The 70,710-nt window shown below is 36.6% G+C and overlaps 1 long non-coding RNA gene across 1 annotated transcript; it reads left to right on the top strand.

Annotated features, from left to right (window-relative positions):
- Window positions 1-43,766: 43,766 nt before the first annotated feature.
- LOC128020327 (uncharacterized) lies at window positions 43,767-47,093 on the top strand. Its single transcript, XR_008185350.1, has 3 exons — window positions 43,767-43,927; window positions 44,266-44,579; window positions 45,120-47,093. It is a non-coding gene; the product is annotated as an uncharacterized LOC128020327 (long non-coding RNA).
- The last annotated feature ends 23,617 nt before the right edge of the window (window positions 47,094-70,710 follow it).

Genomic DNA, 70,710 nt, shown 5'->3' with positions numbered 1-70,710 from the left:
GGCTTGCCCCGTGCTTTCCCAGGGAGAAGAGCCTCAGGAAGAACTCATGAGCAGTGGATTTAGGCCCATTTCCTTTTTAGATGTTCTTCATGTTTTAGAGTATCTTTTCCTTACTGATAGAATGAATCTGTGCCCTGTAACAAGACTGTTACTGTAATCTCCTTATTATTGTTTTGTCTCCTGAAATGTATACCGACTGTCATACCAATCTCGCAGTTTCACTTTATATTCCACAATGTGACTCCATATCTCACTGTTTGACTTTGTATCTCATACTTTGACTGTATTTTTCACACTATGACTTTATATCTCACAATATGGCTATATTGTGCATTTGCACTGCAATTTTTTATGTGACTGTTTCTTGAAATTGCATTTATATAAGTTGCAACTATATTCACAATTTGTTCTTTATGTCTCAAAATGTGTCTCACAGTTTGACTTATTTTATAATATGACTATATTTGACTGTATATCTCTGCCTTTGAATTTATTTGTCGCAATATGACTATACTGTGCAGTAATAATTTCATTTCTCATAATTGTAATTGTTTCTTGAATTTGCGACTTTACATTTCACAATTGAGATTTATTTATATATATATCACCAAATGCCTTTTGTACAGTACTTAACTGTGACATTCATTAATGAAGCCTATTTATGACAATATACATGGAGTCTTATCTGCAGATGCTAAATGAGTTAACAATATTAATTATATTCATAAATACTTCATAGTTGTTAAGAATATACTGGTTATTAGTATCCAGAGCGTGCTGAACTATCTATAAATATTCCCATTTTGTTTTTCTAATTTTTAAAATGTTTCTTAGGATTAGTTTGCCTATCTCAAATACCTGTACCGCCCTGTCCATCAACATCTACTGCACACAGAGCCTATACTAATATAAAATAACCCATTATCGGCACTGAAAGAGAAAGAAAATGAAATTAGGATTTCACTGTCCTAAATCCAAAGGCCCAAAGCTCTCTTACCTTTGTCATGGCTGATAATCTCCCTCACTGTGATGTGGCTGAGCCCCTGGCCATCATCATATCAATTTGCAGATGCGGATCAGCCCTGCCCTCGTGGTGCCACCCTGGGTTCAGCCCACATTTACAGACCTCAATACTACAAGCGTGAACAATTCAGGGTACTTTAGACTTAAAGACTCGAGTAAGAAAAACTGGCCAGTGAGTTTTACTTCCTGTTAGGAGCCACAGATGGAGAACACTATTGTAAATATTCATTGTCTGTGTTATACTATATTTACAGAAATATTGCATTTACACTTTGACCTACACATTCTGACTATTCTGATTATAATCATTATGTGCATTTTTTTTTTGCCTCATTATTATAACTGAAAAAAAAATACTTTAATTTAACATGTTCATCAATATTTAAGAAAACTGGGTTATAATAATAATAAATAATACATTTATTTTTATTGGACTTTTTAGTTCTCAAAGTGATTTTCACTGAAGAGGAAATTAAGATTAAAAGAGCAAAACATAGCAAAACATAGTAGCAAATCAACAATAAAAACACATCAAAAACAATGTACAGAAAAACAATACCCTACCCCCCAGCATCTTACAAATCACAGATAAGCAAGTCTAAAAAGAGATGATTTAAACACATCAATAGATTCTTCATATCTAATATTATAGGGGAGAGAGTTCCAGAATTTTGGAGCAAAAAAATGCCCGGTCAACCATTGAGTAAACGAGTAGAGGAAACAATCAGAAGGCCAGAATCAGAGGAACGGAGATTCCACTTAGAAGATCCAATAGATAATTTAGTGCCAAACCATGCAAGGCCTTATACGTAAGCATGAGGATTTTGAAATCAATTTGAAACCTGACAGGGAGCCAGTGTAGGGATTCCAAAACTGGAGTGATGTGCTCTCTATTTCTTGTCCCTGTCAGGTTAAACATGAGATAATCACACAGACCTCAAGATGGGCCAAGCTGCTACACAACTACCCAGAGCGCACTACATGCGGTGCCACTGCTGTGTTAAAAGGAGAGCATAACCCCTTTGGGGCCAGACTAATGGCAGTATTTATGTGTGTATGTCCATTTGTGTTCAGGAGGACTCCAATGTTTCCCCTCCCACTCAGGTCACTGGTAATGCACTCGTTGTACATCCTGGCCTCCATGTAGGGGGAAGGAAAAATAAATAGTAGCAAATGAACGCGTCTGGGATCTGAGGGAGGAATGCATTGGAGCATGGGAACGGCAGTCGCCCACGAGGATACTTTGGCCAGCCATTAAATGCCAGCTCACCGTCATTACAACACACTCACACACATCCCATGCTATATCACCCCAGCCATCGGTGCTCGTGGGGGCTTGAGAAAAAGTGTGTGGGCGCTGTCCTGATTCAAGAGTGGGCAGGGATTACAACACCTTCTTCTCATTTGAGCTCTTTTCCTGCCCCTCCTCTTTTCTCTCATCTTTCTCACAAAGTCTTTCTAACTCTCTGGGGGATGGCTTCCAAAATCCTGAAGACAGGAAGGCCTAACTTGCAAGCTTCAGACAGCCGGCTCTACACTAAGGACAATTTATTTTAACCGTGGGAAGGGGGAGGACGACTCGGGTGTTGTTTGAAGGTTTAAAGATGACAAGGCCTAAGGTCCATCGGGGAGGTGGGGGAAGCATGTTGTTCCCACGAAGAGCGAGGGCCGGAGGGGTTCAACTCCCCGACTTGAGGGAGCTGACGCACAGAGGAGCGATGACTGCAAGAGAACTGTGTGCAGGACGCTCATGTCAAGAGAGGAGGGAGGCAGATAAGGAGTGCTGCCTCATTAGTTTGGCTAATGTTAACAGAGTCGACAGTGGAGAGTAGAGAACAGGTCACAACGAGAACGCCCGTTTGATTTTGAACAGGGCATGGATGAAGTGCAAAGGCCAAACACAACAAGTTCCTGAACTTTCCTTCTTGAATATGCTAGTTACTGGAGAGGCATGAAACGATGTGTAGTGTTTGGAAATCTCTGAGAGGTATTGTCAGTGGCGTAGGTTTCGCTTGCACTTTGGGAGGGAGACACTTTTGCTCCCTAAAAATACATTTTCAGCAATTGGTAACCGATATTGTGGGGTGCAAAATCAATATATATCAGCATAGCATAACACTCATTTTTAGTTTTCAGTGATAGAGTAGTCTGTTTTGTGTTCATATATACACTACCATAAAATAAATAAATATATATACAGTACAGACCAAACGTTTAGACACACCTTCTCATTCAAAGAGTTTTCTTTATTTTCATGAAAATTGTAGATTCACACTGAAGGCATCAAAACTATGAATTAACACATGTGGAATTATATATGGAATTATATACATAACAATAAAGTGTGAAGCAACTGAAAATGTTTCATATTCTAGGTTCTCCAAAGTAGCCACCTTTTGCTTTGATTACTGCTTTGCACACTCTTGGCCTTCTCTTGATGAGCTTCAAGAGGCAGTCACCTGAAATGGTCTTCCAACAGTCTTGAAGGAGTTCCAGAGAGATGCTTAGCACTTGTTGGCCTTTTTGCCTTCTGTCTGCGGTCCAGCTCACCCCCAAACCATCTCGACTGGGTTCAGGTCCGGTGACTGTGGAGGCCAGGTCATCTGGCACAGCACCCCATCACTCTCCTTCTTGGTCAAATAGCCCCTTGATGCCTTCAGTGTGACTCTACAATTTTCATACACATGAAAATAAAGAAAACTCTTTGAATGAGAGGGTGTGTCCAAACTTTTGGTCTGTACTATATATATATATATATATATATATATATATATATATATATATATGTGTGTGTGTGTGTGTGTGTGTGTGTGTGTGTGTGTGCTTGCGTGTGTGTGTGTGTGTGAACTTTTTTTTTTGCAAGACATCTCTCATGCTTACACAGGCTCCAATTATTTGATTAAAAATACAGTTGTATTCAAGTTGTATACACATTTTTGTAACATAATGAAGGTCTTCAATATCACATAAACACAGTTTAATTCAGTCTTGCTGAAAAATGAAATGAACAACATAAATCAATCAATCAGTCAATCAATCAATCTTACTGCCCCAAAACTTTGGAACATTAATTATGGGGTGTATAAGTGACAAAGAATGTTTTATTTTACTTCGCACTTTGTTTATAATGTGGACAGAAAAGTATGATCCTCACATATGATAACAAACAAGTGGAGTAAATGTGGAATACATTCAGTATCTTATAATCAAGTGAGTTATTGTGTGTACATAACCACGTGTATGTGTGAGACAGAGAGAGAGAATTTGTGTGGGTGAATTGACATCTTGAAAACACCTCTTATTAGAGATTAGTATGAAATCTGCAGAAATAAGGTATTTTTAAAAAATGCTAATCTTAATCTGTCTGTGTCACTTTTTCAGCTGCCATTAAAAATATTTTAAACGATGAAAGATTTATCGTTTTACTGCGAGGAATCAGATTTACCAAAAGCAACATCACTATTTCAATACAGCACAGCTAATCAAATTTCAACTACAAGTCAATTACCAAATTCTTAATCGAGTACAAGGTACATAATTATTTCATAAGCAGCATAAATATAATTTCACTTTCCATTTCAAATGTTCATCTTTTTACTGTCTACAGGTTGTTTTAATTATGCAAATGAGAATGCAAGTTTGCACGACCTAGGCTTTGATGTTCTCTAATTGTTGAGGTCATCAAAGGCAGAATTGCCATTTGGTGTGAATAAATGTAACTCTTTCTTCATTAAACGAGTCATATGTTAATGGAGATGGGAGTAATTAAATATGGATGAATCCTGGAATGTTTAACAGGAACATTTGTTTCACCATTGCCACAGGAAAGTGAAGATGGTTGAAATAACAGTTCAAATGAGCGGAAATCAGACAGAGACTAATCTTTCCGTTTCAGGTTGTTTTCTTAATTTGGAAAGCTCCTGCAGGAATTTGCTTGTTCGTTTGCAAATTCGGATTGGCATGATTATAAAAGCTGTTCGACAGCAACACTAAATCCTCCCAAATCTCTTTCTGTCTTTGACTTTTGACCTCTGGATGAGCAGTCTGTAATGTGAGCCCTTCATCAATACAACAATTATCCTGTCAGGACAGGAAATGAAATGGATTGACAAACTTTTTTTCTTAAAATGCTTATTTATTGCCCTGATATTGGTAAGTAGTGTTGTATCTTTAACTTATTTTGAGTAGTTAGTAATAAAAAATAAAAAAATAAGTAATTATCATTTGAACCCAGTTGTTTTAACTCAATTATTACAACATTACTGAAAACAAATATCTGCCAGTCACCAATCCCAAACCTGTCAGCCCATAAAGCTTATAGTAAATGCTTGTATTGAGCGACCTATAAAAAAGGACCTTTGCTAAGTATCATTAAGTCCAGCTACAGAAGGCTTTATCAGGCATCATGATGTGTGCATTAGGTGGTTGGATAAGTGCGTCATAATACACAGATAAGCTGGGGACAGATGTGTTTGCCTGTTTACCATTGTTTTCCTTTGCAATATGATAGACAAAAATAGTCCCTGTCCTAATAGGCTTTTTTCACTTACGCAGCTTTGCCATTTGGATTTTTGACATTCATTTAACCTCACAATATGAAAGTTACATAAACACTTATCTGTGATAGTGAAAAGTGGTCAACGTTTGCTTTAAACTAGTTTTACAATATACAGTAGGTCACCTTTTGATGAAACCACATTCCTACATTCAAAATTTTTTTTATTTTGTTTTGTTTTTTCTACTTACAGGGTTAGTCTATAATAACATGGCTAAAGTTACCACCATGTACAGATAAAAAAGCAAATATAATGAGCCTTGACATATAGAAAAACCATAATCGCAGATATGTGTTCCCTATTTTGTCCCACTTCTCTATAGCTGTTGGGTCTGGATATGATCTCATATTTCAAGTACTTGTAACATCAGATAAGGATTCATAGTCCCACTTAAGACTTACTCTGTTTTCTTGAGTCCTGTTCTATCTCACATAGAAAAGAAAAATCACAGGTGCCATAAAACTTCCACCAAAATAATGTGGGACAAATTGGAAACTGTGATAACGGATATTATATTTCTGTGAAAATGTCTGCGAACCTGGCCTTCTCAAGACAAACGCCCTGCTTTCATAAATGTTTACGAGGGGAATGTTACTGTCGGCTTGTATTTCTTTTTAAGTGCAAGTGGTGTTGAATGGCCTTACAACTCTCTCCTCACCCCATCAGGAACTAGATCTATCTAGCCAGTTGTAATATATGGATGTGAAAAACATAAAAAGGTCACACTTTGCATTACAGTATTCATGCGTCATATTAATGTGCAATGTACAACATATACATCAATGTGTAAATGCAAAGTGATACCACAAAAGAAAATTTGTGGGAAAGCATGGGCCGGAAAAATAACATAATATATAACCATTTACAGACTATTTTAGCAGAATGAATAATTGTTGTTGTATTCTACCTTGAGTTAAGTGTTTCTAAAAAAAAAATGACTACAATTCCAGACAGAATTTTTAAGAAACTTTCTACTGTCAAAGTTTACTTTATACCTACCCCTAAACCTAACCCTACCCCATGTAGTTACCTTGTATTACCAGAACTTTCTTAGATTAATACACTGTAAGTACACTATAAGTACATGTAAGTATACGTACTGTAAAATAAAGCAACCAATGATATTCATGAGAAATTATGATAATAACAGGTTTCTTCAGCTTCAGGCTTTTACAGTGTGTCTTAGAGGTTATTTTTTATGAAAACTGATTTTTAACTGATCTGATATGAACAAAAATATGAATAAAAGAAACCATTGTATTTTTTTTAAGTGATTGTTGTTGATGTTTCATTATGTAGCTGTCCCATATTTCTGACCTTATGTACCGTAAGTGAACAAAATGCTTAAGAAGAAAACAAATAGTGAACATGGGCCTTTTCCTAACCACTTATTTGTATTTGTTTTGTAGATCTTTTGCCCAAGCAAAACAAAGAGTAATTTCCGCTGCCATCACTTTCACAGTCAATAGAACACCTCATAAGTAGGCTAATCTCTACGTTTCAAACAAACTGTTGACCTATCATGACAGAAGAATCAAACCTATGCATCAGATTAATTAACTTAGTCACTGTATGACTTTATTTGATCTTATGTCAAAGACGTGGATGTTAAATAGACAGGGACACAAACAACTTGAGCTCTGCAGCATTTCCTAAGAATTCTTCAGCATCTGTGTCATAGACAACCTCATCTTCTGTTCTTCTGTCCCACGAGACAGTTTAAGGTGGGTGGGTAGGAACAGGAAATTCTCCAGATACCCTTTATGTGTGTGTGTGTGTGCGTTTTAAGCTGAAACATTTGTTTGTGTAACTTCAATTTAACCTGAATTCAGTCAGAATTTTTCATCTTCATTTTTGAAAAAGGCATTTCAACTGATCCTTTGGTAGAATATTTGATATCCCATGTTTATATCAAACATGAAATAGATATCGGACCTGCTAACATCAGACAAGAGCTTGACTCATGCTCATGTGAAATAATGCTCCTTTACAGAGACCATTATCTGATCCAAAACCACTCCCAGTCATGGTTCTTTAATCTAAATGACATTATTCTTGCTCTGCTCCTAACTCCACAGCGTTTAGGTGTCTTAAGCAGTACTCAGAAGTGTCCAGAGGGGAAAACAGACACAGTCCAGTGACATGAAACAGCCTAATTGCCAGGGCCTTTCCTGTCTCAAGGCAGAACTTCAGTCTATTGCTAACATTGCACCACACACACAGGCGTTTTAACCTGAGGACCTGAGAACCTGATAAAACTGTGTTTGCTTATCAATGTGTAATGTAATGTTGTGTAATGACTGAGAGACAACAATCAGCTTTTAAAGGTAAATGACCTTTCTAGGACACATGAGTTTGTGTGTGTGTGTGTGTGTGTGTGTGCTCTCATCATGTCCTTTTAGCAGCTGCATGGATGGCTTCTCATGATTTTTGTGTCTCCTGGGACTGAGCATGCAATTGCTAACACATCCTCTCTCGTTTCCCTCTCTTTGTCTCTGTCTCCCTCTCTCTCTCTGTGTCTCTCTATCTCTCTATCTTTCTCTCTCTCTCTCTCTCTCTCTCTCTCACACACACACACACACACACATATACACATGTTTGTGTGTGTGTGTGTGTGTGTGTGTATGAATGTATGCATAAACTTTAATGTAAAAAACTTTGAATTCCCTTTAAGATACATTATAATTGAAATGTATCAATTATATTTTATTCAAAATACAATCAAATATGCTGTTGAAACTTCATTAATCAACATAAACGCATTGACACTGTAACAGTTACGTAATAGAACACAGAAAACTCAAGATGGATAAACAAAATAACATTACTGAGGACAATCATTAAAAGGTTATCTTTATTATTGTTGTGAGAACTTGAATATCTCACTTTGTCATGTTGCCTTATTTGTCCTTTAAACTGCATGACTGCTTCAGCCGCCCAACATTTTTTCAACAAGATAATTTGAGTAATGTCTCTGTGTATGTCATTTATTAGTTTTTTCTTTATTCTCTCGTACATACAGTGGAAGTTCAGTGGTAACCAAAACTGCAAGGGTTACAACGGCCATCAAAATATCTTCATTTGTGTTCTGCAGGAAAGATAATGAAATAAATCATACAAGTTTGGAGCAACATTAATGATTTTCATTTTTGTCATTTGACATAAATGTTCATTTTTGGGTGAACTCATTCTACTAATGAAGGCAACATGACACATTGAGATATAATGCAATTTTTTTTTTTTTTTTTTTATAAAATCCACATGCTCACAGAGGTATTTAAGCCAGTAAAATCACTGCCATCCAGACGTAAGCTCAAAATCAATCCCTGGTGATCTGGTCTACAGGGAAGCTGTCACCAGACTGTAAATCTGGCTGTCACATCAGGGTCTGACCTCTGTCAAGAGTAAATCCACAGGGCTGAAGTCAAACTCCTCAGCAGTCACCGCTGTCAGCTGTGAGAAACTGACATAGGGCAAAATCATTGATGCAAATACTGCCCTCGAAATTGATGTACAGTATTTGAGGACTGAATATTGACAGTGCAGCATGAGGGAAGGGAAGAGCGCAGGCTCTGGTTGGTCTCCTCAGCTCCATTGTAAGACTTAGTTGTGATTTTGTGTACATTAAGATCAGATAAACACATGACGCAGATTAAAAAAAATGAAATAAAAAAAAGTTATGTCAAGAATGAATGTCACATACCATGGACTAATTCAGATTCAGCAGAAATGAAAAACAGACTATAAGCCACAAGAGTTGAGATCATTCGGACAACACCCATCAGTCAAACAAACAGTTACAGGACACCAAAATGCCTAACCTGATTTTACCAAGTGAGACATGTTCCTGGGACAACATCGTTGTTGACCCTGGAACAACATTGTGATTAACCATTCAGATTTGAAGAACCAGTTTATAGATTTTGTGAAGTTTATGCTTAAAATCAGTGTTTGGTGCTTGTACATCAGTGTCATTCATCTATCATTTCCTCTGATTTTAGGGATTACTCATGGTTAAGGTTAGGTTTAGGTGTAGGGATATGGTTAAGAATATATTTTTGGAGTAATATGTTGTTCCAGGGTCAACAAAATATGTTGACCTAGGAACACATCGGACTTGGCAAAATCAGGACGTGCCACCAAAATCCTCACATATCTCCAAGATGCTTTTGTTGGGGCGCAAGGACTTTATCTAACAAAGTACAACACAGGACGACCCAACATCCAATCACCCCCGGAAAACAATTGTGAACAAAAGTATGAAAAACAAAATATTTAATATGTCTACGTCACCGGGCCTTTGGATGGCTTCATTTTGAGGTCAAAAGGTCATTTGTGAAGAATGCAAATGGGGAGACAAACCAGATACATACCTTCTTAGTTCTGAAATATGTACAGATGAAATGATGAAACAACACAAGCTTTTCAGTCTGAATCCCTTTCTGTCTTTTGTGTGATATTTTTTATGCATGCCCCTATTTTTGTTACCTTTGCTACCATGAACATAAGACATCTGATAAGAACGTCAAGTGTATTAACGTAAATGTGTCCAAATGAAACTCTGAGACAAAATGGATTCTAAGCCTTGATGTGTCACTGCCAGTTACTGTGGACTTGATGAGGTCTGCCAGCCTTTATCATGGGATAGTATAAAAGAGCAATTATCCCTATTAAACAACCGGCTTCGTTCTCAAACTCTGTCTTAAACAATAAAAGTTCCTGTAACAGCCCCCCTTATCTAAATAGGGTCATGTCCAAATGATCAGGCCAGAAATAGCTGAAAAACAGCATTTCCACCACACTCATGCAACAGTAACTGAGTCACCGGCAGTGTTGATGGTAAACCTGATTGAGATTAGGTAAGGTGGAGCAGATCTGGCGCTGTACCTTATCTCTTCCGCTAATTTTGTCACGCAGCCAGCGTTCCAGAGAAAGCTAGTCAGCTCTAGCTCACCGTAATCAGGTAATTAAAGCTATTTGATCTAATGGCTCTCAGTTCCACTGCACAATTGTTTATTCCCTTGATCCTCCAGCTTATCTACCTAGTTGTTTTTATAAATTTTGAAGGCACAATTAAGGAGATCCTGTTATTGTTTCCTGTCTCCGTTAAGTATTTATTTGCACCATTCCCTCAATTACAGGTCTGCATTCACATTGAACTTTTAAAAATAGGTTTGATCAGGGAAGTGGATATATCACAACAACCCCTGAGCAGACAGTCGCTAACTAACCATCTTTGTCTTTTGTAAGTCATCAAGTTGTGTTTGCACCCGCGCCAAGAAACCTTCTAGGATTTGACAAATACCCTCCATCCCTTTCCCTCCCAGAACTGGATGATCTTGGTAAATACAGAAATAAATAGAGAAACAACCTCAAACAAATAAATCCACTTTTAAAGACGCTCTGGCTTTAAACAAAGCAAAGGATCAGATGCGTCTTGAAGATGCCAAGTGAAAGGAGCCACGGGCTGTTGTTTGAAAAGATGGCTTCACTTTTGTTCCAGATTTCTTTTTGCTTCAGTTCTGTCTCCTCCTGTGTCAGATTTGCAGAAGAGATATGTCTTGAGATTTAGGCTACAGCTCAGAGCTCGAGTTATAACATGGTGTAGCTTCATTTGAATAACCAGTGCCTGAAGAACGGGTTTTGCTGTTCATTTATCATAAATGAAATAAATATTTTATGAAGATAGATCAGTTCAGTTTTGATTATAATATGAATTTTACTTAATTTTCTTATAAACGAGTTTTACCTTCCCTACTGACTGATAAAACTTGATCATGTTACTTCATAAGAAAATATAGTTCTATTTTTTCAAACTTGTCGCAAAAAAGAAAATACAATAAATACGTTTCTACTTTACGTCACATTTAGTGTTCAATTTGTTCGTAATTATTTGTGAAATTTACTATCGATATCTGAGTGAACATGTTTGATGTATGATGTTCGTGATAAGTATTACTGTATAATTTAGAATGATCAAATAAATGCCTTCATAAGCATGATACTTTTTTCAAAACAAATTTAAAAATCTTCCCAAACAACAAACTTGAATGGATGTGTGCTGTATACGTAACTGTTATTATTCACATTACTAATAATTTATATGATTGTTCTTTAAGAGATAAACCAATGTAAATTAGCATTTACTTGAATTGTAAACTGCTCTTTTCAGTCTACTGTGTCATGTTGATATGATTAATAACATGTGGAGTTGTTATCAAAACATCATGCTCCTAATAAGCATCATATCACAAGACTACCAGTGAAACAACAGCAAGCCAGAGGATTGGCTCTTTAGTTTGTCTCTGAGACCCCCAAGGCGCAGCAATTTCACTTCTTGGCAAGGGCCAGGGATTTCAACCCAAACAATGCCCCAAAGGCTCACTCATTTATGGGGATGAGATCAACTCAAAAACAACCAAGGGAGTGTGTGTGTGGGGGGGGGGAGCCTATAGCACTTTATGACTCATTACATAAGCACTTAGCAACATGAATATTCCTCAAATACCTGGCATTGCAGAATGTAATCTGCTTACGACGGCAGGACTGGATGTGCCCGGCTTGTGTGGCAGGTGTTTCTGCATTAGCTTCTTTTACAAAAGATTACGGAGGCAGTGATGGCAATCTTGGCCGTGGAAGAGAGGAGGGGGAAAATGTTTTAGAAATGGCTTAATCCAAGTGTTAGATTACCCATAAGGTACCGGCTAGGTAGACATCAAAGGCCGCCCCAGCCCACTCAGTGATATTGAAATGAAAACGTGTTCCCGCTAAGCTTGAATGGAAAGCATCGCCGGAGGTTGTCAGCTCGGTTCTGGGAGAAGAGAGGGCGATAGAAGAGCAATCCTATTCACTCTTCTCAAGACACTGTTTGGCTGCACACTTTGCTTCTGTGCTTATCTCTTTGTCGGGCTGAAAGATGCAATGGAATTTTGCTCCCATTTCGGAATATTTTGATTCTGTTTTGTTTCTTGAATCCATATAAAATGGCACAAAACCGTTTCATTTACCTGTTTTCAATGGGTCAGACTGCAGTTTTTTGAGAATCACTGCATCATCTTTTTTATTAACCCAACTGTGATTCGTCACGGAAGGATAAAACATCTCATCTACTCCGTGGCGTTGCATTTCAAATGCATTCAAGCGCTGAACACTTGGAACACTTTCTTTTGGCAGTTGTGGTCAGTTCACATGACCAGAAGGTCCTGGCTAATTTCTGTCAAAATCCCCAACAATGGTGCTCTCTGACAACGCTCAGGTTGTTATCTACAAGTGCCCTTAGAGTTGTGTCGCTCAGAGAATGCCTCCTTGGAAAAAGCGCATGAATCACTTGCTCTGTTAACTTACACAGAGACAACGTCCACACTGCCCCCTTTACCATTTCGAAGGTCGCACAAAACCCCCCTGAAGCCCTGAACCGTGTCATCCGTCACTGCTAGCCTGGAGTGCCGGGTCTCATGCTGCTGGGAGAAATGCCACTGTTTAATGATTACAGAGACTCATAGACGCTTACTGTCAGGCTAATCAGCTGTAATCGCTACACAGTAGTTAATTGACAAAGGTCACGCCTAGGTTAGGCACTGTCGCTGCTAATGGTTATAAACAGACTTCTTAGAGTGTGTCTTCTGTTTGATGTCACCAATACATTACTAAAAAATTCTCATCATAATCACTGAGGTAGTGTATACATCTTTATCAGAGAGAAAATGTTGTCACTTATATAATAATAAATTAAGCAAATAAAAGGAATACTATTATCATTCCTACAGGAATTACTATTTATTTATGTATGTTCATATATGAACACATATATAATCGTCTGAGACCTGAAACCTTTCTCCGCGTCCTGTCAGCTGACTCACTCAGACAGGAGAATGAGTATGCCTGACCGCTGTATTTGTTTAGTTTGCAGTTTCACTTTAAACTGTCCTGTGGTAGAACATTTTTGAAAAATGTAAAGCTTGTGTATTTCCATCTTGAAAGATGATAGCAACCTTAAACAAAGTTCTTTGTCACTGCCTTTTTGAAGTATATGGCTGGGTTGTTTGGAAATAACATACCATGAAAAGTAATTTGTTTGATCTATTTTTTTACTTGGCTGTGCAAAAATATTAAATATGTGATATGATTGCATTTTTATAAATATCTAGCTCTATTTATATATATATATATATATATATATATATATATATATATATATATATATATATATATATATATATATATATATATATATATATATATATATTAGAATATCATCAAAAAGTTGATTTATTTCACTAATTCCATTCAAAAGTGAAACTTGTATATTTATTACACAGAGACTGATATATTTCAAATGTTTATTTCTTTTAATTTTGATGTTTAAAACTGACAACAAGGGAAAATTCCACATTCAGTATCTCAGAAAATTAGAATATTGTGAAAAGGTTTGATATTGAAGACACCTGGTGCCAGTTAAACAGTTTATTAACTCAAAACACCTGCAAATGTCTTTAAATGGTCTCTCAGTCAGGTTCTGCAGGCTACACAATCATGAAGAAGACTACTGAATTGACAGTTGTCCAAAAGATGCCCATTGACCCATCATGCCTCATTATGTACACATAAAAAAAAAAAAAAAAAAAAAAAAAATATATATATATATATATATATATATATATATATATATATATATATATATATATATATGCATAATATAACACATCTTCCCAAGAGTGTGCGGTGTTTTATCGTTTGTGATAACGTCCATCGTTTGAGAGCTGGCAGAGGTTGACAGTAGTGTTGTCTCTCTCTCTCTGTGGTGCGAAAGGCTACAGATATCGACTGGTCAGATATTAAAGCTTCAGCAGGTGTCCTGTAGTACTGTAGAGATGGACCCTGAGTGGATGCATTGAATTGATCGCACAGATAAAAAGGCCCCTCGTTGTGCATCAATAATGCATTATCTTTATCTGGGTCACTATACATCCCAGGAAGAGCAGTCACACCACATCTCCACATGAGCCATGCAGTCATGTTCCTAAACTGATAAATCTTCCACTTTGTAAAAAAATATTTAGCTTGAATTTGTTGAGATCAATAATGGCACTGGGATCAGAACTTAACCCTAAACTAATACATTAATGTAAGCTTTTACAAATATTTTTTAAAGTCATCGTTATGTTTAGCAAATCTGCATTTATAAAATAAATAAATAAATAACTAAATCAAAAACAGGAAAACAGCAATATTGTGAAATATTCTAACAATTAAAACATTTTAATTATCACAATGATGGCAACGCTGAATTTTCAGCAGCCTTTACCCGAATCTGTTGTGTCACAAGCACCTACAGAATATATATATATATATATATATATATATATATATATATATATATATATATATATATATATATATATATATACAGATACATATATATATATATATATATATATATATATATATATATATATATATATATATATATATATATATACATATATATACATATACATATATATATATATATATATATATATATATATATATATATATATATATATATATATATATATATATATATATATATATATATATATATGAACTGTGATGCAATTTGTTTTCAGGACTCATGATGTCTGATGAATATGAAGTTAAAAAGAATGCACATATATTTTAAGTTAAAATCTTTTGTAATATAATAAATATTTCCTGTCACAATTGAAAAATTCAATGCATCCTCTCTGAATAAGAGTACACACTACACTGAAATAAATAACAACTGACCCCAAACTTTCAGTAGTCATAGGGTGCCAAAATTACCTGGTGAGGCTAATCATATGCATTTAATGACATTATATTTATCTAACAAAGAAAACACATTTATCTACATCCTATTTAATGAATCTTAACTATTTTAAAATATTTTTTTTTATTATTGTTTTGTTTTAAATTCACCTAAAACATTTATTCCAAAATTTATTTTTTTTAAAGATTAAATTAGATTTAGAATTCCAGACTTTCATTGACTCTGGAACCACTTCTGCGTATTTTAGCACATTAAAAATTTGAGATGAATTGTGAACTTTTTTGTCTATTGACAGCCCTGCGAGAACAATTTCTTAATAATTATCAAGATCAGCAAGCTGAAATTAGTGTTTGCACTCCTTCAGCAGAATTAGTGTACTGTAGAAAGAAGACTGTGTGTATGTTGAGGCCTACATGTTGCTGTATTTATAAGCGTACGTTGGTCTAGGTGAAAGTGTGGCATATCGATAACCTCCCTTTGGGAGTATTGATCGAGTTATGAATGAGGAGCAGCAGGCTGAATCCCCTTTAAATGCCTGACAGTGGCCATTTAGCCTTCCTTCGGGAAGGTGTGTGACAAAGGAATCATTGCGAACACAAAAGCATCTTGTCACACCTGGAGGTACACTGTTGTTCTTTCTCACGGGAGCTCCACATCAATAACCCACATAAAAGAGAATGTAAAAACACTCCCGCTGCTATAAATGACTTTTGGCATCTCATAATTTTAACTCTCAGTGCTTCACTGTCAGAATCCTCAACCATGGTGCTCTCTGACAACGCTCAGGTTGTTATCTTCAAGTGCCATTTAGAGTTGTGTCGCTCACAGAATGCCTCTTTGGAAAAAGTGCATGAATCGCTCGCTCTGTTAACTTGGACACAGGTGTTTAGTTAATTCTGCATTCATGTGTTTGATGAGCTCCATCCCCCTTTCCTCTTCCTTTCTTTTCCAATCGTTCCTTATTTTAAAAAGTATTGTATTTATATGGAAAATATTTTAGATAGATAGATAGATAGATAGATAGATAGATAGATAGATAGATAGATAGATAGATAGATAGATAGATATCATATTTAATTTATTTTAACAGCATTTTTACAATACTGTACCAACATATTAGTCAAACTGGATGCTTCACAAAAAAAAGACAATTATTTATATATTTTGCCTCAGTATCTCAATAGAAAATATTCATTTTAGATTTCAAAACATTCTTGTTGCAAATAGTAGTGATAATATTTTATATATATATATATATATATATATATATATATATATATATATATATATATATATATATATATATATATATATATATATATTAGTGCTGTCAAAATTATCGCGTTAACGCATTCGATTAATTTGAAATATTTAACGCGTTAAAAAAAATTAACGCAATTAACGCGGTTGCAGTTTTTTTTATTTTCAGTTGTGACCTATGTGTGTTCAACGTGCAAAGAAATATGGATAAGACCAAGGAAGGACTTTTAGACGGAAAGTTTCAGTATAAAACTCTGCCGGATTACTCTTCAGTATGCCACAAGAAACATTACTCTTCATTCAGTCTGCCACAAGAAACAGCAACATTAAAATCATGAACTCAAATGTCATTGTTTAAAAAAAAACAAAAAAACAATGACTGTAACAGTGCGTAAATCAGACCTTTCTGTAACGCTAACGTTAATAAGCTTAAACGAAAATAACAAATAATTGTGTAGCGGAGTATTTTTTTGTACACAGTGCCGCGAACTGTCAATCACTCCTGTACGCGTGCGTCACTGTCCTCCTCGCAGCTGCAGCAACTTGCGCTCTCTCTCTTCATCAAGCTTTAAAACAAAAAGATCATATTGTCTTTGTGCATAGGCTATAGATTAATTAGATAAATGAATATCTAAATTTGTGCCTTGCCGTCTAAGGTATTTTTTTAGAACTTAGAAAAAAGATGCTGCAGCCAATGAACAGCCAGCGGGGGCTGCAGGACGACTCAACCTCCGCAGACAGTTTTTAATGTTTATCAGACAATAAATACTCAAGATTTTGCTTTAGTATAACTCACAACGAGTTTCACACACCTTCTCTGGCCACGTTGAGTTGTTGACACTTAACAGTGGGAAAAGCGACACATGCGCTATTCACTTGTATAACTTAAGGGTGAATGGGTAATGTAGTTTCTGCTCTGGGTGGGATGAATTAGGAAGCTTGCATTGTGAAGGGCGCTCTGAAAATCGGCAGTGCAGGTAAAAGATTAAAACCTCTATTAAAACAGATGTCCAAATGAGCGTACCGGTACGCTACAAGCACGTTCTGGGCGCACGGAGAGGTGGCGTTACGCTCAAGAGCTATATTTGGAAGTGAAGGTACTGAGTACAGGTGCATACTGGCCACTTAAAGCACTGGCAATGACTATACTTTGGAATTTTTTTGCAGTCCACTTAGAATTCAACATGGAAATCATTTTTGTTTTTTATTGGCATTGATTGTTTTGAAATTCAAATGGTACTTACATGCCTGTGTTTTTATTTCTGTAATAAATATGGCTTTCAAGCCAACAGTTAATTTGGAGGAAATTGATGGTTTATTGCAGGTATGTTGTTTACATGAGAAAATCTGTGTTACAAGTTAAACAAAAATTCCAATAAACAATCATATTTTGAATTTAAATAGTTTCTTTGTCTTGAGTTTACATTGATTATTTACATTTTACATTTACATATCCAAAAAGTTTCAGTCTTTTAATTGCGATTAATCGCGATTAATTTAAAAAAAAATTGCGATTAATTAGTTAATTTTTTTTAATCGATTGACAGCACTAATATATATATATATATATATATATATATATATATATATAGGTATCTGATCTCAGCATCATCAAAGTCCGGTATTACATAAAAAGACATTAAAAACAAGACAGACTAAATTCATAGAAGGACATTTGGCAACTTATTCAAGACATTTTACAGTAACAACCTGTAAACTGCAGTGAAAAGTTTGAAAAGCTTAAGCCACTAGTGAAAAACAAAAGCCTGAAAAGTTAGGTTGTTTTTAAAAAAAATAATGCCATGGCCATAGTTTTTATCAGTTAACTCCTTTTAACTAAATTAAATCAGCACCCTTTTCCCAAGAGGGTTTGCAGGTAAGTTTCTTCCTAGCATCTTTTAAAAGTTGCTCCAGTTCTTCTATAGATTTATGAATCTCAGTAACTTCTGAGTACTCTGCAAAGGCAAAATGAATGTTTGGGAAATTAAAAGTGTTGACACACTAAAGCAAAAGTTATAACCATCTTAACACAAGTGTTTTTGTGAACCATATAATGTGCTTCACAAAAACAGTAAAGACTTGTGCAGAGTTTTTTATGTAGATATGAGATTTCCATTGGCCTTACACAGAGGAACAAGGTTTGTTTTTCTCTATGGCAGACAACCTATATCTTTATCTTCTTGTGTCCCCAGAAAGGATGTATGCTTTGACTTGTTCATTGTTCTTAAACATCTCTGTTCACGTTTCGCCTTTATACAGCACACATTGCCAATCGAGCTCTTCAACACAATCAAACACGAACACTGGAATGATTGAATCTTCCCTTCACACTGCTACTCTGCCTGGTACAGGACTGATTCATTTCTGAGGTGTGTGTGTGTGTGTGTGTGTGTGTGTGTGTGTGTGTGTGTGTGTGCGTGTCTTAGGGCGAGGTGAGTATAGGGCCCCTCACTGTCTGTCCAGACAGCAGGACTAACAGGGCGTCTTTGAGGGGGGACCTCATCCGAGCGGGCGGGTGCACATCTGGGCGGCCGCACAACAAGTGGCTCACTGTGCCACAGACCCCTGTGGCGTATGAAATCAAACGCACATTCATAACGCTTTCTGTGATTCCCCTCTGTCCCCGGTCCCCATTCCTTAGCCAAAGTGCATCCTTGGGGGTTAGAAGAGGATCGCACCATTATCTGTGGTGCTCGGAGTGTAAAACATGCTGTCGTGCAAACTCGCACACAGAGGTTTTATGTCCAGCTGTTTTTTTGTCTTTTTGTTTTCCACACATGGACAGAGCAGTGTATCACAACAGAGAGGCTGTTTAAATGACAGAGTGAGGCCTTGTGGACAATCTAGCTTCCTGTTGACAAGATTCCACTCCCATAATGCAATGCTTGCTCTCGTATGCAAAGCCAGATGAGTGTGAAAGGCTGCTTTTAACACAGCAGTGACACATAGCAGCTCAAAGGTGAGGTCCGCAGAAGAGGACCTCAAACTGTTACAAAAACGCGATAAATGATGTGTAAGCAAAGCTGATTGGCTTTATTTAATTCACCATATGAGACATTAATGGAAATATCAATTGTGGATCATATGCATATAATGCTGGTCGTAAAGTTGGTCAGGAGAATAGAGGGGAATCTGAGAAGAAGAAAAGTATTTCTCTGAGGTCCCATGTGTGATTTCAGAGTAAGTCTCCTATGCAGTCATCGTCAGGTGCAATAAACATTAATAAAAATCTGTTCATTCCCTTGCTAAAACATCTGCCATTGAAACATTATTCTGAACATTTTGCTATGCATGTACTGTATTTAGCAAATTATTAAGATTTCAATTCAGAAGTGGCATCAGAACAAAAAAAAATTAAAAATCCATGATAATGGTTGAATTTTAATATTTTTCAACGTCACATCATTGTAGAGCAGAAGATATGGCATGGAATGATCAAAATGGTGACATGCAAAATGGCCATATACTGTATTTGTGCATTAAATTAATAAATATCAATATACAGTTATTTAGCAGTTAGTAGCTAAATTTCTTAATATTCTTTCAAAAAAAGAATCTTTCTGACACCATGCTTTCAAACAGTTATGTATATATTTATATATTAACGGCCAAAACTGACATGACTTCAAGAAAAATAAGTATTTCTGAGCTTTTAATGTGCATGCTCCTCCCAGAACTCTTTTACTGTCCAAGAGCACAGCTCCTAACCTCTTTCTGTCGCTATCTTGTTAATTTTGTAAGATGGATATCTCTTGTGACTGCACAACCAAAATATTTGTCCAGAGCGGTAGCTAATAACAGGAGCACAAGGAGAGCATGAGAAAGAGTGAGGGATAATTCTGTACATTATGGAAGAGAAGCTTAGTGTGGACTTAGGGCGCTCCTGCAGCGATACATGCACTCACAGCTCTTAAAGGGCACACTTGGGGTGAGCATGCTCTGACCAACTTGCCCCCTCACCATTGGTTTTCAGCTGCGATCACAGGGAGCCCTGTCTGCTGCCAATATCCTGCAGATACCATGTCCAATTTCCTTCCAGTTCATTGACTAGCCTAGATGCAGCGGCCTGTTGAGAGTGAGATGTTTCTACTTAGTTTCATGATGACTCAAGTGAAATGCAGCACAAATACGAAGGTCCTTCTTCTAACTTCCAGGCTGAAAATGTACAATTTACATCTTCCACCGCAGGATCATTGGCTAGATCTGGCCAGAGAGAAGACACTTGTTGCATTTCCCTATTGGCATGCAGTTATGTTTATTTGATGTTTAGATAAAACATATTAGTGTTTCTATTAGGAAATGCATTCAATAAGTATTCCAGAAGTAGGGAAATATTATGGAATTTACATAATGATAAATCAATTTCAATTCAGTTTAATATAATTTCATTTGAAATGACTCGCAAAGCCAATTTGAATATACTTACTTTCTTTTTTTATTGAGGTATATGGATTGTTTTGTTTGTTTTCTTTTTTTTGTTTACACATATGCATGGATAATATATCTCACTCATTTTCTATTCCTCGGGAGTCTGTTCCTTTACTAGCTCTCTTGTCTCCTCCTGTGGATTTAAAGCAATAAAAGCGTCACCTTAAGTGATTTGTGCACCCTTTGGCATTTTTTAGCTGAAAGACACTAGGCTTCTTTGAGTGTGGACACCCGTGGACCATCCCTCACAGCCTCCACATTGATATATGTTGTGGTTTGTCCCTGCTCTTATTCGTGCACAGCTGTGGCAGGCAGCGGGCAGGAACAATGGCCGTCTCTCCTTTGGCCTACAATGCCACACTTGTGCTGCCCTCTCTGGACTCTGTGGCGACCCCATCTCCTTTAGAATAGTGGGCCAAGGGTAAGAGAGAAGAGAAGAGTGACTTTACAGGAGAGAGATGACGATGGTAAAAGACTAGAGGTTGCAGAAATATTGGAAATATTAGAAGATAAATGTGCAGTGAAAAAAAAAATGTCTTTGGTCAGGTAGTTCCTGGACTGAATCCCATTTTGCGACACAATTAGCAGACACATGCTCTTCACAGATGGCAAAAGCAGGACTCGATTTGCTACCATCTGCTCCATGTTACAGAAAGGTGCTGCACTCTTCCTTAAATATTAAATAACAAGGAGAATCTCAACACGACCAGCGGAATACATCTCCAAACGTTACTTTATCCCTTGCTCTTATTTGTCAAAATGGGTTGTTGCGGTCTATGTTTAGGAATTATTTGGCCTGCTCCACATACTTTTGACGCCCAAGGTCTGTGTTTTAGACAATAATGAGAATCTGTTTGTGTGTGTGTGTGTGTGTCTGCACACTGGGCCACTCGTTTTTGCAACTATTGATTCACCAGGCAGACTTTTTTTTTTTTTTTTTATTTGAGCTCCCTAATGAGCTCAAGAAGTTCTCTGGTTCATCTTGAAAGGTCAAAAGCCCAAGGAAAGTGTTCAGGTCAAAAAAAGAGTTGGAGTATTTGACCTCCATACCTAACATCTAACACCTTTGAACACGTTTGGCTTTGACTCCATCCGCCATCCTCGCTCTCCATCCGACTTGATTATTCCTATTGTCATAAGTCAAGATATAATTGCGAGATCAATTATTGATTGTTTTCTGACTTTGTTTATGCGATCTGCTAAGCGCAATTGTGTTTGTATTCATTATTTTAATATGTCGTTCTCGTGAGGATTTGGTTGTATTCGAGAAGAGGGGAAGAAATTTGCTCAAGGCAAGAGCATATCTTCAGTGTCAGATCACACAAACACACATACACAGGCCTCTAGACTTTTATCTGCAGCGATACCGAGATGCTCTGCAGCACAGTTGGAGGTCTCTAAGTTGGGGCAAGGGCTCCTCAGACAGTGTTCCCTCCATGCATACAACACACACACGCATATGGAGACATGCACAGCACACTTGCTGTCGGCGTACTTGAATTATTCATGAATGAACAGGACAAGCAGCTACAAATGAGGTTATGCAGACCTGCACTGAAACATATGGACTTCTCTCAGCAGTAAGGCTATGCTCTTTAAATCTGTGCTACTGCATTCACTTTGAAATAAAATGGATTGGGAAGGTATTGTGCACCAAATAATAACAGCAATGTAAAATTCCCATGGTAAGCGAAGAGCACTCATTTAATGAAGCCATTTGCGCAGTAAAAAAAAGCTCAAACTGTGATTGGATAAGAAATTATGTATTTAAACACTGATATTTGAATTGCTGGAGAGGAGCTATTAGGTTAAGACTACATCAGTCTAGCTCTAGTCCAAGTCCAACTCATGTGGTGAATACATATATATTATTAGATTTTGGGCAATATATACACCGTAAAAAAAAAAAATTAAATTATAATTATTTGGTGTTTTAATGAAGTCTCTTATCCTCAAAAAGGCTGCTCTCTCTCTCTCTCTCTCTCTCTCTCTCTCTCTCTCTCTCTCTCTCTCTCTCTCTCTCTCTCTCTCTCTCTCTATATATATATATATATATATATATATATATATATATATATATATATGAAGAGCTTGGTTCCAAAACGCAATACATTTTGATTCATTTGAGTAAAAATGTGTTTTCTTTACCAAGAAAGTGGCAAGATGAAAACCACTATTTTCTGTTTCAAACTTTCACCAAGCATCTTTAAGTTATAATAACATAAAAAAAGTATAATCCAGGTTTAGATTTTTAAAGATTTATCATAACACTTTATAATTTTGTTCCCAAAATGCAATAAATCCATGACACTTTTTTTTCCCCAAAATGCAATAAATCATTGACTCAATATGAAAGTTATTTTCATATTGAAACTGATGAAAATACACAACATAGTAAGTTGATCCACATATGACAGCATCTAAACTTGGTCAATACTAATCTTATATAAAGGCACTGGACTAAAATACATTCATCAGTCATCACTTCCAAAATGAATTCAACGGGTCATCTTGTTAATGCTATAAATTAATTACAGCAATGAAATAAAATTTCATCATGAACCAGAACAATATCACATTAAACCACAGAAATTCTAAAATTACACTTCCGAAATTGCATTCATATTTGCCATGTTACATTCATTTAGTTGACTAGTGCTATGTGCTATATTAACAAAAACATAAATGGCATTAATAAGAACATGCGATAAGCTACGCAATATCACCTTCATAATCTAATGTGAAAGCGTTACTTGTCAGTGATCTATGGCTCTGTGTATTAAAGTGCCCCATTATGCTTTTTCAACTTTTATTTTCATGTAGCTGTATGTGAACATAAACTGTCTGCAAAGTTGTGAAGCCGACAGTACACGATAGATAAAGTTATTATCTGTCAAAAAAAGAGTTGGCTCGCAATCGCTGAGTCGTCAGGTATTTGAACCTTATTCTGTTGCGGCTCTACGTCATGAAGTAACATGTTTTACGTCACCAATTTGCCTAACCACAAACACAGTAAAATTTATATGGGGTTAACATCATTTCAAGAAGACGGTGTATCCTACGCTTTGAGAATAAATTAGTTTGATAACATCTCATAATTACCACAAACTTGTCAACACATCACACTTACCAGTGAGAAACGTCCTTCTGCAGTCGTACTTGTGAATTGGCAGTGAGGGCTCATGGAAACCAGGGTTTTAGCGAGACTGATTCTTTGAACTGTTTCGCACAATTTGTTTATGAATCATTGATATTGAGGCAAAAATGTTTTTTTTTACCTTGCATGCATGTAAACCTGTTTTAGGAGACTCATAAAGCAATATTAGCGACCTTAAAATTGGCATAATAGGGGCATTTTGAATGCATCTGAATCATTTGCACCTGTAAGCACTTAAATGCAGTCAAAGTAAATAGAGATTTACCAGTACTATTAATCACAGAACTGGCTTTATTTTATTTATTTCAAGATGCACATGACAATCACGTGTGATTTTTCGTGCAGTCCTTGTTTGTTGATCACAAATGACAAAGTACATGAGGAAAATAGGATGCCAGGTGTATTCAGAATGGCGCCATTACTGTCTAGAATCCAAGGAATGGTGTGCTGTGATTGGCTGTTACCATTTACAGTGCACGAAATGATGCACTGTGTTTGGTTGAGCGCATATATCCTATTCTGCAAAAAAAAAAAAAAAAAAAAAAAAAAAATGGTAGACTAGCATTTGTCACGGTTTGGAAAAAAAAATTAGAAAACATGTTCATACTGAACCCAAACATTTTAACAGTAATGTATTTGTGATAATGTAGTGCTTATAATTTATATAAGCACAAAATCAAATACATGTGAATGTATACTTTTCTGTACTTATGGTATTTGGCATATATATATATATATATATATATATATATATATATATTATATATTATATTATATAATATTATTATGTTTGTGTTTATATATTCTTGAGGGGTTTTGTGGATATATTTGCTTCTTCTCACTCAGCTCTAATTATCTTTGTGAACTGAAGCATTTTGCGGTGGACAGTAGGATATTATGAAGGAAAAAAAAAATCTTAGCCTTTCATAATTTTCTTTTTGAACGCTTCAGATGTAACATGTTGTCTAACATTTGTCTTGCCAAACGTTCCGACCACTCATGTTTTTCTTCAAACTTCCTTTATTACAGACTCTCTTATCTGCTGCCAGTCTGAAGATCTGATTCATTAGCCATCAGCCATTCCAATACACATTGGCTCAAAAGAATTATTGAAACGATGAGAAGAGATTATTATAACCTGTGGACACACACAACAAGGGTCAAAGGTCACCGTCACCAAACTGTGAGGGGTGGAGGCATTTCTTTAATTACTTTAATTGCATAATAGAATGGCCTTATATTTTTTTTTCAGTACTACATGTTATATTTCTGTATTTTTTAGATACTAAATGCTATATTTATATCTTTAATAATTTATCATAATTATCTCCTTAATATAACAAATAATTGTAAAGGGATATATATTATAAAGTATATAACTATAACATTTAGTACAATAAAAATAAATACAATACACATAAATATGAATACATTAATTTTCAAATATTATATGAGGTGTAAAAACTAAACATAGAACTGCACAGGGCAGGAAAAACGGTCAGTTCTGCTACTTGGATGTACAGTAGATAAAAATACTGCACAAGATAACACACTCACACACACACACGCACACACACAGTCACAGAGGTAAACCTGAGGCACTCAGCCGGTAATAGACCAGACATAACAGCATGCTGGGTATTCCCTCAAGATGTCACATTAGATCAAATACAGAGCAAGCCAGTGAGAGAGAGACGGAGAGAGAGAGAGCAAGTGATCCAGGAGTGCTGGCCTCAGGTGTACTGGCCACGGCTGTCTGCCAGACTCTGACGCGTGCCAGGTGAAACATGTCATCCACAATGTCTTTGTTTCAATGAGGCATGAAAAGCGCTTCCCAGCATCGGCAGGCTGAGACGCAGGAGGCGGCCGACAGCTGCAGGCTCTACCTGTCGTGTTACAGGGATGGTGGAGTGGGATAAGTGGTTATGTAATTTGTTGTTAAGCTGCAAATTACACGCTCCGTAACTTTTACCCGCCCAGTCAAACATGGGGCAAATGGTGGTGTGTCCTATACAATTACACCTGAGGCATAAATATACATGATGTGAACACAAGGTATAATTTGTTAATGAATGGTAATGCTCTGCTCATGACCTGCACTGAGCTCTCCTTGGGCAGTTAATTACTTCATTTTAATTCTTGATTAGGTGTGATTACTTACCTAAACTCAGCTTGACGGAAGATTCTGTTCATTCCTGAGAATTCATCAAACTGCTTTTTATAGAATCTGACTGAATGAGACAAAGTCGCTGAGAAATAGCGAGTATTTCTATACAATTTAGAGAGGTTTATTCTTAAAACAAGAAAAAACATTACACTACAATATTCAGTTTGTTAAAATTATTTAATTAGGTATCAAACTAAAAACGAACAACCATTTTTAACAAAATGAATTAATATAGGTTAATGTTCATTAATGTTGTTCATTGTTGATGTTCTTCCATGCAACTTTCTTGAAAAATGTATATGCAGAAATTAACATTAAGTTAATGAATTCTCTACTGAAATGTTCATTATTATTTATTGTTAGTTATTTCATGAAATAATGCAACTAATTGAACCTTAGTGTAAAATCTAAAGCTTTCTTAGATTTCTAAAGGATCACGTGACATTGAAGACTGGAGTAATGGCTGATGAAAATTCAGCTTTGCCATCACAGGAATCAATTACATTTTAAGATTTATTGAAATAGAAATTAGTTATATATAAATTACATTGTAATAGTATTTCATAAAATATTGTTTTACTTTATTTTTACCACAGCCTCTATACCCATCTGCAGGGCCATAGCTGGGGTTAGCGGGGTCCCGGAGTACCAGTGGGCCCTGTTTGAAATGGTTTAAAATGTATGTTCATTCTATTTATTTATTTGTGCAAATTTACACTGTTAACGTTTTATTTTTTTTGTTTTTGTTTTTGTTTTTTTTCAAGTTTGTAGGTGTCCAGGTACAGAAACCGAGTAATAAAATAAAAAAAATAACACTGAATAATCTTCATTTTAAAATAAAATATACAGTCAAACCAAAATTTATTCAGACACCTTCAACATTTCTTACATTATCGCAGTTTATTTGCTATAGTTTAGAAATCGGTAATAAAATATGACAAGAACTTAGAGTTAAACTGTGTCAGAAAAAGAATAATCTTGATAATGTCAGCCAACTTTGATAGAAAGATATTTAATGGTTTACAATCAACCAAAACTTCAGACAACTGTTAGTATGACAAAATTTACACAACTATCAATACTTTGTTGAACAATTACCAAGCAATGCTTAATTTTGTTCAGTCTGTGTTGTAAAAATGTTGAATTAGCAATTAAAGAAAAAAAAAGCATGTAAGCAAAACATGGTCAGGTCAGGCCCCTCCTCAGCCATGGGCTCCTATAATCATCACCACCTTTCATCCCACTAGCGACGGACCTGCCCATCTGTGAGGCTATAGCCCATTCATGTTATTTGTAAATTATTATTTAAACTAAAAAGAAATCAACTCATACATTTTCTTCCGCAGAAGAAAAAACAACAAGCCCACAGTTAAGACTGTTCTCACATGCATAATTGGATTGAGAGTTTTCTAGGGGTGAGTCCCAGCAGGGCCCTTTGTGCTCTTGAATGATGGATTATCTTCACAGCAAACCTATAAGAACATTTTGAATGCCACAGGCCACATCCGCAAATACGCTGCCAAATAACTCCAGAACCAGCAGATCCATCAATGTGAATCCTCAGCCTGCAGGTGAAGGGACTATTTTTGCAGCAGATATGTGATTATACTTATGATTATACTCAATATCTGATCTTTAGCATGAAAGTATTTCAGTGAGTTAGACATCTGAGCCAGCGACTTCTGCACTCTTCGTGTTTAAAAGTTGAAAGATATGAAGCAGGCTGTGCATTAAGTATTTAAAGAAGGAAATATTGATGCCTGAACTTGAATATATAGAGGAAACCACATTAAAGTTTTATTACAAGGAATAAAAGTACCTAAAGCAAGATGTTCATACAGGAGAGGCGCCGATACCGGGATTAAATGATTAATGGATTCTGGAGGGAATACTTGTGAATCTTAAAAGCCCATGCTGCAACTGGTGAAATGGTTAAAAAGAAAGAGAGACTACAGATTCCATGCCGAGTGTCAAACACACAGACGGAGCGAGCATCTGTCTCTACAATTGTTCTGAAAAACAAACATCTTCATTTACTCATTACCAAAAAAGAGATCACATTTAGCACTCTGAACTTTCGAATGCCTCTGTGAATTATACACCGATTTTCCTTACGCTTTCAACAGATCGAGTTTCAATTTTATCAGATGAGCAAACAAACACTTTTTGTTTGCGATGCTAATAATAAGTGTGTTGATATTGAAAACTCAAGCTCAAGTCCATCACAGATTTCAAGACTGAGTTTAATCCCCGCTCACTTTGTTTACAAGAGTCACGGTCCTGACTGGAAGGAGGCTGCATGCCCCAAACTTAAGTCTCATGAAAATACATGAAGTTCAATCAAATGTTGGCCAGAGACAGTAGTGGCAAAATTTGTAGTGATTTTTTTTTTTTTTTCTTCAAAAATCTCCCGAAAGTTGACACAACTTCAGGTCCTGACTAACAGCCCAGGGGGAAGAAATGAGTTTCAGTACAGTTTTGGACTGTTTTCCTTAAACTGAGCTGTGAGCAGTTTGGCAGACATTGTTGCTCTTTCGGAGGTCCTTTGCCTATGTGAACACGAGTGATCCATCTGCCAAGGGTAGCAGCGAGAAATCTAAAATCCTGGAGCGTAAGATGCAAGACCTACATTAGTTATGTGTGCTTAGCCAAGTCTCAGTTTTTCTCCCTGGCAAAAATTGTTTTTATCAGGCCCCTGTCAGGCTCATTTGATAGCACACTCCTTTGGTTTTACAACTGCTTTGGCTTTGGCTGAAGAGAGACAGCCCACTGAGCATTGGAAATGGCACAGACCCAGACCATATCTGTGAAGATCGACAGGTCACAGCCAAAAATGTATTGCATTTTACCTTTATCAGCTTCAGACTTTGATTATACAAGCGCGATGCATGTGAAGAAGACATCCCAGATATCCAAACTGGACGGAACCCAGACTTTGCAAGGCATCCAGATACAAAATGGAGGAGATGGAGAATAAAACTATTTCCAAATCTGTTCCAAATTTTTGTGGAATGTATAAAGTGATGAATTGGATGATGTTTGCAGAATGGGACAACACCCACAATGCAGGACTGGGACTCGCACTGGGCCATGAGACTCAGATCCAACTGAAGAGTAACAGCATCGTTAAGCTGTCCAACTTGGGATAGTTAGGAACAGGCGATGCTCCAAATATGGAGAGAGAACAACATTCTATGGTTGACAACTTTGATCCATCATTTTATGATCAAAATTTCAATCCAGAGATGTCCTTGTTTTTGGAATTTGGATGATGTGGTGATAAGGATGCATCACAGTAAGCAATTTAATATCTAGATGATATGAATGGATATGAATAGATCTGATGGCAGGGTTATTTTACTTCTAGTAATATTTTATAATGGTTTATTTTATGATAAACATTACTTGAGATAAAGTATAAATATAAAAATAAATGTTTATTTCAGTGTTGCCTTGCAACAAGCTGAAATAAAATTTAATATTATTAATTATTATATCATTTGTTGGTTAATTGAATGTACAGTATGTTGATTAAAGCAACCTAGAGCTTTGTAAAGCCACTACAACAATTTACTTAGTTCATTTTTATTCAAATTATTATTACTACTAATACTAAATTTTGGTTAGTAGGCTGATTAATTGACTGAATGATTTATTGTAAAGTGATCTTAAGCTTTTTTTTAAATCACTCTTGAAATGTATACTCTTTTTACTACTTTAATTGTGTACATTTATTTATGTATCATTCAAATTTCAAACATACCACATATTCAATAATAAATACTCTATTTCATAATCTGAAATGTGCATTTAAATATCAGAGCTGTGGTGCAAATATGTCACAAAAAAAGTTATTTTCCTCGTAACTCCTTTCAACAAAGCTGGAAGTCAAAGTCAAAGTTAATAGCGGTTCCAGAGAGGGGAGTGTAACCAGGAGCAGATGGAGTTTAATCCTAAGGGTTTCCCTCTGCTTCCGGAGTCACCCACATCCACAGGTGCTCGCCTCTTCTTCCCCCATTCCCATTTTAAATCCTCCCCCTCCATTTCCTGTAAAGCAGGTGCAATGTTAATCCCTACTGGGGGTCAGCATGGCAGCATGCCTCTGGCTAGAACTCCACCTGCTCATGTTGAGCAATACCCATCCACAAATGTATTCTCTTATGGAAAAATCATACTCTGATTGAGGTTTAATAAAGATTTGTACAAACACCGCATTGGCACACAGCAGTGAGGCTGACCTTTATGTAAAATGCATAATATCTCTTTTCAAAAACATAAAAATATAAAAACAAAAATAAATAATAGTGTGAATTACTGAATCTATAGAGAATGCTTGAAAGTCTGCCATTTGGGTTTTGAACTGTCAGTCAACGAGCGAGTTTTTTCAATCCACACTTCTTGCCTGAGTGATTACCTCTCGCCTTCCTGTCACCTCACATCTCAAGTATTTCTGAGAAACGGGGGGGAAAAGTCAGCTAGCGCCTCAAAGACACCATGTGTCAAAGAGGCGGACTTTTCACACTTGAAAATGTGCATGCAAAATTTTATTTAAAATTGTATTACACACATCCTCTTCCACATGCGAAGATAAAACAGCATAGCTAACTTACAGTACAGAGGTCCATATTTTCATCTAAACCAGTCAAAAGAAGTCCACCAGCTGGAGTGTGGCATAGCTAGAATCACATGTTAGGATAAGTTACAGATCTGTGAGATTACTGCAGATGGTCAGTGCAAATAATTAAAATGAATCAAACTTGTAATGGCAGCACTTCTCTTTTTTACCATTATGAAATTATCTAATTTGACTCCTAAGACCAGTTAAGGCCTATTTGTTTCATGCATTGCTTATATTCAATTCATGCATCTTAATTGATTGCAACTGTTGTTATGTGCTGCATTTTTTCATGTGGATGTTTTTAAGCTTTTGGATGCTAAGCTGACTATATGTTTTAATACACATTAAGTCTCATTCATACAGTGTCATGAAAAATAAAAATAAAAACTATGTGATAATATAATGTTTGAAAATGAATGAAATGAGCTCAGTTGGCCAAAGTGAAGTCGATTTTTCTACTTTGTGTTAAATGTATAAACGTTTGCAATTAAAATTTCAAAACAATTTCTTGAGCACTCTTCAAAATAATTAGCTAATAACAAGCCCCTACCCCAAAAAGGTCTCACCCCACTTTGCCCCACACATACATATACAACCCAGGCAACGATTATGGTATAATCTGCTGTATTATTATTTTTTTTATTAAACATATTACCTTATTTTTCAGACACACTTTGGGATCAAACGCTTGAAACCAATGGAGGAGGTTGATATCTCTAGGCTTATAGGCCTCAGCGCATTGTGGAGGAAACGTGCCACTAGGGGTTGTCTGCCCACTGACTGGCCACCAAGGGGTACATGGTTGGCCACAATGGCTGCCACGTTAACTTTTAAGGCAGAGTGGGTTAACCCTGCAGCTAGCAGGGTCAAGCTGTCAGTCTCTGCAACATGAGGTGAAAAGTTTCCACATCATGGAATACAGTTTCCTCATTGAGGGATCACTGGATTGGAGGATGGTCTCAACAACCTCGGTTGAGAGACCAGATGCTATGGGCTGGGTGAATTATCATACCCTGTGCCTGTGAGAGTAGATCTCTCCTGACTGGAATCTCCCATGAAGAGCCATTGAGGAGTGAGATCAGATCTGAGAACCAAAATTGGCCCGACCAGAATGGGGCCACAAATAACAGCTGAACCTCGTCCCGTCGTACAGACGAAGCCTTTGCCAAGTCTGCACCATAGTGTCCAGTCCCAGGTTAGCTGGATGAACTAGAGAGAACGAGAAGGGAAACTGCGATGTCTCCTGAGTCGCAAAGAGGTCCACCTGAGCCTGGCCAAACATTCTCCATATCTACTTCACCACCTCGGGGAACACCAACTGTAGTCTGGTTGAGACCTCGATGAGGATGACGAGCATAGTTGCTGACAGTTTGTGGAGAAATTCTTTGGTTGTGCAAAGCAATTGTTGCAGCAGCTGTCCAGGTGGCTGGTCTAAGACGATCTTGGAAGTGAAGATGGTGGTTGTGGAGGTCCTGGGCTGGTGTGGTTACATGTGGTCTGCGGATGTGAGGCCGGTTGGATGTACTGCCAAATTCTCAAATCAGCATCTTGAAGTTCTCATTTGTAAGTCGCTTGGGATAAAAGCGTCTGCTAAATGATTAAATGTAAATGTAAATGATATGCCACACCTGTGAGGTGGATGGATTATCTCAGAAAAAGAGAAGTGCTCACTAACAGAAATTAAGACAGATTTGTGAACAATATTTAAGAGAAATAGGCCTTTTGTGTACATAGAAACTGTCTCAGGTTACTTATGTTACCATGGTTCCCTGAGTAGGGAACAACACACTGCGTACTCTAGGGGTCGCTATGGGGAATGCCTCGTCCTTTACTTCCCGCTCGATGCCTCAGCAAGAAGGGGTATCCTGGTAAACAGGAAGCCCCTCAGGGTGACTTAGCCGGATGTTAGGACTGTCGCGATACACCGGTATTGACGATAACCATGATATTCAAAGCAACAATTATCGATATCATGTTAATTTAGGGTGTGACGATATACCAGTATTAGTGATAACCACAATATTTAAAATGAACAGTTCTCTTATGATACCACCACATGTAAACACTCCTGAACCAGTACCTGGTTGAGCACCCAGGTGGCAGTATTGAGCTTTAACATTGACACCTGTCAAACAAGAAGAAGACACAGCACTCAGAGATATTCAGAGCTACTCAGAGGAGTTTCGTGTTCATCAGAGTAAGTTGCCATTATTTTACTACTCATATAACAGTAAACCATATATTAACCTGTTAACAGCAGTTTTCTGTGTTCATATATTGAAATAAAAGGTGATTGTTTTAATAACTACTGTGTTTTCTTTACTCATCTCTCGTCTTGCGCGTAGTAACACTTTATTTCTCTGTTCAAATCTGTTTTGAACAGTTACACGATTAAAACTGATCTTAAAAAAACTGAGCAACAACATTGCTACATTAAACTTAGATAAGGGCAGATGTAAAACCTCCAAAGGGAATGAGTAGATACTCAAGTATCACTCTGATCTGGATGAAAGCACTTACACCTTGTCTGGATCACATCCCTTAGGCCTTGCCTACCTTCTTTTGACCTGCAATTCTTCCTACCCCTACCTGCAGGTGGTGGAGGAATGCGAGTCACAACACTAGCCCTCTGTGCCCATCTCTGATCCTCAGAACGAGACGGACCAGAACCCCTCTGATGTTCGGGCTCACACCCGGACATTTGTGGAATGAAGGATTTGAAGGCCGGTGAGTGTACCTTTTGCCTTCCTGAACTCCCAGACCACTATCCTGATGGAAGTACTGAAAAGTTTGGAAGGTGAAAACGGAGCATCAAGAAGAAAGCCCTTTTCTTTCTTCTCAATATCTGCCAGGTTCTCCCACAGATGTCTCTCCATTACTACCATAGTCACCATAGAACTGCCCATGGAGAGTGAGATCTGTGATGTGGTGCAGCTCAGCTACCTCATCAGAAGAATGGCCCTTGCCTTTATCCAGGTCTTTCAGTAGATCAGGCTGATATGCCTGGAGCACCGCCATCATGTCCAATGAAGCCACAGCCTGACCTGCTGCTGCGTATGCCCTGCCATTTAAGCGGGATGTATCCTGAAAGGGCTTAGATGGCATAGAGAGAGTATTAAGAGAGGACTACTGCGGGCCAATATTGGTGCAACACGTATACTGAAATCGATAGATGAATGAGGAAAACGGCCTCTTACATTCCTTCTTGATCTCTGTATGGAGGATTGGGAAGGCTCAGTCTCAGCTTATTCACCATCCTCAGACATCTCTGGCTCTTCCTGGTCTGAACCCAGCAGAGCACTGGCCCCCGGATCAGACAATGTTAAGGAAAGCCCCTCTTTAAACGCATCTGCCAGATCCACCTGTGATCCCCACAAGCTCATTCTCCTCAGTGCCTCAGTAGCAGCAGGTCCTAAACCATGGGAAGGAGATGTCTGCACCTCTTTCCTCGAAAAGAGAGACAAATGAGAGCAGAAAACGCTCACAATGCAAGTAAATTGCCCCCCCCCCCCCCCCCCCCAAGGACACTGTATGCATGTTCTTCACCCAAACAAAGAATGCAGAGATTGTGTGTGTCACCAGTTGTCAAATAATGATGACATGGATGCACACATCCTCTAAACGTTTTGCTAGTGCTCACCATGATATAATAAAGATCGCTCTTACCACGTTCAAAATGCATGCTTCAAACAAAACAGTCAGTGAAGACAAAGAAGAGGATGATGTGTTCTCCCGGAGCCTATTTACACTATAGTGGTACTGGTAGTGACGTAATGGGCTATCGCCAGCCAACATGTTGTTGGTGTTTTTCAATTAATGCTTTAGACATGGGTCACAACGAGGAGTTTCCCATAGCTACCCCTAGAGGATGCAGTTCGAAGTTCCCCTAAAAAGTCTTTTTACACTTTATATATATTGTAGCAGAAATGAGTCAAACCAGACAAATCAAAAAGTCTTTCAGAGCTGTGTGCATTGAAACGAGAGCCGAACTCCTCAGGAAGTCATAAATCGGTTCTAGTGCCACAAGAACCAAGCAAGATAACCAACCAACCAACTTGTTCACACAACAGCTTTCAACATTAACACCAATAGAACAATTATTAACAATTTTAATTCGAAGAAGAGATTGTCAAATTTATTGTTCGTGATTGAAATGCAACGCTGGACATCACATGTAAACCCAGGAGATCATGTTAAATACTTGCACTGACTTCCCCCATCAGGCAGAACCAGACTGAAATTCCTAAGGGGGAAGGGCTTTAAACCTCTGTCTTCACAGAACATCCCTTTGCCAGAGAATGGCAAAGAAACTGCTTCTTGTACATAGATATGGACCAGAACTCAAAAAAGACTTATGAATGAATCATTCCATTGCTTAACTCCATATTCATTTATGTGTAACCCACACATTTGACTATCATGTATAATCACTTATTGTGTATGTCTTTTGATAACTATAGGATACATAGTCATGTCTAGTATTGATGTAATCGAATTTTCTTGCTTGATATTGTCCTGACAATCATTTATTTGTAAAATATATCATAATCGTGTTATAGGAATCATGTCCAAAATCAGACCCTGTGAGGCAAGAACCACATGCTTGGTAAGATAAACAAATGATTTATGATACCCACCCCAAGACCATATCTGATTGGTCAAGGCAACATTTGAGGGGTGGCCCACAAGGAAGTTTAAATACTTTGGATATCAGTCATGCTTTGCTTTTTCTGCTTTTAGTTCCAGCCTTGCTCGTGCTATCAGTCATGCTATTAGTCATGCCTGCTCTTAGCTTTTAGCTTGTAGCCTTGCTACCTAGCTTTAGCTTGTAGCATCTAGCCATGCGGTTAGTCATCATTGTTCTTTGAGCGCGGTTCCAGCGTGCCTGCCTGCTGCTACTATGCCACGATGAGAAGGAACACAACCTAGTCTCGTCAAACTTTATTTCTTTTCTTTTCCGTTTGAGAGTTTCGTGTTCTGAGTTAAGTTTTGTAACGTCGACCTCGTCTGCGCGTTTGAACTCCAACCAGCCACACAACTCCAGCTTCAGCCAACGCCCAAGCACGGGCTCCCCAAGACGTCACTTCAGCCAACTGAACTTCCAGCCAATCAGCGACACCGGGATACCCCTTTCAACTGGAGTCCCTTTCACAGCAAACGAAGGCAAAGTATTCCCAGATATTTGTTGTGCTGGTGTATCTAATATAATTTTAACCCCATTGAGGAACTCAATGCGAGCGCTAATTACGTGATTGATGGTTGTTCATGTCTATGCAATTTAATGTATTGCTGTAAACTTGGAATTCCATATTTCCATTCTCTTAAACTCATCTTTCCCTAACTTTCGACCTTCCTGCAACTTGTGTGAATGTGTGTGTGTGTGCGTTTATGTGTTAGATTAGTTTATATGTCTTAGATTTATCTAATAAAGCCTTATTCATATTGAAAAGAGAAGTATCTTGTGTTTTGTGCTTAAAGTTAATGTCTTAAACTGCCGATCTTGTTACTGTGCTAATTAATAGTGTTTTCACTATAGTTTGGATATTAGTATCCAGCGCAGATTTGATGTTAAACGGCTAGTTCACTGAATCGCAGGGCGTCTCCGTGACTAGCCGTAAAACAGTGATTCTGTTCAAATTCCCTTTAAAATCTTAAATGATTCCCTTTGAGCTAAATTGACCTGTTTCCCTTACAATATGGTATAATGTATGCCTATATAGATAGACAGACAGACAGACAGACAGACAGACAGACAGACAGACAGATAGACAGATAGATAGATAGATAGATAGATAGATAGATAGATAGATAGATAGATAGATAGATAGATAGATAGATAGATAGCTTAAATAACCATGTGCATTTACACATTCTTTTTTTTTATGATCAGATAGCTAAATATTTATTTAAAATGCATGAACCATTCAGACTGTAATTTTTAATTTGAGATAACGTCACATATGCTTGGTCTATTAACTCAACAACTCAAAGCACACCACAAGTGTCTTTCATTTCTACTATGTTAAATATCTGCTTGTTAATCAGTAATTAATCATTTATTTTAATTGTCAAATTTTACTTTCAAACTCTCACAGGCATGGTATCTAAACCACAGGTATCATGTCTTTCTGAGACAGTTTCTTAAGCAACCCTCCCTAACCCTCCCTCTAGTTTTTCTTTTGCAATCCTTGTACTTTCTTCACCACTGTCCTCAAATGAGGTAAAAGGAGAGGTGAAACTGCTTCTTTTGTGTTTCTGTATTGAGAAACTCAAAGGCAGCATTCCAGTTAAGGTTCAGCCTCCACGAAAACCCAACTGCTTTATCAGCATGATTCACTGCCCAGATCTCTGCACTCAGACTTTGCCAGGTACATCGTTCGGCCTACTGGATTGCGACAGGCCACTCTTGGCTCAACCTTAGTTCCCTCTCTCATAGTTTCATGAGGAAATTAAAAGGGAAGAGGTGACTCTAATCAGAGGTTAGATTATTTTTAAACATTTGGTGAAGAATGTTGTGCAAAACGCACAAAGTCAAAGAGGGAAACAAAAGTTAAGTCTCATGTAAATGAACAAAACCGGAGGGAGATGAAGGTGAAAAAAGTCATTTGTACAGTATGATTTAGTTTGTTACAGGGTAAAATTTTACGATAAGGTTCCATTAGTCTACTACATTAGTAACATGAATTTACAATGAAAAATACTTTTACTAATACATAATAAATTACAACATTTACTAATACATTGAAATCAAAAGTTTTAAATGTTAGTTTTACCCAGTGTTATCAAAGAATAATAAATACGGTATAAATATAAATATAAATATACGGTATAAATAAAAAATGCATCGCTCATTGTTAGTTAATATTAGAAAATTTAATTAATGTTAACTAATGGAACCTTAATGTAAAGTGTTACCTGTTACAGTAGTTTGCTTTTTTGTTTTAGGGTTAGCCCTGCCCTAACCCTAACTACATAAATATTTAGATATTTTTGTATGAATTATATATTATTCTTTCAAATTCATTTGATTTATAGAAATAACTCAATATCACAATAATTGTGATAAATAAATATACACACATATGCATCTAAATCTTTATCAAAGATTAAGAATACAAGATTTTTATATAATATATATTTCAAAGATTAATATAATATACAATAAACCATGGTCATGTATGATCTCATCTATAATAGTGTATGGTGACCCTGATACTACAATATCTACTTGTAGTAGCATAGCTGTCTAACAATATTTTAACAGGGTGAAAATATATACATATGTCAACAAATCTCTACCAAACATAATTTCAGGCTGTTGTAGACTATGGTTGAAAAAAATATGATTGTCATTTTTTTTGAGTGCTCGATTACACAACCACAACTGCCTCTGCTGAGGTAAGCTATGTTTCCCTCAAAGAAAAGCCACTGCTCTCACAAACCTTTACCACAAAGTTACAGCCTTATTATGCCAAATTACTGCATCCAATCTTGGGCCTTAAAGGTAGCTCATCATGCTCTGATGAAAAACACATGAACAAGCACAGGCCTTCATTTCACTATTAGGAATGATTACAATCGCACCAGGGGCCAGTCCTGTAAGATCTGCGAGGCAGAGACTCCACTAGCAGTCATTTGTGTTAATTACCCCACATTATCAACAAAGGAACTGCGTTTGTCGAAACCTGTCTGATTAGGGACTGAGAGACACAGGCCTCATGGGAACAAGAAGCAAATGTTCTCACTTGACTTGTGTTTGTAGAGTTCCCTTAAAAAAACACTAAAAGTCATCAAATTTGCATGTTTTTTTTGGGGGGGGGTGGGGGGTTACATGCTGCATCCTGAAGATTGTGTCCTAGGACCATAAAAAAAATTTTCAAGTTTGACACATTATTTAGTTTACATTAGTGCTGACAACTTGGTAGTAACAATTAGAGGCGATAGGCAGGTTTTTTGATGATTCATAATATATGATAATTTATACCTATGGGAAATCATGCACACATAAATGGCACCATATATAAGTTGTCTGTCTGAGGCAAACTTGTTTACATCAAAAGTGGAAGAAAATTAGATTTTTTAAAAAACATTTTCAAATGGCATTTTAGCACACAAGGTGATCTTTTTACTTAGTTATTTTTTGGTTAAATAGTTTTTAAAATATACACATTTTTATATTATCTAAAGTAGCAAATTTAAATTGTAAACATTAATTCTCATTTGTTTCAGATGCAAATTTTTTGGAATAATTTGTAAACGTGAAAATTACTGAAAATTACAGGAACATGTGGGTGGGAATTGTGCTTGAAGTATTATAGGGTCGAGTACAAAATGCAGTGTTTCTAGTTAGTCCACAGATATATTTTAGTTCTTCCTGTTATTAATAGTGATATCTCCCCCAATACAAATGGATCTGTTAAGCATTACCATAAATCTATCCTCCCCCATAACTACAGAGTTCTTATGGGTCACTGACTCACCAGATTCTACTTGATGCCTTCACACTGTGTTAAAAGATACAAGCCCGGTAGCCTTGTGCAATTCATTTCTAATGCTACGCGCTAACCTTTCAGGTTGCACTGCTACCTAATAAGACATGCATACATATGACGTGAATAGGCCCCTTGAAAAACTCAAATATGAGTAATATCGCTTTGACAGCAATCTTCATAAATTTGAATGCAGCCTGAAGCATACACTGGCCTCTGTTTAAAATTCAGAATTACCCCTCTTTTAGCACATACACTATGGCATCTGTCCTCTAGAATTACCGCATGAAAAACAGCACCTCGCTTTCCTATATGTATATATATATGTCTTTGATGAATTAGTGTGGACTGTGTCAGATTCTCATCACATAGAGGTCAATGCATACAAAAGTCCTGCTGAATCAGCATCACTCTCAGAGGACACTCATTATGTGATTAATATATCTATAAATAGATTCAGTGATATATAATATGTTGGGCAATTAACTGAAAATATTTTAGTCTTTAGTTTTATTTGTCTTGTTTAACTTCCACTTGTATTCCAACTGCAATGTTTATTATTATTATTATAATTACAATTGTATTCACACATAAGGGGAACTTTTGCAGTTTATAATGTAAATACAAAAAAATATATCTATTTATATATAATCTTTGATGAATAGAAGTTCAAAGGAACAGCATTTATTTGAAACTGATTTAAAAATACTTATTTAATTAGTTCTTGCTGAACAAAAGCATGAATGTCTTTAAAATATATATATATGAATGAGAGTATATGTTTAAGCTAAAGCATGAAGCTATATTTTATAGAATCTCAAAGTAAGGAAAACTCTGAGGAATGTGCAAATATTTCTCTAATTTCATTAGACTCTACAATTAGTTCATGTGTGCTTAAAACTTTGCAGGAAGCTAAATATGGCAAAAGGCAATTAAATGTGCTTAAGTGGATGATGGGAGTTAATTCAGTCCCAGCCGACTGTGTCTCCCCAGGGGTGGAAGTATTTGTTGCTGTAATATGAAGTGTTTGGTCAGCACTGAGCAGCTGAAGTAAGCAATCAGGTCCATGGCAGATTACCTTACTCAGACGACAGGCCTGCTGGGAGCGTCCTGACCTAACGGTTCCTGACATATCTCCCCACAGCTCCTTGCATGTGTATTTATTCTTATGTGGGAGAGTTTAGGGTCTGCTGGCATGGTAAAATCACAGGTTTTGCAGGCCTGGTGCATTGGGGGTTTTAGGTGAAATGGAATTATCTTATGTGAAAACAAAATATTTAAAATTCCTCAACATTTTACCTCCCACCTTACTCACAACTAAAAAATAATGTGCTTTATTTACCCGAAGAGAAAGTGACAGTGGTTCAGTCTTAAGCCTTTTCCTCTATCAAAACATTCATGGCCTTCAACTCGAGCCCTCGTGACCCCAGCATCTGTTTGAGGAAATGGCCCTTGTGCATCATCATGAACTTAAAAGAACTTTTCCTGTGGCCTTGAATGAAAAGGTCATTAATGGGATATTATACCAACAAACTCTAAGAACTGCTATCCCCATATCACACTCAACTGATCTGCAAAACTGGTGCATTTTTTGACAAGTTATTTTTAAGTGTATTTTTAAATGCAACAGTTAGTTTTTTACCCTTTTTTAAATCGAAATATATATTTTTAAGGACTTGAAGTTGTGCCACAGTTTGTTGCATCAACTGTGTTTGTTTCCATCATAGTGTTTCCCAATTTAAATCAATTAGGGTTACAGTACATAAATCAACTTTTTCCTAGGCAAATCAGATTCTAAAAAAACTGGCAGTTTCATGACCTTTTAGTACAAGATTGTACTGTCAAATTAAATGCACTCTATCTGATAGAATAATTACAGTGTGCAAAAAATAAAAAAAGATAGAATTACCTGTTTAGGATTGTAGATTGAACATATCTGATACCTGATAACATCGATCATTCAATCAATAATTGGTGTTGTGATCCACATACAAATAGGCTCAGTCATCTTGCGTGTAACACAGTCTGGTTTTACTGTGGAAAGTAAGATAAACAAGCCAGGAAAACCAGAAATCAAATGACAACTGCTCTTTACTAATATCACAGATTGTCTGTACACATTCTGACAACGCCGACACTGTCAGAGCAAGTCATATGTTCAGCTGACTGCACATAATTTGCTTAGTGACATTGTAATCTATGCAAATGATTTTTAAGATGAACACAATAAGGCCCTCTCATTTTGTAATCTAAATAAGTATGCATGAACAGACAATTAGAATATGATAATGTAAATATCAATCAAATCGTGGGAAAAACATGTCAAAGCTAATTGCCCATCTATTTGATTGCCAATAGCCACAAGCACTGTTTTTCTCACACAGTTTTTATTCATTTTAAAGTTTGTAGATGAACTTTGTTCTGGCCATTTGTCAGGTTTCGGTTAATATGGTGTGATGTGTTGTTGAGCAGGGTTACAGAGTGAACCACAGGAGCACCCTCAAATGTGCATTCTTGATTGTCAAGAAACACACGGCATCTCAAACCACAACCCAATGGTCAAAAGTGTCCGAGAGTTCAGCATGTCATTGTTTATTCTACAATGTTAACATCAGCTATGAAAAAAAAACCTTATTGTCCAGCTTTTTTGTCAAGTAATTACATTGGTGCACCTCACCAAACCAAGTAAAAAAAATGACCATGAATGACAAACAGTAACACAAGTTGCTCTATGTGTATTTGGATGGATTATCTCAACAAAGGAGAAGTGCTCACTAACACAGATTTAGACCGATTTGTGAACCATATTTGAGAGAAATAGGCCTTTTGTGTACATAGAAAAAGTCTTAGATCTTTCAGTTCAGCTCATGGAAAATGGGGGCAAAAACAAAAGTGTTGCATATATAATGTTGTTCAGTGTATGTCTATGTGTATATGTGTGTTTATATATAATTCACTCACATCACTCTTAAGAGTGAATAGGAAATAATGGTTGCTGTGAGGTCAAAGGTGCACACCTGACATTTCCAGATTTTCCTGCTTCTAATTGGCCATGTCCGACGTTTACATTTTTAAAACCAGGGGAAGTGTGGCATTTACGCTTATGTAAACACACAACGCCTTTCAGGATGCAACAGCTGTCGAAGATTTACATGCCGTATGCCAACCAGCTCCACAAACGTGCATCATTAGAGTATAAATGCTCAGACAGCAGTAGAGTACCTGCAACATGTCACTCACTATTTGTGTTATTTGAGCAGACGCCAGTTGAAAGATTGAAAGCCAGCGAGAAGCATGCATGAGTGATTTGTTACCATTTTTAATTTTTTTATTTACCATTTTGGTTACAGCCATGATTTGTAGAGGATACATTTTCATAGCAGAGGAAATGTTGCATCATAAAACAAACCTAAAAAAAACTAAATGCAAGAGTATATGTGAAGTATAAAAAAAATGTGATCAAATCAAGCACTTTGCATATTTAATGTAAATTGTGCTTGCATTTGCATTTAACAAATCTAACAGTTCCCGTTTCATATATAACCCAAGGATTCATCGGAACTTGAGAAGCCTATAAGTTACACGAAACAATCAAGTTCCCTAAATTATCACTTGAGTTCCCCAAAGGCTCGTTCCATACTGTCGTTTCACATTCTCTGTTTAGTTTTTTTCCCCTTTCAAACACACACACACATCGGCACGAAAACATACACTGTGATTTTCTCATTGAAAAAATGGCTGTGAGCACCTATGAAAAGCTTCAAAATTGTATTTCCCCACATCATTTATTTTCTTTGGGCCGCCGAGTCTTTCTCCCATGCTTCATGCCCTGGCTGCGGTGAGCTGAGAGAGAACAGGACACGCCTAAAAAACCCTAAAGTGTCTCTGGTGGCCAGTGTCAGTTGTGCACAGAGATTGTGGTCCTTGGCCCCGACCCAAGGATTAGGTGTTCCAAGGAAGAGAGATTTCTTGGCCTTCACCAATCCCCAAGAGTGCTTTGGGAAATGTGTGTTTGTGTATATGTGCCTTTCCCCTCCCTTTCCACCTCCTCTGCACTTGAGTTGTACGCCGTCTTCCTCCTCCTCCTCCTCAAAATGCCCACGATAGCAAGCGGATGGCATAATCACGGCCTGCCCTGGCTGGGTGGGTTTAAAAAGACTGACAAAATGTATCTTGAATTTTGAAGGGGGGACAATTCTAGTAATATAGTCAAACCGAGTGGGAGAGAGTGAGGGTGTTGGTGGGGGGGGGGGGGGGGGGGGGGTTGAATAAGTGACGGTTGGGGATCTTGGGCAAAGGAGGTGAGACAGGATATGAAAACAATGGACTCATTGTAGAAAGATGATAGAGGGATGAGAAGGAGATCAGTGGAACACAGCACCATCTACAGGCTGATACAGCACACCATCAGATGATCACAAGGAGATGGCCAGAATTGGGTAGGATGACGTTTCCTTTTTATGGATATCAAATATGATTCGGAAGAATAAATGAATTCATTGTAGCGATAGGGGTGAAATCGTTTTAATAAAAGATGGATTACATTGGTCTTATAGTTGGAACATGAGAAAGAGTGAGTAACTTCGAAAACCTCTTCGAAGTGTTTCCACATAAAAGGCTTTGACAAACAAGAGAGAGGTGACCTATAGTGACAAAATGCATTCTTCTCCATTTCCTGCATTTTTACGGGCTTCACTTGAATTTCAAATGGAACAGTTGTGTGAATGCCAGCTCCGACGCTTCCGCTCTGCTCCTAAGTCTCTCTTTCATTCTCCAGGTGACCGTTTTGCAGCCCCACCACCTTTCCTGTGCCAAAAATGCCAACTGTAACAACAAAGAGTGGCAGATGCCAAGGGAATGTCAGACGAATGACCTCCGTGAAGTCGGCCTACCAAAGAAAAGCAAATATTTACCCTGCGTGTTTGAACCCATGGCACAGTGCCACGGCTGCCCCTCGGAGCACATACTGGGCCGATAGGCTTACTCGTCCTCCAACTTTACTCGCTGGGACCCCTGGGTACACCCTGATGCCAAATAAAGTCTCCTTAATTTTCGACCATAACATCATAGAGTGGAACATGTCAGTAAGAGGTATGTTTAAGAGCTGTTAATGGAATATTCCAGGTTCAATACTAGTTAAGTTCGATCATAATTTTGATCACCACAAAAATAACTGGCTCTTCTCTATTTTTATTGAAAAGGAAAAAATCTGGATTATGCATAAAATGTAAAAAAAAAAAAAAAAAAAAAAAAACACTGTTGAAATAGTAAACACATGAGATATAAACAATATGCATGTTAATGTGATTTTAAGTGATTAAATTATTTTACATTTAGATGCTGTAAAAAATAAAAAATAAATAAATACATAGCTGAAACAATACATATGTTTTAAGAAAAAAATCTTGGGCTTTTATAAAATAAAAGTGCTTTTATAAAATAAACTTCACATTTCTGCTTTTAAACTCTAAAAATCATCCCTATTCACTTCTTTTGTAAGTGTCTACCATATTTTTGTGATAATCAACCTTCTACTGAATATTATTATTATTATTATTATTATTATTATTATTATTATTATTATTATTTTAAAGTCGTCTTATTACCAGTGCTGACTTTTATTCCATTCAGGTCCAGCACATCCCAGAGCTCAGCCGCCCTGAGACCAATGTCTCCTTATGGAACACTGACTTCAAAGTCCATTTTGGAAGGAATGATCTGAAGAATGCGAACTGGTCTCTGATAACCAGCAGAGCAGTCGGGATCATTGGAGAAGCCACCAAATGAGATCTCCTGGGCATCAAACACACAAAATACATAAAACATGTGCATATCATATTAATGTGCCATTCTATTCTGCTGGTTGGAATATGCTCTTGACTGTGCATGATTTACCCTGTCATCAGTGAATAATTTTATATGGAAAACATATATTGGGTCTAGCTTTGCTCGACTCTTTGACTCAGACTCCCCTCTTGGAAAGGTTTGCAGGTCATAACAGGATGCAAAACTGCACATCTGACCCACTTGTGTACTCCATGGCCCTATAACCCATCCTCCTCCATCAGATTAGCATGCCCACTCCAAGAAATGAGCTCTCAAATCAGCATGCAATCCATCAGGAGAACAACAACAACTGCAATGTGGTACAGACCATAACCTGGGACAAGAAAATGACTTGATGCTACGTGTCAGCCAATGTGTACAATTTCAAAAATAACAATTTCATCTGAAAAAAGTGGTCAGAATAGGTGTGGCACAAACTGAGAAACTCTATTAAACTTGAACATGTCTGTCTGCATTAGGATATTTTTCCTTTAATCTGACTCCCACCGTGCTGGATTGTAATCCCTGTGTCCTGTAGGAGCAATCGTCAACATGATGGGGAGGGGGAGGTTAAGAGAAAAAAATGAAGATGTGAACAATGCGTTAAGCTCTGTCAAAAAAAAAAAAAAAAAATTGTGGTGGGGGGATATGGAATCAGTCACTATAGCTACCGACTTTATGGCTCTACTAAGCTTGTTTTATTAGCTATACAGGAGCTATACAGGTGTGGTTTTTGTTGTCGTTGTTTTTTTTTTTAAGAACTGCAATTTTAAAAATGATTCAGTGGTAAACAAAAAGTAACTTTTTTCCTGAAATATTCCACATTGAGCTCCATGTCGAAGATGCGTGACTCCAGGAGTTGGCATGCGGCAGCAGTTCCAGCCTGCTCAGCCCACGCCATCTCTAAAGACCCTTAAACCAAAGCAAACGTTTCAACGACATTTCCAACCATTTTTACTCTAAAAATGTGATGAGAGCAGGTTAAAGCTGTAAGCCATCAAAGTCTGCCGAGCAGCGTGCCCTGTTTGAAACTCATCTGGATCCCCCGTAAACACTCAGCTGCTAAATGGCTGCACATGTGGCACTGAGTGCATTTTAGCATGCGCTAGTGTGTGTGTGCCACAGCGTGTTAGAATGTGCATGCGTGTGCTGGCATACAACATGGCTTATCAGTCTGATCAAAGACAGCCTTTCCTTAAACTGTCTGCAATATGAAAGGCACACAAAGGCAGGAATAGCTTCATGGTAAATATCTGATCCGGAGAGTAATTGGTACCTGTCTCAGGGATCTGGCTCTTTGATCGACGTATCCGTTGTTTAAATGTGGAAATATATTTATTGGTGGCTCCCCCACATCCCCCACATCATCACCCATATGGGCAGGGTGCTAAAAGATGCTCGCCACCAAACATGTTCTCTGAGCTCACAAAACTCACAAAGATACCTGAGAAGAAATGTCATACAATTAAATTATTAATACGGAAAAGTGTTAAAGGTTACATTTTTTATCATTATAACAGGTCTTTAAGAAGCACATCATTTAAAAAAATATAAAGACAAAAATTACTTGCTTCAGATGACTCCTTTTTATAGATAATCTATTGTTGCACGGGAATATATTGCTACTAGTGTTGTCAATAAAAAAGAATGAATTTGAAAAATTATTGCATTATTTGCATGTAATTAATTGAAGAAGGGGTAAGTGTTGGCAGATTTTTTTTGTATAAACAAAGCAACATTCATGATGCATATTTGAGTTGCATGAATGCCGATAGCTGGAGCTGTGCAAAGTATGGACTTACATTAAAGATAATGTACTTCAAGCTTGAATTTCTTCAATAGCTGGAAGATCTCTTATTATGGAATATACATAATGATTAAATGCAGAAATTTGTAAACATGTTAGTTCAATAAGTTCAATTATTAATTAATAAGACATTGACAGCACTGTTTGCCAGATCATACAATTTCATGTAACAGAGAACATTTTTCCCAAAATAAATCTAGGATAAAACACAATAACATTCTATTAGCACTTATAACTAAAACATCTATCATACATTTGAGAGTGTGTTCAAGTACAATACATCCCTTCAGCAGATTCATGAAAGATTACGGACAAAAATACGGAAAAACTTGTAAATGCATCCTGTTTGAAGATTAATACAACGACACTGCAAGCCACTTAAACATAAGTGAGCCTTCTGAGGTCATGTGACTAACACAGTGGCTTGCTGGGACAGGGTTGACGGAGTCATGACTTTTCACCCCAGTGCATCTTTGCATTGTCTTTCATTTTGAACATGACTGAATGAAAGTCATGAAAATAATTTACCCCAAGCCACAAATTTGTTTAGCTGTGCAATGACTATAGGTAAAAAAATATATATATATTATAGTAATTTGGGGTTTTTATGGTTGCTGGGGCTAAATGCTACTCTAAACAATCGGTCTTGTGTATGTAACATATCTCTGCATTAAATAACTGTTGGTGAGCAGGCAGTGTATTGACAACACACAGGCCAGCACATCCGCAAATGTCACCTATAAGACCATAAGCCACTTTAGGGATTTCAGTGATGCGATAGCTTACATATCATAATCAAACAGAGTCTGGATGTGATTACAAAAGAGCCAAAGGCCTCAAGAAATCCTTCCGTCCTCTCAATAACAAAAGGATTGCTTTTCTCCCGCTAGCTGGCCACGTTCTGTTTCACCACAGACACTGCACCACCAAAAAATGTCTTTAATAGCCTTATCAGTCTGGTTGGAAAACACAGGCCCCCGATTCCTGCTCCGTACATCAGAAATGTTGCCCTTCAAATGCTTAGAGAGTCTGGAGTTATTTAGCTCTGGTCCCCAATTCCAGGCCCGTGCCAAACCCAGAGTAGCATCGGAGGATTGTGTTTAAGAGCTGGCACAGGATAGCTCGGATATTTGTGTGCAAAGACACTGCCAGAGGGAGGGTGCCAAGAGGGCCCATCTCATCTCTAAGCTGTAAGCAACTGGAAAGTTTCAACAATTGTGGCGTTACATTTTGTCTTGGACTGGGATATTTTGATGTTCTGCTTATTTTGTTTTTTTGCATTGAAATCAACTGAACAAAGCAACATGTTTATCATTAATGCAAGTAATATTGACTTGCAAATTGGGTACATATTTAATAAAATTATAGAAAAGAAACGATGTGCAAAAGTAGGCTATCATTAGCGAGCAACCAAAGACGAAACAATCAACCTCAAAGCTCTGTCGCAGATTTCGACTGGAATATATCATTGCTTGATCTATATGCAAGTTCCATTACTTCCAATGTATATCAGATGGGGAGGAAATAAAATCAGGATTCGCAGGCTGAAACACTGCATCCCATCCAGCGTTTTGCCAAAATGAGTCTATGAATCGAAGTCAAGTGGTGGCGAAGCGGGGCTGTGAACCTCTCATTTGCAAGAGCACAGAAGTGTGTGGCTTAGGAAAATGGTTGTAATCGCAAACATGTGTGCCATATGTAACATGTTAGTGAATTTGGGGGGTCTTTTCAGAGTGGAAATCTTGATAGTTGCTGATAAGGGCCCTTTCTTAATTTAGTTGACTATACAGAAGGAAACTACAACATGTATACACAAGCACTAGACAGATGAAACAGGGGTGGGGGTTGCTTTATGACGATATTGGCTTTATAAAACAGCCCACAATTGTTTGATATTGCTTTTATAAAACAGTTAAATAAACATGAAGTTAAACATGAGTAGCTTAAGTGCTAATTATTAACAGTTAGCCTACTTCCTTATCTCCGCAATTAAAAATAAATAGTTTCAAACAAAACCCAAAAGAACACAGAGCAACATACAGTAGGTATGATACTTTCAAACCAATCTCTTAGACAACTTAATACAGATATTTTAATCAAATCTGCAAATTCATTTGAAGAACCAAATTAGCATGAGTTCAGTTATCATGACTAGAAGATCTGCTTCTTTCAAATAATCTCAGATGTGTTAAGCAAGGAACAAAAGAACGGTCCCCTGAAAAAGTCACCAAAACAACAATAACATATTTGAGAAAAGGCATTGCTTGGCAAGATAGGAAATAGAATGTAATGCACAGATTTTAACAAAGGCTCTTTTAACAGTTTGAACTACTAACTTTCATTGTTTAATTTTTTTTAGCTTTCCTTAAAAAACTGGTCTAAATTCTTAGAGGGTGACAAAGCTGCTCACTTTCAGTGAATGATACTGTTCTCCTAAAATAATACGAATTGTATTGTGTTACCAAATACTTGAAAGGTGTATAATTGCGAACAATCTACACTTCATTTGATGTGAATGGTTGGTCAGTGGTTGGAGGCTATATCCAAATCCAGGAATGTTTCACAGAACTGTACACTTTTAAAAAAAATGATACAGGAGCTCTTTCTGCATCTTTCTTCAATTCATCCGTTTTTTTTTTTTTTTAGAAGATAAGAAAATGCATTTTTCTTTTTTTTAATTATTATATAACTGAATGCTTTTATATATTCACAGTTGTATTGAAAATATATTGTTAATGTTGCCATGAATATAGCCATTGTTGCTGAAATGGCGTTAAAGCATAAATAAATAAATAACCATTTACAGTAAATGTATTTTATTGTGTTCTTTAAATTATATTGGTTGCATATGGTATAGTAGAATGGAGAAATAAAGTCAATTTTGTGATTAATATTGGCTGCATTTTTCAGCATCTCCAGAATGTTCTGCAATTGTCAATAATAAACAAAAACTGATAATTGAAGTCCTAAAATAGTTTCAATTTTCATTAAACCTTTAAAAAATATTTTATTCTTTTGAACCTATATTTGCACATTTAATGTGTAAATATATTCATGATTTCAATATGATCTGAATAAATCACACAAATCTGTGCAATTTTTATTATGTGTTTATTTTTATAATTGATTCACAGTGTATATACAAGTACGGCATAGGTCAACAGTCAATTCAGTGAAGTTTAGAACCCTGAAAGTAAATAAGAACCCCAATGTTACATTCATCCTTTGGATTTCATTGTAACTGCAGATTTGCTGTTTATTGTCAGTTCCTCAGCAGTAGCAGCTCTAAACTAACATGGTTCATTGTTTGTTCATCTACAACTTGAAGCCTCCATTCTTCAAAAATAGAGGTGGGGGGGGTTGGAATGAGGGGGTGCCACAAGGACACCAGCATGTTGGTTTGAACAGATTTGTGTTATTGCTAAGAGACCACTGGTCGAAGCCAAAACCCCTTCCTTCCTTCCGACCAGCCTTAGCAGAGAACAGCTTAAGCTGCAATGAATTACGAAAATGAGAACCGGAAAATTGCACTTTTAATTTTCTGACCTTGTTCCATTTCCTGCGCTAATGTTCAAGCGCTCTGGGAGCCACATCCCTCTTTTGTTTTTATGACTTTCATAGACAACACTCCACCATGTAAACCCTATTTGCCATACAGAGCCTTACAATAAACATTTTGTTTTCAGTTTGGATCAATGTGTCTGGGTTTCCTCTGATCATGGGGTTTCCAGCAGAGAAAGGAGAAGAAGAAGTGGCTCAAACAAACACTTGAGGAACATCATGGAGATTTTGGCAGATTTGTGATCACCATAAGAATATGATTTTAATGTGGCAGAGTATCCCCATGGGCCATTATGGCCTGTAGTGAAACCCCACTGAGCTGTTCGAAAAGTGAAAGAATGCCAAAGCAAAGTTCTCAGAAACCACACAAACAGATATTTGATCAAAATGGGTTTTAATCAGAGGTGGCAATAGATACCTGACACTTTTTACATCTATGCCATTCTCGTGAGTCCCATTTCAATTATTTTCCAAAGTAATTTTTTTCAGAGGATTTTGGGGTGAATGGAAGGTGTGTTTTATGAAAATGTATGAGACAGATATCGCTCAAAGGCAGCTTAAATTGGCCAAGTTTCACTGGCTCTCCAGCGCGGTTCTTAGTGAGAACATACATAGCTTGAATCACCATTAATCAACAGCTGGCTTACTGCATTTAAACCAACTGAACGAACGGAGGTCTCATGAGAACATGAGGCTGTTTCAACAATAGCAGTCACATGCACTAAGTGATGATATTCTATGGCTGTGGGGTATATGGAGCCCTTATTAATTACAATACTTTTCATCATAGATCTACTTTTGTATTCAAACACTTTTTTTGAGCATTTCTGGTTTGTTTTCACTGCAGAATCCTCAGTGGAAAAACAAGTCAGTACCCTGTGCAGAACAATAACTTATTTGATTTCAGTGCGAGTGTTGATGTTAAGCTGGCTCTTTATTTGTAGCATACTATTTAACGTAGTGTGTGAAAAAGAAAAGGGGAATACTGCATAACTGTCTTGCGTTAGTGTTTGGATGCAAGCCACTCTGTTTTTGCTCCATGCAGAGATTCATCGCGCTCTCAAGGAGGCTTTTTTTAGAGTACAGATGCATCTCATCTGCTGGGTCTTAGAAGCCATGCCACATGGAAGGACACATATTTGTTTTTAAGTATGAATTTAAATACACACATAAAGAAAAGAGTCTCAGTGCCTTGGCTTTTCAACACAAACTTTACAGATTTCACTCCTCTATTTTATTGAAGTGCTCAAAAAAAAAAAAAACTGCCCTGTTTCAAGTCACGCACCACGGTCTAAAAAAGCTTGCGCTCCACCGCAGACAATGGCGCATATGATCAATTTGTCAGTTCTGTATTGTTTGTTTCAGAGTAAAGTAATTTATCCAAGATAACCTTAGGAGACCTCATTTTGTAGTGTTGAATTGACCATTCAGTCTTATCATAGACCTTTTTGAGATATTCATAGTCTCTCTGTTTTACCCGAGTTTATGTATCACAACTCATTGTCCTTGTCTGATTTAATTAGTTGGCACTTTATTTGCGAGTTAAATGACCATCTCTTCCTCTTTTCAAATATGAAATGACATTGTGACAAGATAGCGATTCAAATCTGCCTCTCATTGTGTCCTGCTCGTAGGGACACTGCAGAATAAATCTGAATAAATTAAGCAGATAAATGAATAATCACAATGAGTTGTAATGATGGCAAATGACATGTAGATACCAACGCACATTTTTAAAGTTATTAAAGATTAAATATATCGTTATATTTAAATAACAAACTGTAAAATTGCCCTAGCTTGGGCTTTATTTCTACATGTTGAAACTCCTTGCATGTCAGGTATCAGGCGTCTGCAGAAAAAAAAAAATATATTATATATATATATATATAATTTTTTTTTTTTATTTTTTTTACTTGATCTAAAACAATGGACATTGAGAGATTTTTGAAAAAGGGGGGAGGGAGGGTAGGTAGATTGATAGAATGAGATCTGACCTTTGACCCTTCCTGGTTCTCTAGGTTATAAAGTGACTGAGAGCTACTGCAGCTCATTCTTAATGGGCTCGTAGGAAGGACACACTGCGTCTGTGGTGAACAGCCCTCTGGTAGAGCGTTTCTATGCAAGGAAGCTTGAGGACGCATCTGAAGTGCTTTGATAAAGCGCTTTGAGAGAAAATGAACTCCCTCTTGGATTTAATGACATCAAAGAGTAAGTCTCTGGCATCGTAATAAATTCAGACCAAACTCATTGAGAAAGAGAGGGAAATTGAGCCTTGATTTTCACAGCTTTTGTGTGACATTGAAAAGACTAAGAAGGCCAAGGGAGGAAGGGGATAAGAAAAACCCACTTGTCCTCTCTCAAACTAGCCCACAGAAGAGAAAGAAAAGAGGCGTTTGAGGATAGTGTGCTGCCTGGTCGTCAGAGCGCTACACGGTTCTGAAACAGAAACCTTTCTGCCCATTGGACACAGCTTTTATAAGCATATAGGGACAGAAGAAAGCCTAGAGTAGTAATGAGCCCTCACAGTGGCCATTATTTATTAATAAAAAAATAATAATGTCCCTTGGAGCATTATATGTAATCACCATTTTCACACTTGTCTTTTTTAAAGTAAAAAAAAAAACTGGCATGTTTACAACATTGTGACATTTTATTTGTTATATTAGTATTTTTCCCCCCAGTACAAGTTTTCAGATGCTTCATTAGATTCTTGTTTCATAGCAACAGACAGAGTTTGTGAGCACAATGCATCTGACATCAGTACCTTGTCGCTATTATTCTTACCTCATAAGGCAGTGTGTAGTTTTACCGTTCAAGCCAAATTAAATAAATGCTTTCATAATGGTATCCAAACACTTATTCAAATAGCTCACCAACTGCCCTCCACACTCTGACTCATAGGTAACAAACATATGACATGGAAATACTGCATATACAGGTCAGGGGGGTGAATTATATGAGGGGGAAAAAAAGACACTAGTGTAAAAGTCAGTCCAGTCTGCCATTACCTCAAGCTTTTATGGCAACACATTGGCTTAGGTTTTTTGTGAGAGCTGAACATTTAATAGTGGCTTTTCCCATCAAGATAGATGAGTGTGAATGCATGCCTCTAGAACTTGATAGATAAATGTTCTGTTAGTTTTGACATTGAGAGGCCTGTCTTTTACTTCAACTTGTATAATCAATTTCTAGTTATTAAAAAAAAAAAAAAAAAAAATAGATAAATAAAAGAAAAAGTTAGATAGAGTCTAATCTGTGGTTTGCATGAAATGTCTTTTCAGTATTGTGACTTGTTAAATGAATAATGTTCATGAGTAAGCGAATTAGCAATTGACGAGAAACAGCAAACGATTGACGAAATGGAAAAAGTCCAGAAAACAGTGGGTGTGCACATTCATTTAGCCTTTGGGAGCCTAAGAGACTTACAGATCCCAAATCTTTGAAAAATTGTATATACAAGATACATATAAATTCATTAACTCTATGGAATTAACTGGATTTCTGCTTTTATTTTTTCAGATTTTCCTATAAAAGCTTTAAATTCATTTGATTCAAATAATTCAACCCATATAATTTAATGAACCACAGACATGAAAACCCACAATATTACAGTACCATCTTTGTTAAACATATATAGTTTCGATAATCAACTTTCTGTATCAGTGACTGGAAAGCTCCTATAAATGCTAATCAGTTCTGCTGAGAAGCTGTGGGGCATTCACATCAATTCAGAACTGTTTGGGTTTTTAATATTAACTAATATTGTGCAGTTATGTTTATGTTGGGGTGTCACACCTGAACTGACTGGAACACCTGACACCAATTACACCCTTTCCAAGAGTTCATTACCCAAACATTCCACAGGCCTTTTCCATTAAGGCCTTTAATTGTTTAAACCAAGGTTGCTACTGAGATATCTTCCTGCAGAGTTCACGTCTAACTCTAATCAAACCTGAAGCAGCTAATAAGAAATTAGTTTTATTATGCATGCATAATAAAATTGTTATAGTCTTATTATGCATGCATATTATGCATAATGTGGTTTTTTATATATATTTTATATTTAGTTTTTAATTTACACACGATAAAAGTGAATTATAATGTTTTTAACTCTTAGCAAATGCGAGTGTCAAATATTTTCTCTTAACTCAGTTGTGCAGCGCTTAAATCATTCTAATATATGTTTTAAAGATAAAGTCTTTATTTTACTATTGACTGGTTTAGAATTTGACTACTTGTTTAATCTTTATAATCAAAGATCTGGAGAGAAAATGAATGTATACTAAACACTGTGCCTTAATGTTTAATATAGGGGCAGAATTCATGCTATTACAAAATAATAATCTATTTAAAATTTTAAAACAGTATCTTAAATAACATTTAAATACATATATCTATGCAAGAAAAAAAATGTGATTTAAAATAGTTGTAAATAAATGTTAGCAGCTTGGTTGAGAGCCCTTGTTCCCTTTTCAGGGGAAGAGCACAAAATGACAGCTATTCAACCTCACACACAGCAGTCTCACTCAACTCAATAGCTCCACCCAGCAGTAAACACTCTCCATTTTTTTATAGTGAAGGCAGAGCAGGAAATGATATAATTGTTGCATTTTTCCCATGCCCATTTGCCCTGTGCTTGACCCCCTCCTTCGGCTGCTGGGAATGGTCACTTAGTGATTAGTGCTGTGAGCGTCTGAGTTTTCATCCGCAGAGATCTGTGTAGGGGGTGTTCAGAGACCTTTACAGTGCGTCCGTGTGCCTGTGAGAGAGAACTTGTGGGAAAAACGGGTTTATGTGGTGCTGCCGCTATAAATAGAGAATCAGGAAATCAGTTTAACAATCACTCATGGGATGTTTAATGAGTCTATACTTAGTAATTCCAGCAGAGAACAAAAAGACATTTTTAATCAATCAGCTACCTCGCATTACAAATGCCCTGTGCTGCCTTTCGCACCGGATTTGATTATGGCTGTTCAACATCAGTCTGTTCTTCAGTCGATTAATACTCTGTCTAATAAGGATGCTCATGGGAAGGCAATGTCTAAACAGTGAAGTGCATTGTGTCCTAAATCCAACCAAGTGACATCATGTGGATATACCGCTGAGGTCATATGAAACGCCCTGTGCCGTGCTTCCAAAGAGAAGACAGTGGAAGATATTTGGTGTTTTGGACACTCTGGGTGGAAGCCCATTTTTTAGGGTCTAAATTAGGTCCACTAGTCTCAATCCTTGACTGTAACGTTGGGAAATGTCAGTATGACTTCAGGACATCACCCAAGAGTCTGCTGTCATATGCTATTAATGTTAAACTGGCCCACAATAGTTCCCATAAACCTTTATTGACTCCAAATAAGAAATCGGATAAATAATTCTGTCTGGATGCTTGTAATGAAATGTACTTGCATTTTTCTGGACAATGGACAATAGCTGCCTTTACACATTAAAGTTGGTTTCAATTATGGTAAATGTGCTGGATTGCCAGACTTTTCTGGTAAGTATATCATATCTTCTGCGCTGTTCATACGAGCAACTTATTTCTGTATTTTTACCTTTAAGATTACCATTCACACGTTAAACATTGAAACCGCGAAAAAAACGTGTCAATATCAGTCATTAGAGATGACATTAAAGGAATAGTTCACCCAAAAAAGAATTTGTTTATTGCAAACAGATTTTCACTTTACAAGGCATTAATTGTTGTACTGGAGTCATGTGGATTACCTGTAGATTATTGTGAGGTTTTATGATTGTTGTGATCAGATGTTTGGATTCTCATTCTGGCGGCACCCATTCACTACAGAGGAACCATTGGTGAGCAAATTATGTCATGTTATATTTCTCTGTAACTGTTCTGATAAAGAAACAAACTCATCTACAGTATATCTTGGTTGGCCTGAGGGAGAGCACTTTTTCAGTAAATTTTCAATTTTGGATGAACTATTCCTTTAAAAGCTGTGCCATTTTCCTTCTTCTCCCCAAATGAAAAGAAGCACTTTAAGATGTCACACAACAGTATCAAAAACCAAAGCAACTTTGTTCATTAAAAAAGTATTTTTAATTAATTTTATTTGTATTTTATTTTTTATGTGGCACTCATGAACAGTGGAATGGGGAAAAAAACAATTAGGAGGTCATGTAAAAGACATTTATAGACCTGTTGTATCTGTTGTATGATTCATATTTGGTACACTACTTTTAAGCAAAATTGATTAATTTATTCAATAACATATAGGCCTATGTGTTTGTCATCCTCTCCTCACCTTCTGGAAGAAATAGGGGAAACCCTTAAGAGCTCTGAGACATTTTACTTACTGAATGAAACAAATCCAAACCAGTCATCGTACATCACAAAGACAATACATCATTCATGCTCCAACTATCAGCCAGACCTCAATTTATTTGGCATCTAAATCTCTTTTGTGAAATTTATAAAGGAAACCAGTGTGCTCTATTATTCCAGTCCAGCTTTTCCCTTCCAAAGGTGGATAAACAAGTCATGAAATCGGAGCAGCAAGCACTGCAGAACTATAGATGTACTAAGACGAGTATCACATCCAGTCACACAATTCTTCCTCACAAAAAATGAACTTTTACTGTAATTATTTTTATTTTTTTATTTTTTTTTTTGTATGTAGGGATATGCAGAATAAGTTGATTTTAAATTTCATGGCATCAACACATCTCAAAAAAGTTGAGACAAGGCCATATTTACCACTGTGCGGCATCTCCTCTTCTTTTTATAATAGTCTGCAAACGTCTGGGGACTGAGGAGACAAGTTGCTCAAGTTTAGGAATAGGAATGTTGTCCCATTCTTGTCTAATACAGGCTTCTAGTTGCTCAACTGCCTTAGGTCTTCTTTGTCGCATCTTCCTCTTTATGATGCGCCGAATGTTTTCTATGGGTGAAAGATCTGGACTGCAGGCTGGCCATTTCAGTACCCATATCCTTCTTCTATGCAGCCATGATGTTGTATTTGGTGCAGTATGTGGTCTGGCATTGTCATGTTGGAAAATGCAAGGTCTTCCCTGAAAGAGACAACTTCTGGATGAAAGCATATGTTGTTCTAGAACTTGGATAAACCTTTCAGCATTGATGGTGCATTTCCAGTTGTGTAAGCTGCCCATGCCACATGCACTCATGCAACCCCAAACCATTATAGATGCAGGCTTCTGAACTGAGGGGCTGATAACAACTCGGGTTGTCCTTGTCCTCTTTAGTAGGAATGACATGGTGTCCCAGTTTTCCAAAAAGAACTTCAAAAGACCACAGAACAGTTTTCCACTTTGCCACAGTCCATTTTAAATGAGCCTAGGCCTAGAGAAAATGGCTACACTTCTGGATCATGTTTAGATATGGCTTCATTTTTGACCTATAGAGTTTTAGACGAATGGGACGTTGGATTGTGTTCACCGACAATGTTTTCTGGAAGTATTCCTGAGCTCATGTTGTGATTTCCATTACAGTAGCATTCCTGTATGTGATGCAGTGCCATCTAAGGGCCCGAAGATCACGGGCATCCAGTATGGTTTTCCGGCCTTGAACCTTACGCACAGAGATTGTTCCAGATTCTCTGAATCTTTGGATGATATTATGCACTGTAGATGATGATAACTTCAAACTCTTTGCAATTTTTCTGTGAGAAACTCCTTTCTGATATTGCTCCACTATTTTTCACCACAGCATTGGGGGAATTGGTGATCCTCTGCCCATCTTGACTTCTGAGAGACACTGCCACTCTGAGAGGCTCTTTTTCTAACCAACCATGTTGCCAATTTACCTAATAAGTTGCAAATTGGTTCTCCAGCTGCTCCTTATGTACATTTAATATTATTAAATATTTAAAAATGTCTCACTTTCAACATCTGATATATTAACTATGTTCTATTGTGAATAAAATATTAGTTCATGAGATTTGTAAATTATTCTATTCCTTTTTTACTCACAATTTGTACAGTGTCCTATCTTTTTTTGGAATTGGGTTTGTATATATGTATATAATGTAAGATGTAAAAGATTAGCCATATCTTCAGGTGCAAGACTGTGCGAGTCATGCAATAATTGTCTACATCTGTGTTGTGTACATTATGATTACATCTAATCATTTCTCATCAGTAACACAGTTGTATACCACTTTTTACCTTTTTATAACATTGCAGGATGTCTGGTGATTGTTTACATGACAGATCCCAAAAGGCTTTGTGTTTGAGACTGGGACTATTGTAGTAGCTCAGGAGGTTTAGCTAGTTTGGTTTGGCAACAGTCCTTCATTTTAGGGTTTTAAACTACTGTTTAGTTTTTGCATAAACAATTGCATTGTTCGATGTCAACCTTTTTTTTTTTACCTCCTTTCTTTTTTGAAAGTAGTATTGCGTCAACAGTTGGACTTGGAGTGTCCCTAAAAGTGTTTCTCTCATGAAATCCAGCCAGACTCTCATTGATACCATAACAAAGCATGTTGAGTGTTGTTGGCTGTTCGGTTAAATCTTACAAACAATGTGGATTCTGGAATTTTCATTTGAGTTCTGACACGTCACAGTTTATGATTATTGTGCACTTAATATTTCAAAGATAACAACTGTGTAGGGAGTTGTGTTTTATTATCACAATACATGTCGGATTTATCATATTTTTTTTCTTTTAGTCCCTATAATTATGTGTATATTTTGTTTACTGAAGATCAGATTTGTATTTATTTTTATTTTTATTTATTTTTTTGCTTTACAAATAATTAATGGATATTACAAGTGCATGTGTGTGTGTTTGTATGTGTGTGTGTGTGTGTGTGTGTGTGAGTGTGTGTGTGTGACTGTGCAGACCATCAGTGTGATTTATGAAGTGGATATTGGAATAAAGCTGTTGGCTTGTGGCTTGGGAACTGTAAGAACTGGATTAGAAGGTTTTGGGCCTGTGAAAGTAACAAAAAAAAAAAAAGGAAATACCAACAAGCCAGCAATCCAAGGTCCACAGTGGTCTTGTGTGCGTGTTATCAGTGGAGTGCCAGTCAGGTGGGGGATACCATGGCATTATACAGTGGTACTGTGGCATCCGACTATGATGAATAATGCCAGGCTTAGAAGATGCGCCCAAGCCAAGATTTGCAAGCAAAGCTTCATCAGTATAAGTGGAGCAGGAAAATTTCTGCCTGATTCTTATTAAGAAAAACATTTCTGTATGCACATTGTAAAGTAAATGTCAGCAGTTTCATAGTTTAATTATATTTATTTATAGCATTTTTATTTTTAAGAGTCTTGTTGATGTTTGTGATCATTAAAAAAAAAATGAAATATACACAAAAAAAAATACACTACTAATATGCTTTTTAACTTAAAAAAAAAAATGCTGCATTTGTGCAGGGTTCAAGCAAAGGCCGGTATTTGCTATACAGTATCTGAGGTGATTTTGTCAAGTGCGTGGTTTCCTACAGAAATTGCTGTCACTCTTTACCTCTAACATCTGCTTCCATTAAAAGGCTCGCTGAATGGTAATTTAGTGACCCTCTGAGCCCTGAAGCCATCTCTTCTGAAACACACCTGTGCTTTTCTAAGAGTATAATGAGATCAGGGCTATTGGTCTGCAATTAGAGATTGTTTAAACCTGAAGTATTACCACCAGATCAGATTACAGGCAGTGGCCAAAACTGAAACAAGTTCACAAGTGCAAGTCACCCAGACAGAAATGGAAACCTCTTTAATGCTTTTATATTTTTGCTGAGAACATCATTAACTTGTGCTGAGATGTTGATATACAGGCTGCTTTGTTATAAATGCTGTGGGAGATTTGTGGAACAACAAATAATACCAAAGAGTGGTCACAGAATAAATTAAATAAAATAAAATAGAATAGAATAAACCTTGATAACATTCTTTTTACAGATTTTTTACATATGAACCATTGAAATAAATAACGTCACCTTTCTTTATATAGATATTTGAGTTATTTCCACAGCTATGAACCATCATTTATGACAACATACCCTGTTTCATATTAGTAGGTGACATAAGTGCTCAAAATGGTTTTTGGTAAAGCAGCCAGCAGTATGGAGTTAAAAGCAATCTTAACTAAACATTTATATTAAGAAGACATGTGCACCGTGTGAATTTGATCACTTTTGATTGACCCTTGTGGATTATTAAATCTTAAACACACACACACACAAACACACACACACAGTGACCATGATTTGCATAAACCTGAATGTCCAAAAGCTTACTTAATGTTTCACTTGTGGACCAGTTTGGCCTGTTGAACACCCTGCAGCTGTTAACATACCGTAAAATGCTCAGACTGGGACAAATGACAGGAAGTGACTTGTGTTTAGCCATCGACTCTATAACAACCATGATTTTCTTTTCTTTTCTTTTCTCAAACTACACAAGAAAACTAGCGTGGGAAAAAACTGTTCATAAAAATAAAATAAAAAACTGTTAGACAAGGTCAAACTGATGAAATTACTGAAGTGCTTTTAAATGGTTGGGATTATCATAACATGTTATTTTACGCTCAATCTGTCAGTAGGCAATAAATCAACATTTTGAAAAGTGTTTTTGTTTGCTTTGAAAACCACGTGTTAAATCATGTCAAATGAGCCAGTGAATAGTGTTACTGTCACCATGCCGCCCTCTAGTGTTCAAGAGACACAACCGCTGAATCACTTTCCCCTGGATGGAAATATTTGTAGCAGAAATAAAACGAAATAATATATATATACGAAATAAATCAGGTTTAGTACATAGCCATTTTCATTTAAATGTAAAAACTAATTACAGTAACAAGTTCATGACCACAGTTAATAGGTCTAAATACGAAAACATTATAGCTTTGGACTGAACCCTATCAAACTATTCAAAACCAATTAATGTCAACTAATTGATTAAATAAACATTACGTTATTAAATTATTGGGAACAATAGGACTGTAAGAAAAAAGAAATACATGTACAACCAAAAAATAATAATATGTTGAAAAAAATGGTTAAAAATTGGCTTTCAACGTCATGAACATCCCATGAGCTGTACTCATACGTTAAATGAATGTTATTAACCATTCTTTATTTTCAGTGTAACATTTTGCAATAGAGACAATGAAAATATTTTGTTTCAAATCTATGATTTGGGCGTGTCTCTTTGTAAATGATGACAAAGTGTTTAAATGTTAATTTTTTCTGTGGACTATTCTGTGACGCAGAAGACAATTTAGCCGCAAGGTGGCAGCAAAAGACTGTCTATAGAGGATATTTCATTTCACGTTACATTAACATTTTATTATTTTTTTAAAGAATTTTTTGAACAGTACAGTAGTTGGTTACATAAATGTTCAAATGTTGAATATTTAACAACTGCTGCAAATAAAAGTGAACTTGGTGGTCTATTTCATGGTGTTTTTCTACCTTAAATGCTGTACATTTATAATCAGATTTAAACCAGGTTTACAATAAATAAAGTCACATGATGATCACATCCTTGAAACTCAAAAAGAGATTTTAGGCAGAAAGTAATCACAGCCAAGGTCAACATTCACTTGCGTAGCATCTTTTTATAATTTTTTAACTCATTCTGCCTAACGGCTCTCTTTGTGTTCCACAGAAATTAAGTTAGATTTTTAATACCCATAGTGAGTCAAAGTCAACCGTGGCTCCTTCTGAGATGAACGAGACTCAGCAGGGGGAGCCCTGTACATATTAAAACAAGTACTATAAAACATACACAAATGCTAATTTAACCAGATATAATCCAGAAGCAGAATATTTACAGATAACATTCATTAATTAATAAATCTCATAAATGCCATGCTGAATTCTCACAAGAAGTCAATGTTATTCAATCAGTTATTCAGAAGAGGTCTTCTCCTCCATTGGAGCACAGCACTTCAGAATGAAGATCTTAATGAGGGTTTTAGGGGTAAAGCTACACTAGAGCCATCCATAGCCAAAACCCTTAGAGAAACCGCAAAAGTGATGTCAGATTTGTGTAATGAGGTAGTTTCCACCGCCACCTTAATGAGATTTTCTTGGCAGCGCTTATGGCTCCATCTAATGCAACATAATGGTGAATGCAAGACCCCCTATTGATACCTGATGATGTAATACATGATGCAACTGCATGTAAGGCATTGACCAGATTATATAAAAGATGAGGCCGAGGGATATTGGTGGAAAACCATGCCATTAGGAGAGAACAAGTCTTGTAGAACTTTGAGTGTGGATCTGAGTATATACTCTTTGATGACATTCTGCTTTTATTACTATTAAGAAACATTTATCTGAATTTATAAAGAGGCCATATTGTGACTGATACAATGGAATGCCTAATCTAATCATCAAATTTGAAGGAAGCTCTATTGTTTATTGAGCTGCCTGAAGCTATAAATACTGATGTCCTCTGTGAGTCCGGACTGCGTGTGGTGGGGGGTGAAAAGCTCTAAAGCCATGTGCCATTTTAAACCTTTCTTTTATGTGCCTTTTTACTTCATGTAACCGCACATGAAGGCTGGCTCCACAGGATCAAAGCTAGGACTCCTGTTTTTCCGAGACTGAAGGGCTTTACAGTTTACAGTTACATGTCTATATATACTGTGCGGTCCTAAAGTCTAATTTAAAATGTAAAAAAAAACATACATTAAGTTTAAAACATACATTACAACAATAAAAAGAGAGAGAACATTTAGTCAAAATCTAGAAATGAACAGAAACCTTTTGCATTAAAAGAATTGAACAAGTTATGATGTAAAATCAACAAGAAATATTTTAGATTCTTTGATATTTTGTAGGTCAATAATCAGATTTATGGCACTCATCATGTGAACTACTTTGTGTAGATGGCCAGATGTTTTGTGGATAATCTCAAACCATGCTCAGATCATCAGGTTTGAAACGAACTTGTAGATTTCATGCTGCTTTAGTGCTGCCATCAAGCAACTGAGAAACAATTCTGAATTTGTTTAATTAAACTGGTATGCTAAGAATCAATTTTTTAATAAGCTAACATTGTATTCAATTAGACAAATTCTAATTTGAAGCATATTTAGCATAGTGGTCTCAGATATGCTGTATAATGAGAGGTTCAGTATACATATAGACAGGTTACTTTTTTTCAATATGACAATTGTTCATCAGACTGTTTTTATTCAAAAGTTTCACACCAGACAAAACAAACCAAATTTGTACCCTTAAGGGAATATTTTGGAGTTTAATTGCCGGAAAACAAAACCTGCCAACCACCAGCATCCTGCCTATACTGTAACAAAATACCCAGATGCTTCGGTGCACAGGAGACATTTTAAAAGGTTTCCTATTGTGCTTTTTTACATTTACGTTAGTGTGTAATGTTGCTGTTTGTGCATAAAAAGATCTGCAAAGTTTCCTTCTGTGTGCGTTTAGAAAAAAGTACAGTATATCAGAAGTTTAAACTGAAAAGGCTTTTAAAATGCATGCACAAAATAAAAAATAAACTCTTCATGACGATGAAGAATTGCAATGTATGAACGCGATAATCAAGCACAAATTGATATTTTGTTGCCGTAGCATCTGAGGCATTAGGTGTAAAGGCATTAACCTCTTCTAGAAAACTGGCTGTTTTTGCTTCCACTTAAAGAGAGGCACTACATTATCACATTATCTGCGAGGTATTTTGAGCTGACACTTCCCAAACTTGGGGACACCTGAGACTTTATTACATTTTGCAAAATAGGGCATAACCGAACTAGAGATATTATTATCCATTGATCAAGACATTGAGGGTGTCATTGTGCCCCAGGGCATGTGTTGGTGTTTTGGGGCTATTTATATGGCAGAATGTGTGTTAAGATGTTGGGAGACATGTGTTCAGCCAGCCATGTTCCCTCTAAGCCGCGACCCAAAGAGGAAGGTGAGGACGGGATAAGAGCACCCGTCCCCCTGAAGCAGGGTTTGCTGTTTCAGCTGTGGGGGATCCAGCTATATGGGCTGACATCGGAGTGCAACTTGCTTAACACGCAGGATAGACAGTTTCCTGTCCCCCCATGTCCTTTGTGACTCGTGTGGCAAAAAAATGAAAAGAAACATATATATATGTAAGTTACTTACCTTCCACTTGCTCCAAACCTGTGTGTTTATTTTTTCCATTGAGCACAAAAGAAGATATTTTGAAGAATGTGGGTCACCAAACAGTTACTGGTAGCCATTCCATAGTGTGTGTGTGTGTGTGTGTGTGTGTGTGTGTGTGTGTGTGTGTGTGTATGTATGTATGTATGTATATATATATATATATATATATATATATATATATATATATATATATATATATATATATATAGTTATTATTATTATTATTTTATTTTATTTTTTTTATCATGGAAGTCATTGGCTACCATCAACTGTTTATTAACTCAACAGTATGAATGAATGAATGATGAAAGAAAATGATTGATTGATTAATTGATTGATTAATTGATTGATTTATAAAAAAAATCCAGCTATATGGGCTGACATCGGAGTGCAACTTGCTTAACACGCAGGATAGACAGTTTCCTGTCCCCCCATGTCCTTTGTGACTCGTGTGGCAAAAAAATGAAAAGAAACATATATATATGTAAGTTACTTACCTTCCACTTGCTCCAAACCTGTGTGTTTATTTTTTCCATTGAGCACAAAAGAAGATATTTTGAAGAATGTGGGTCACCAAACAGTTACTGGTAGCCATTCCATAGTGTGTGTGTGTGTGTGTGTGTGTGTGTGTGTGTGTGTGTGTATGTATGTATGTATGTATATATATATATATATATATATATATATATATATATATATATATATATATATATATATATATATATATATATATATATATATATATATATAGTTATTATTATTATTATTTTATTTTATTTTTTTTATCATGGAAGTCATTGGCTACCATCAACTGTTTATTAACTCAACAGTATGAATGAATGAATGATGAAAGAAAATGATTGATTGATTAATTGATTGATTAATTGATTGATTTATAAAAAAACGTGTGTGTGCAAGGAAGGCGGCTAATTATCTCATATACAGTGTGCAATCAGTGAAGCCTCATTTTCTGTATCAGTGCAACACACATGGGTCTGCATCAGTGAATCTCCACCACCAGATTCATGTTGAGCTTGTTTTTAAAAGTGTTTGCTCTCCTAGCTTCTTCAGTTAGTGAAACAGCTGCCCTCTCACGGATAACTGTAAGCTTCTGGATGAAATGTGTCTTTTTAATAACACAATGGCTTAGTCCTCCAGGGCTAATGGGGGATGGGGCTGGGGCTGGGGTTTCTAGTCACATGATATGAACCATATTTAATACAATCTGAACTACATGCAGCAGGACTTGGGTGAGCCAGCGGCACAGTACAGTCTCACAATCTGTGTCAGTGACCCACTGAAGACCACATATTGTGCATTTGTTAATACCAATCGTGTGACCAATCCTGGAATTCAATGAGAAATACAAGTACAATGAATTCTCACAACCTTCCTCATGTGAAGCGATAATGTGCAGTCAGCTGGTCACTATCACAAAATAAACCTTTGACAGAGTGATCAGATCCCCAGTGTTAACTGATGAGGTTTTGTATCATCCTAAATGGGTTTATTTTGAGATAATGACCAGCTGACTGCACATTATCCCATTTATTACGTGGCTACTTATCACATAAATAAACATGTGAATGAAATATTGATTTGCATTCAAAATTATGTTGTTATATTTAACTAAATTCATCTTTTACTACCATTATCAAAATTTAGAATTGTTCAAGACTTAAATTTTTAGTACTTAATTTTAATTATTAATTAATTAATTATTTTTAATTATTTTAACCAAAACATAATATGTTTAACATAATATAGATAGATAGATAGATAGATAGATAGATAGATAGATAGATAGATAGATAGATAGATAGATAGATAGATAGATAGATAGATAGATATACCTTACAGATCAACTTCTGAACAGTAATATATAGTTTCTATTTCTCTATTGTTTTATGTTTACCATAAAAACAATACTTTCTCATTTGAGGATGATGTCTTATGTAATAACAAACAGCTGCGATCAACAGCTTCAACACTGTTTCCAGTAACAGCATGAAGGGTGGGTGGAAAATAGCATCATTCTCTGTGTCACCTTTGCTTTTGTAATCACTCTAATGTGACATGTAGGTCACCACGGCTCACAAAGCTTAATAGAGTTGTGAAGTATATAATCAACAGCCATTAACAGAGTGACGTGTGAGGCTCACATCAGGATGAGCTTGATGGAGGACCTGCAACCCCCTCACACCACCTGCTGCTTACGTCTTACAACTTCTTCATAATCTTAACCTTGAAGACATTATTAGTCAATCAGCAGAAGGACTGCGCTATATGGCTTCTCCAGTTAGACTAGTACGAATTAAGCTTAAACTAGCCAAAGCAGCATGGACGCTAAAGTGCATATGGTCCATTCAACAGCGATTAAAACCAAAATGTTATTACTTTCTTCAATGGAATGCAGAATTCGATATTTTGAAGAAACTTTTTATTGTATGTACACACAAAATATGTGTTAAAATGTTCTTTTCTAAGAAGAAAGTAAGTGATACAGGTCTGTAACAACATGTGGATGAGTAAATGATGACAGAATTTTATTTCAAGTGAACAAGTTCTTTAACATCACCAGTGGATGTAAAGGCTGTTGAAGGTGCAGTCTGTCAAAAGTTTCCATGCACAAATTTAACCTGAGCGACTTAACCCACAACAAATAATACTGGAGCTTATAAGGTCAGCTGTTAACCTTTAAACAGGGTGATGTTATTGGGCCACAGAGGTCCTCTGGTGTGTGCATTTATTCAATTAGTTTGTAAATGTCAGTGTGTCAGAGAGCATGACATTGAGGTCGGTATGTTTGGTTTTGATGGCAGATACTGCATTATGTGCTTTACTCACTTGCTAAATGGATCTTTGTTTTTCTGTAATCTTCTTGTTTATTTTAAAATAGATCAGACAAGAGAACAGACTTTTCTGCTGGAATGGTTTAGATTCACTTCATCCTGCCAATAAAACCAAATGTTTTAAAGCACATGTACATGATCCAGAAATAAAAGTGATAAATTGCAAGGTACTAATATTTTAGTTAATGGCAGACAGTGAGAGTGGTGCTAATGTCAATATGTCAATGAAAAAACAAAGATTACATTTTCAAACATTTTAACCATAAAACATAGCATAATATGTATTCAACTGACCATTACCCATTAGGAAATGCAACAACAACATTGATAATAGCACTTCATAAATTCGCCTGCCCATTTATAATGTGTGTACTTGAAGGAGGCTCGAACCTTATGTTTAGCTCAAACTCTGAGTAAGAAGCCCTCTATAGTAAGATGTGAAGGAGGAATTAAAAAAAAACAGAGGAGGAGAAGGGGGTGAAGGGATGCCAGAAGAATTTCCACTGGGACAGCTTATATCATAAAGATGATTGACAGGACTGAACCTACAGTTGGGAATTCATTTCAAATTAGACGGATACAACAACCAAGTAACAGCACCCTGAAACAAATGTTGGTTGGCCAAAAGTCAGTGCCATCTTTATGGCCCGTGATATTTAAAAGAAGCTCCAGGATTTAGGCAAAAAACTAATTCTTCACGCTCAGAAAATCTGTTAAATCCTCATAAATTCATTAAAAAAATACTTTACAGTTAACGTGCAGTAAAATACAAACAAAATGACATACTGCTGATCCTCAGAGATGTAGTGGCATTTCTATTTTTACTTCGTCTCATTTAAGGAGTTGATATTCATATCCTTGGAGCATGCAGAATGTGTCTTACTCATCCGTGCGTGATGTTGTCAGGAGCTTGATGAATTATTCACAGGCCTTTATTTTTGCATGCCTCTTTGGGTTTGGATCGACCTCACAGGGCATCATTCAGGTGGCCGATGGTATGTGGTGCAAAAGAACAGTCAATATTGTCACTGTAGTCATAACTAAATTGCTTCTGACTGTTTAAAGCAGCAGACAAAAACCATTAATGTAGCAGGCATTGTCAAAGGATTCACTTCACTCTGAGACCTCCAAATATATTACACCTTGCATGATTTCGACACTTCAAATGTTAAAAAAATTAATTTTGCCGGTTTTGATTCAGCCATGTTTTAACACACTTATACAGCTATCCTGTAATGATACTAAACATGTATGAGATCAGTAGGATCTATACACTATACAGAATGCTGGAAATATGCTCATTTAATGGTACAATAAAATGTAAGGTGCACAAGTAGGTTTGTGACTGTTTATTTAGGTTTTAATGTTCCTATCATAATGGATCAGAGACGCTGACCGCAGCTTTCTGTTGAAGTGGGGAGGGTCGGCACGACCTAACACATCGCATCTAAATTCTGCTGCTAAGAGAGTCATCTATTATCCATGCTGTGCTTCCTGCAGCCCACGCACTCTTTTCATAGAGAGATTATGCAATTTCCACCCAGCAGAAATCCTGTTTCTTAACATCAGTAAGAGGACTATTACAGAAACACTATAGAAACAGTACAGAAAGGTCTTTATGCAGACATGTGTTTGCATTGCATTAAGAAGATCACAATTTGGGTTTGCTAACATTTGTCAGGAAGAGATTATGCTTTTTGTGACCCCCTGTTCGCTGTCGATGTAACAGAAACAAACACACCACAATAAGACTCAAAGGCACATTTTTAATGAACAAAAGTGTATTGGACTTACTGACAAATTTTTTTTTTTATGGTTTTTGTATTGCCACATTATGCTATGGTATGTAATTAGTGTATTTTACATGGATTGGGCACCTAAAGTGTCAGGTTAAAGAAATATTTTGCATTCCTATAAATTAAACTATTGATGTGGCATAATGTTGATTACAACAAAAATCTAATTTCCACGTGTCAAAAAATCGGAGTTACAGTGAGGCACTTATAATGGAGGGGAACAAGACAAACGTGTAAAATAAAGATGTAAACAAGATCTGTGTTAAGCTTTTTTTTTAAATGTAAAAAAAAAAAAAAAAAACATGTGCGTAAAATTATTGTATATCCAATTTCACAACTTTGTTGCATGACAATGCAACACCATGAACTCAGAACCCTATAACAACTATGAAAATGTTAATTTGAACAGTTTCCTGCTGAAATGATACACTAATATAAGTTTGAACCATGTAAGTCCCTCACTATTTTAATCAACATTATGGCACACATTGGTTAAGCTTAATCGTACTGAACCTGGAATATTTCTTTAAATGTTCAGAAGTGAATATTTTAACATATTTACGGATGTGTGTAAGATATGTAAAATGAATATAGTCGCGATAAAAAATAATAGTAGCCTAATAATAATAATTTATATATATATATATATATATATATATATATATATATATATATATATATATATATATATACGCTGTACAGTAGCCTACTATTCAGTGTGAGGGCTCAAACACACATTCAAACCATAGCGCGTTCACGTGTGCGCAATAATCTCCCTGAGCTCCAGCTCTAGCTGTTTTTCCAGAGAATAATTCTTCCAGCATTAGACGACTGTCACTAAACAGTCAATCAGTTCACTCACGGGAGCGCAAACTGCCCGAGCAGCAGATTCCTTTGGCGAGAGTCAGAGCGGAACTCAGCGATCGCGGTAATACACACACACACACACACACACACATGCTCACGCGTCCATAGAAAACAAGAGCTTGTGCTTCTATTTTTGCTCTGCGCGACCTATGGTTTTACAACAGATGCAAACCAGACTGAAAGCCTGCTAGCTAATCGATATCAGAAAAAAATTGAACCTGTAGCCACAGAATCTGATTCACTGTATATGGTTACAGAAAAGCAATGAGTTGAAGTAACAGGATAACAGCGCATCTACCATCTGAAGCAGGGATAGAGAACAAACTGATAGGGGCGTGAGTCATCTTCATTAGATAGGCTAGTTCAATAGGCTAGACTATAGCATCAACTGCAGGAGAAGGACATGTTCTGTCTGATGGCATGAAGAGACAT

The sequence above is a fragment of the Carassius gibelio genome, chromosome A9, assembly GCF_023724105.1.
Source record: "Carassius gibelio isolate Cgi1373 ecotype wild population from Czech Republic chromosome A9, carGib1.2-hapl.c, whole genome shotgun sequence".
NCBI lineage: Eukaryota > Metazoa > Chordata > Actinopteri > Cypriniformes > Cyprinidae > Carassius > Carassius gibelio.
The sequence above is the reverse complement of the archived record's forward strand: the minus strand, read 5'-3'. Positions and strand labels throughout refer to the sequence as shown.